Consider the following 72,089-nt stretch of genomic DNA (forward strand, 5'->3'; position numbering starts at 1 on the left):
AAGAAGATAGCTCATGAAAGCAGGGAACATAGAATCAAGCATTGAACCCTCACTGGTAGTGTATATGCACTCTAATCTCTCAAGTGTCTAGGGTTAATTCACTCTACTCTTCTCTAGTCATGCTTTCTAAATTTTGTTCTTCGTTTAACCAATCAACAAAAATTTAGTACACCAATGGAAACATCATGAGGTATTTTCAAGGTTGTAATGGGGCTAAGGTAAGGGTGAGGATATATGTATGGCCAAGTGAACTATAATATGAATCTTTGACTAACCTAAGCTCTCACCTAACATACACACACTCTATGTAATTCTAAATTCATGCCTAGCTATCCATAATTTCCACTTTTGTATCACATACTCATGTACCAAATATTTCATTAGTTTTATCACATATGCATTGATCTTTTATTAAACTTAACATTGGGGTAATTTTGTCCCCTTATTTATTTATTTATTTGAATATTTTTTATTTTTGATTTTTTTTATTAAAAATATAAAAATAAACATAACATATCAATACACATGGATTTTTTTTTTATTTTTCTGGTCTCACATGAGTAGGTACCCAAATTCCCAATATTTTGTCAATGAAACACTGTACACTTTCATCAAACTAAGTTCCCACAATTTCCCACACTTAATTGACACACAATCTCTATCTTAAGCTAACCAAAGATTTAATTTGGGTAATTTATTGTTTTTCTGCTTTAAGGCTAGTGATGTGGTAAAATGTAGAACAAACGGGGATTAAAAGGCTCAAGGTGGAAAACAAAGGTGATTGAAAGGGTAGGCTATTTGAGATAAGTGAGTTAATAACAAATTAATAACAAATGATGGCCTCAATCATATGTAAGCATGTAAATATACTAAACAATGGACATATAGAATGGAACAAAATATAGATTGCAGTCATGGAGAAGAAAACACACAAGAATAAAATATTATGGTTAAATAATGTAACCATATAATTAAGCTCAAATCTCATGGGTTATGTGTTCTTAGCTATAATTCATGTTTCAAATTACAGTCTTCAACAAGTTTAACACAAATTATCAATTTAAATTAGTGAAATGCTATAAAAAAGGTCTTGAAAGAGAAATTTATTACTTTAACCAAGAAAAATATACATGCAAACAATTATTAACATGCAATCTATCCTATCTAACAAAGGAAAAAGTCAAATGTTGGTGTTAAGAGAGAGAAAGAGCTTATCTCCAGAAGTCAAGGACTGACCTCCCCACACTTAAGGTTTGGCACGGTCCTCTGTGCCATCAGTAAGGAGCAGGGGGGGCTGGAGGCGTCGCCTCCAGTGTCTGGTTCGCCTTGGCTTCCTGTGCTACTGGATGAAGGGGAGTCTGGGTGTCTTTTTGTTCTGGGGGTAGGTTTGTACCAGCTATGAAGTCCTTCAGATAGTTGTATCTGCGCTTGTTACAGTGCTCCATTTGCTCCATCCGCCAGTCTTGCCGGTCGAACCTCTCAAGGATCTGAAGGAACATCTGATGGATGGATGGTGATTGTGGTGTGGATGATGGTGGAGTAGAAGTAGGAGGAGTATCCAAAGATTGACCTGCAGGCCAGCTTACAAAGGGAACTGGTAGCCTGATGTACTTCCCATTCGGGACATACTGGTCGGCTCTAGGGATCATGACCTTCGTGTCTCTTGCCCGATAGGACACACCTGCTGCAGAGACCAAATCTGATACCAAGTCAGGGAAGGGCAGGTTACCCGCAATCTGTACATGTCCTATTGCTTGTCGGATATGTCAGGGCAGGTTGAGGGATTGCTCTGTCAAGATGCACCAGATGAGGATAGCCATGTCTGCTGTGAAGGTCGACTCGTGAGTGCTCGAAAAGACATAGTGGGACATAATTTGTGCCCACATGTGAGCCTCCAGGGTGAGTGATTGGGCTGAGATGCTCTTGGGTTTTTAACGATGCTGCCTGTAGATCCACTTGCTGCCAGGTTGGGCTATAACTCCATGTATGCTATCCCAGTCGAACTGATACATCTGACGCTTACGAGATGCTTCTTGATATGCATCCCATCCCTCTAGACTAGGTTGAAGGTCCAATGCTCTCTGTATGGCACTCTCGGAGATAGGGACCTGCTGCTGATAGACGAAGACAGTCTGTAGAGTAGGCGAGTAAAAGTTTGAGTAGAATTCAACTACCCAGGATAAGTTGGTCCCTCGCGGCTGCTTCCTCAAAAATACCGACTGTCTCCTCTCAATTCAGGGCTCCACAAAATCAACAAAGTGTGTTGGGACAATGAGTAGATACTCATTGTTGTAGTTCCTCTCAACTAGGATGGGGAACATCTATTCGCAATAACGGTCAGCAAACCGCGTGGAGTCCCGGGCAGGAAAGGCTTTCTCGGATTCATCAAGCTTAATAATCCTCTTTACCCGCTTTGTTGGCGGCTTGACACTGGTAGATGGAAGTGCCTTTGCCAGTGTTCTCTTGGTTCCTCTACTAGCCGATGGCTTGTCAGTGGCCTTCTCTTTTCCTTTCTTGGTACCCATTGCGCAAAGTTCAGGCGACGCGTACGCGTACGCGTGATATGGGTTGTGCGATTGGTGCAAAGGCAGCCTCGCGCGTGCACAACTCTTTGTTTGATACGCACATGTGCCAAAATTGTATACGACGCGTGGATGGCCTTGGTGGGAAAACAACGCGCACGTGTTAGGGACGCGTACGCGTGGCGGGGCTTGTGCTCCCAGCATAGTTCCAGCCCCACACCATTATAACTCTCTGGCCATACACCTATTTTACGCCGATTTGCAGGGTCACGCGTACGCATGGGGGACGTGTACACGTGGACTGGTGAAAATGCAAGCAACGGGTACGCGTGAGGGACGCGTACGTGTGGACTCGCTTGTGCGCAAGGCACGCCACCAGCACCACTCCTGCCAAACTCTCTGTTCAATTTTTATTATTCACGCACACACATATGACGCGTATGTATCAGCGACGCTTGCGCGTCGTGTGCTTTTTTTATGCAGAATGCAAAATGCAGCATACAGATAAGTATGCAGAAATTATGAAGAATACTGTGAAAAAAAAAACAAAATAAATGAAAACTAAGAATGAAAAGGGACGATCATACCATGGTGGGTTGTCTCCCACCTAGCACTTTGCTTTTACGCCCTTAAGTTGGATGATCCACAAGCTTAGTCTGCTTCTGTTGGTGGATCCTCCAAGAGGAAGATCTCTAGCTCCTTGGTGTTCTTCATCTTCTCGCCATGATACAGCTTCAAGCGATGTCCATTGACCTTGATGAATTTGGAACTTAAAGGATGACTCAGGTGGAAGACTCCGTATGGCTCTGCCTTCTCTACTCTGTAGGGGCCTTCCCATCTTGATCTCAGCTTGCCTGGCATGAGCCTTAGCCTTGAGTTGTCAAGGAAAACTAGCTCCCCAGGTCTGAAATGTTTTCTTTTAATATGCTTGTCATGCACAGCCTTCACCTTCTCTTTGTATAGTCTGGAGTTATCATATGCTTCGAGTCGAAGGTTCTCCAGTTCTGCCAGTTGCAGCTTCCTTTCAGCACCAGCCTTCTCAAATCCCATGTTGCATTCCCTTACAGCCCAGAAGGCCTTATGTTCCAGCTCCACTGGGAGGTGACAAGCCTTTCCGTATACTAGGCGGAAGGGGCTCATTCCTATGGGTGTCTTATATGCTGTCCGATAAGCCCAAAGCGCATCAACAAGTCTGGTGCTCCAGTCCTTCCTATGAGGCATGACTATCTTCTCCAGAATATGCTTTATCTCTCTGTTAGACACCTTTGCTTGCCCATTGGTCTGGGGATGGTAAGCTGTAGCTACCTTGTGAATGATGCCATGCTTCTTCAGTAGTCCTGTGAGTCTCCTATTACAAAAATGAGTGCCTTGATCACTCACGATTGCTCGTGGTGATCCAAAGCAACAGATAATATGTTTTCTAACAAAAGAGACAACAGTGTTAGCATCATCAGTACAGGTAGGAATTGCTTCCACCCATTTAGAAACATAATCTACAGCTAACAGTATATATAAGAAACCACTAGAGTTTAGGAATGGACCCATGAAGTCAATGCCCCAAACATAAAAAATTTCACAGAATAGCATAAGCTGTTGGGGCATCTCATCTCTCTTGGATATATTACCAAACCTTTGGCATGGGGAACAATATTTACAAAAGGTAGTAACATCTTTAAAAAGAGTGGGCCACCAGAATCCACAGTCTATAATTTTTCTAGCTGTTCTTTGAGGGCCAAAATGTCCTCCACTCTCAGAAGAGTGGCAAGCCTCTAAAATGGACTGAAATTCTGATTGAGGCACACATCTTCTAATTATCTGGTCAGCACCACACCTCCGTAAATATGGGTCATCCCATATATAATATTTGGACTCGCTTTTCAGCTTGTCCCTTTGATGCTTAGTAAAATTAGGAGGGAAAGTGTGACTAACTAGATAATTAGCTATAGGAGCATACCAAGGGACTACTTTAGATATTGCGTGCAAGCTATCTAATGAAAAAGCATCATTGATAGGAGTGGAGTCATCCTTAATGTGCTCAAGGTGACTCAAGTGGTCTGCCAATAAATTCTGGGAACTACTCCTATCCTTAATTTCTAAATCAAATTCTTGTAGCAGCAATATCCAACGTATTAGCCTTGGTTTGGACTCTTTTTTAGCTAATAAATACTTTAGAGCTGCATGGTCTGAGTACACTACCACCTTGGTACCAAGTAAATAGGCTCGGAATTTATCCAGAGCAAGAACAATAGCCATAAGCTCTTTTTCAGTGGTAGTGTAATTAGACTGAGCAGCATCTAAGGTCTTAGAAGCATAAGCAATTACGAAAGGATCCTTACCTTCGCGCTGAGTCAGCGCCGCTCCTACTGCATGGTTGGAGGCATCACATATAATCTCAAAAGGATGGCTCCAGTCTAGTCCTCTCACAATTGGAGCTTGGGTCAAGGCGATCTTCAGCTTATCAAACGCTTCCATGCAGTCCTCACTCAGCTCAAACTCAACATCCTTCTGCAGCAGTCTGGATAAAGGCAATGCTACCTTTCTAAAGTCCTTGATGAATCTCCGGTAGAAACCTGCATGACCAAAGAACGAACAGACTTCCCTCACGGAGGAGGGGTAAGGTAAACTAGAAATGACATCTACCTTTGCTGGATCTACAGAAATACTAGTATTAGAAACAACATATCCTAGTACAATACCTTGTTTTACCATAAAGTGACATTTTTTAAAATTTAAAATAAGGTTTGAACTAACATACCTATCTAATACTCTAGCTAAACTATCCAAGCAAAGGTTAAATGAATCACCATATACGCTAAAATCATCCATGAAAACTTCCATACAGCTCTCAATGAGATCTGAGAAAAGACTCATCATGCACCTTTGGAAAGTAGCCGGTGCATTACATAAGCCAAAAGGCATCCTCTTGTATGCATACGTTCCAAAGGGACATGTAAAAGTAGTCTTCTCCTGATCTTCAGGAGCTATATGAATTTGAAAATAGCCTGTATAACCATCTAAAAAGCAGTAATGTGATTTACCTAACAGGCGATCAAGCATCTGATCAATGAATGGCAGGGGGTAATGATCCTTACGGGTAGCCTGGTTGAGGCACCTGTAATCGATGCAAACTCTCTATGAATTCTGCACTCTAGTTTCCATGAGCTCTCCATTCTCCTTCTCCACTGTTGTGACTCCAGACTTCTTGGGCACCACTTGTACTGGGCTAACCCATTCGCTATCTGAGATGGGATAGATAATATCAGCTTTAAGAAGCCTAGTCACTTCCTTCTTGACAACTTCTAAGATGGTGGGGTTCGGTCTTCTTTGAGGTTGATGGACAGGCCTTGCTCCCTCTTTTAAAAATATCCTGTACTCACAAACTTGAGGGCTGATTCCTACAATATCCACCAAGCTCCACCCAATTGCTTTCTTGTGTCTTCTCAGCACACTAAGCAACTGCCCCTCCTATTAGGAAGTGAGTTCCCTTGCAATGATAACAGGGAGCTTCTGATTATCCTCAAGGTAAGCATACATGAGGTGGGATGGAAGGGACTTTAATTCCATTTTCTTCTCATAGCTAGGCACTGGATCATCTGGAGCTAGTGATGATGGCAAAGTGTCCCCATTGTGTTCAGAGGGTTTCCCCACACTTGGACCGTGCTCCATGTGTATCTCTTCTACTTCTTCCTGGTGGAATGCAGCCACAGTCTCATCAATGATGTCGCACTGGAAGATGGAATGATCTTCCAGAGGGTGATTCATAGCTTCATTCAAGTTGAAGCTCACTGCTCTGCCATCTATCTCAAAGGAGTAAGTTCCTGAGAAGGCATCTAATTTAAACTTTGAAGTCTTCAGGAATGGCCTTCCAAGCAGGATGGACGATGGTCTACCTGAGTCATTAGGGGGCATCTCCAAAATATAGAAATTAATAAGAAATGTGAGCCCCTTAATGCTCACCAGCACTTCCTCAGCAATTCCAACCACTGTGATTATGCTTTTATCTGCCAAAACAAAACGAGCTGCTGACCTTTTTAAGGGAGGGAGCCTCAAAGCATCATATACAGACAATGGCATAATACTAACATACGCACCTAAGTCACACATGCAGTCCGAAAATGTTACACCCCCAATGCTACACGTGACCATACATGGCCATGGATCCCCACATTATTTTGGTATGGCACCCATTAAAGCAGATATAGAACTACCTAAGGGAATGGTTTCCAAATCCTGTATTCTATCCTTATGCATGCATAAATCCTTAAGAAACTTCTCATACTTAGGTACCTGCCTAATGGCATCAAAAAGGGGAATGGTTACCTCAACCTTTTTGAAGATTTCTACCATCTTGGGGTCGAGCTCCATCTGCTTTCTGGACTTCCTAGCAAGGTGTGGAAAGGGAATAGGGATGGCGTCTCTTGCAGCTTCAGCTTCCTTTGGGGCGCTATTCTCTGGTTGAGGTGCCTCTTCTTTAATCATGTCTTGTACTTCATCCTCTTCTTCAGCATCTTCTACCTCAACAACATCTTGAGCCTGAATGTTCTCCTTTGAGCTTGGCTCCTCATGATTCCTCTCTTGCAGTGTAGTTTCAGACCTCAAAGTGATGGCATTGATGCCACCTTTGGGGTTAGGTATAGGTTGAGAAGGAATTGCACTAGAGCTTGAAGGTTGATTGTTGGAGGTGATTAATGAATCTATCCGGGAGACAAGAGCTTGTATGGTAGAGGTAAGACCATTTATGGAAGAGTTAATTGTATTCTGAATATCTTGGTGTCCTTGCATCATAGTGCGAAACATCTCTATCATTAGAAGAAAAAATGGGGTAAGTGATTTGAGGGGCCTGCTGTTGGTTATTCTGAGGTGCTTGGGACTGCCTTTGGTGAGGTGATCTGTAAGGCTGGTTTTAGTTCTGCTGTCTGTTGTTATTATTGTTATTCCACCTTTGATTTCCATTGTAGTCTCTACCTCCTCTGTTGAAGTTGTCCCTCCAACCTTGGTTGGAATTATCTCTCCATCCCTGGTTGGAATTATCTCTCCATCCCTGGTTGGAGTTGTCTTGCCAACCTTGATTGTAGTTTCCACCCTGGTTGTAATTGCCGCCTTGTTGACTGTATCCTTGATTCGGGCAGTCATAGAAATTATGAGTAGTTGCCAAGGTGTTGTCTTCTTGTTGGAGCTGCGGGCACTCATCAGTGTAATGAGTATAATCGGCACAAATTCCGCATACTTTTTGAGGAACCAACTGTTTACTCTATTGTGATGGGGGAGGGGGAGGCTGAGGCTATTGTTGATTCAGCTGTAGCTTCTTCAGTATGTTGGTCATCTCTCCCAGAGTCTGAGTGAGAGCAGTAGTCTCACTGCTAGAGGAAACCTTCGCAACAGCCTTGGGATGGTGGTTCCTGTGCCTAACATTCCGGGTAGATTCAGCTAGATCGGTGATCAGTTGCCACGCTTCTGTCGCCGTCTTGTACTTCTTCAGAGAGCCATTACTTGCAGCATCTAATGTAGTCTTATCCTGAGGCTTCATGCCTTATGTGAAGTAGCTGATCAACACCATCTGGTCAATCTTGTGGTGGGGGCATGAGTCTAGGAGATTCCTGAAGCGCTCCCAGTATTCGTAAAGGGTCTCTGACTCGCCTTGAATAATGCCGGAAATCTCTTTTTTCAGTCTGTCTGTAACTTCAGTTGGGAAGCATTTGTCCAGGAACTCCCTTCTGAGCAGATCCCAATCGGTAACGACTGCTTCGGGTTGAGTGTAGAACCACTCCCTTGCCTTTCCCTCAAGAGAAAACGGGAAGGCAGACAGCAAAATAGTAGTTTCATCTGCACCATGACGCCTAACAGTTGAGCAGGCTGTCTGAAAATCCCTGAGGTGCTTGGTAGGTGGTGTGGGAAATCGTGATTCACACTTTTCACAACTCTGCACAACTAACCATCAAGTGCACTGGGTCGCCCAAGTAATAAACCTTACGTGAGTAAGGGTCGATCCCACGGAGATTGTTGGCTTGAAGCAAGCTATGGTCATCTTGTAAATCTCAGTCAGGCGGATTCAAATGGTTATGAGGTTTTGATAATTAAAAGATAAATAAAACATAAAATAAAATAGAGATACTTATGTGATTCATTGGTGGGAATTTCAGATAAGCGTTTGGAGATGCTTTGTTGCTTCTGAACCTCTGCTTTCCTATTGTCTTCTTCCAATCATGCGTGCTTCCTTCCATGGCAAGCTGTAGGATTCTCTCAGTGAAAATGGTCCTCTACAATTTCTGCACGGCTAATCAACTGTCAGATTTCTCGTCTCAGATGAAAAATACCAGGCACAGCTACCGCATGGCTAATCATCTGTCGGTTCCTGCTAGCGTCGGAATAGGATCCATTGATCCTTTTGCACACTGTCACTGCGCCCAACAGTCGCAGGTTTGAAGCTCGTCACAGTCATTCCTTCCCAGATCCTACTCGGAATACCACAGACAAGGTTTAGACTTTCCAGATCTCAGGAATGGCTGTCAATTGGTTCTAGCCTATACCACGAAGATACTAATCTCATGGACTTAGTCCGTGTATTAGATATCAAAGAGAATATACTCCAGCTGTCGTCCAATGACTACGTTGAACATCATGTAGACCACTTTATGGTTGTCAGACACGCGGATCTTGGCTAAGTGAGTAACGAAGATTGGGTGATTGTCACGGGTCACCCCTTCATTTTGACTTAATTGAATTAAGTACGAGAGTATATCTTGGAGAAGAAGTAGGCGTGAATTGAAAGAGAAACAATAGTACTTGCATTAATTCATGAAGAACAGTAGAGCTCCACACCTTAATCTATGAGGTATAGAAACTCCACCATAGAAAATACATAAGAGAAAATAGTCTAGGCATGGCCAACTGGCCCGCCTCTCCAAACGTGAAATATGGCCTAAGCTCCTTAATACAATAGTAAAAAGTGCTATTTACACTAAACTAGTTACTAGGGATTACAGAAAACAAGTAACTAAGTGCAGATAGTGCAGAAATCCACTTCCGGGGCCCACTTAGTGTGTGCTTGGGCTGAGCATTGAGCTTTACATGTGCATAGGCTGTTCTTGGAGTTAAATGCCAGCTTGGGTGCCAGTTTGGGCGTTTTATGCCAGGAAGTTTTAGGCTGGATTTGGACACCAGTTTGGACCATCAAATATCAGGCAAAGTATAGACTATTATATATTGCTAGAAAGCCCAAGATGTCTACTTTCCAACGCAATTGAGAGCGCGGCAATTGAGCTTTTGTAGCTCCAGAAAACCTACATCGCGTGCAAGAGGGTCAGAATCCAACAGTATCTGTAGTCCTTTTTCAGCCTCTGAATCAGATTTTTACTCAGGTCCCTCAATTTCAGCCTGAAAATACCTGAAATTACAAAAAAATACACAAACTCATAGTAAAGTCCAGAAATGTGATTTTTGCATAAAAGCTAATAAAAATATAATAAAAAATAACTAAAACATACTAAAAACTATGTAAAAATAATGCCAAAAAGGGTATAAATTATCCGCTCATCACAACACCAAACTTAAATTGTTGCTTGTCCCCAAGCAACTAAAAACAAAATAGGATAAAAAAAAGAGAAAATACAATAAATTCCAAACTTATCAATGAACTTAGTTCCAATTAGATGAGTGGGGCTAGTAGCCTTTTTGCTTCTAAATAGTTTTGGCATCTCACTTTATCCTTTGAAGTTCAGAATGATTGGCATCCATAGGAATTCAGAATTCAGATAGTGTTATTGATTCTCTTAGTTCAGTATGTTGATTCTTGAACACAACTACTTTATGAGTCTTGGCCGTGACCCTAAGCATTTTGTCTTCCAGTATTACCACCGGATACATAAATGCCACAGACACATAACTGGGTGAACCTTTTTAGATTGTGACTCAGCTTTGCTAGGGTCCCCAGTTAGAGGTGCCTAGAGCTCTTAAGCACACTCTTTTTACTTTGGACCATGACTTTAATCGCTCAGTCTCAAGCTTTTCACTTGACACCTTCACGCCACAAGCACATGGTTAGGGACACCTTGATTTAGCCGCTTAGGCCAGAATTTTATTCCTTTGGGCCCTCCTATCCATTAATGCTCAAAGCCTTGGATCCTTTTTACCCTTGCCTTTTAGTTTAAAGGGCTATTGGCTTTTTCTGCTTGCTTTTTCTTTTTCTTTCTTTTTTTTTATTTTTTGCCATTTTTTTCGCAAGCTTTGTGTTTTTCACTGCTTTTTCTTGCTTCAAGAATCAATTTTATGATTTTTCAGATTATCAATAACATTTCTCTTTTTTTCATTTTTCTATCAAGAGCCAACAATTTTAACATTCATAAACAACAAATTCAAAAATATGCACTGTTCAAGGAAGAATTCGAAATAATTAAACTAATTTCAAGATAGAATTCGAAATCATGCACTTCTTGTTCTTTTGCAAATAAAAACATTTTTTTCATTTAAAAAAGGTGAAGGATTCATAGGACATTCATAGCTTTAATACATAGACACTAGACACTAATGATCATGTAATAAAGACACAAACATAGACAAAATATAAAGCATAGATTTCGAAAAACAGAAAAATAAGAACAAGGAAATTAAAGGACGGGTCCACCTTAGTGATGGCGGCTAGTTCTTCCTCTTTAAGATCTTATGGAGTGCTTGAGCTCCTCTATGTCTCTTCCTTGCCTTTGTTGCTCCTCTCTCATGGCTCTTTGGTCCTCTCTGATTTCATTGAGGATATTGGAGTGCTCTTGGTGCTCCATCCTTAGTTGCCCTATGTTAGAACTCAATTCTCCTAAGGAGGTGTTGATTTGCTCCCAATAGTTTTGTGGAGGAAAGTGCATCCCTCAAGGCATCTTAGGGATTTCTTGATGAGGAATTTCCTCATGCTCTTGTTGAGGTCTATGAGTGGGCTCTCTTGTTTACTCCATCCTCTTCTTAGTGATGGACTTGTCCTCATCAATGAGGATGCCTTCCTCTATGACAATTCCAGCTGAATTGCATAGGTTACAGATGAGATGAGGGAAGGCTAACCTTGCCAAAGTGGAGGGCTTGTCCGCCACCTTGTAGAGTTCTAGAGGTATGATTTCATGAACTTCTACTTCCTCTCCATTCATGATACTATGGATTATGATAGCCCAGTCTATTGTAACTTCAGACCGGTTGCTAGTAGGAATGATAGAGCGTTGGATAAACTCCGACCATCCCCTAGCCATAGGTTTGAGGTCAAGCCTTCTTAGTTGAACCGGCTTGCCTCTTGAGTCTCTCTTCTATTGAGCTCCTTCCACACAGATGTCCATGAGAACTTGGTCCAACCTTTGATGAAAGTTGACCCTTCTAGTGAAAGGATGAGGATCTCCTCTCATCATTGGCAAGTTAAATGCCAACCTCACATTTTTCGGACTGAAATCCAAGTAATTCTCCCAAACCATTGTATGCCAATTCTTTGGGTTCGGGTTCAAACTTTGATCATGGTTCTTAGTGATCCATCCATTGGCATAGAACTCTTGAACCATTAAGATTCTGACTTATTGGATTGGGTTGGTGAGAGCTTTTCAATCTCTTTTTCGAATCTCACGTCGGATCTCCGGATATTCACTCTTATCGACATTGAAGGGGACCTCGGGGATCACCTTTTTCTTAGCCACAACTTCATAGAAGTGGTCTTGATGGACCTTTGAGATGAATCTCTCCATCTCCCATGACTCGGAGGTAGAAGCAATTGCCTTCCCTTTCCTCTTTCTAGAGGTTTCTCCGGTCTTAGGTGCCATTAATGGTTATGGAAAAACAAAAAAAGCAGAGCTTTCCCCATACCAAACTTAGAAGTTTTGCTCGTCCTCGAGCAAAAGAAGAAAGAAATGAGGAGAAGAAGAAGAAGAAATGGAGGAGATGGAGGGGAGTGTTGGTTTCGGCCAAGGGGGGTTAAGTGTGTATGAAGTGTGAAATTGAAGGTTGTAAGGAGGGGTATTTATAGGGTAGGAGAGAGAGGGAATTCGGTCATGAAGGGGTGAATTTGGGAGGGAAATGGTTTGAATTTGAATGGTGAGGTAGGTGGGGTTTATGATGGATGGATGTGAGTGGTGAAGAGAATATGGGGAAGAGGGTAGGATTTGACAGGTGAATGATGTTTGGGGAAGAGGTATTGATGGGATTGGTCAAGGGTATTTGGGGAAGAGTGTTATGGAAAGGTGTGAAGAGGAGAGAAGAAGAGGTGAGATAGGTAGGGATCCTGTGGGGTCCACAGATCCTGAGGTGTCAAGGAATTCTGCTCCCTGCACCATTCTGGCATGTAAACGCCCTCTATGTGCCAATTCTGGCGTTTAACACCAGCTCTGCTACCTTTCCTGGCGTTAAACGCTAGTCTGTTGCCCCTTTCCGACGTTTAACACCGGCCAGACACCCTTTTCTAGCGTAAAATGCCAGTTTGTCTGCCAACTCTGGCATTTAATGCCAGCCAGACACCATACACCCTTTTCTGGTGTTAAACACCAGTTTGTTTGCCAATTCTGGCGTCTAACGCCAGCCAGACACTAGACACCCTTTTCTGGCGTTAAATGCCAGTCTGCCTGCCATTTCTGGCGTTTAACGCCCAGAATGCTGCCAGATTGGGCGTTAAACGCCCATTCTGCTATCCTTACTGGCGTTTAAATGCCAGTAAGCCTATCCTCCAGGGTGTGCTATTTTTGATGCTGTTTTTGATTTTGCTTTAATTCTGCAGCTGTTTTTATGACTTGACATGATCATCAACCTAAAGAAAACATAAAATGACAATGGAATATAAATAAATATAATTAAATAACATTGGTTGCCTCCCAACAAGCACTTCTTTAATGTCAATAGCTTGACATTGAGCTCTTAGAGAGCTTCACAGAGACTCAGAGCTTGATGATGGCCTTCCAACACCAAACTTAGAAGTTGAGTGTGGAGGCTCTGTTTTACTCTGTATTGAGAGAAGTTTTTCATGCTTCCTCTCCATGGTTACAGAAGAAGATCCTTGAGCCTTAAACACAAGGTAGTCCTCATTCAATTGAATGACTAACTCTCCTCTGTCCACATCAATCACTGCTCTTGCTGTGGCTAGGAAGGGTCTTCCAAGGATAATGGATTCATCTTTATCCTTCCCAGTGTCTAGGATTATGAAATTAGTAAGGATGTAAAAGCCTTCAACCTTCACTAAGACATCCTCTACAAGTCCATAAGCCTGTTTCCTTGAATTGTCTGTCATCTCTAGTGAGATTCTTGCAGCTTATACCTCAAAGATCCCTAGTTTCTCCATTACAGAGAGTGGCATGAGGTTTATACTTGAACCAAGGTCACCCAGAGCCTTCTTAAAGGTCATGGTGCATATGATGCAAGGTATTAAGAACTTTCCGGGGTCCGATTTCTTCTGAGGTAATTTTAGTTGAACCAAAGTATTCAGTTCATTGATGAGTAATGAAGGTTCATCCTCCTAAGTCTCATTACCAAATAACTTGGCATTCAACTTCATGATTGCTCCTAGATATTGAGCAACTTTCTCTTCAACAATATCTTCTTCCTTTTCAGAGGAAGAATACTCATTAGAGCTCATGAATGGCAACAGTAAGTTCAGTGGAATCTCTATGGTCTCTGTATGAGCCTCAGATTCCTTTGGTTCCTCATTAGGGAACTCCTTAGTGGCCAGTGGACGTCCATTGAGGTCTTCCTCACTGGTAATCACTGCCTCTTCCTCCTCTATAGTTTTGGCCATGTTGGGTATATTGATGGCCTTGCACTCTCTCTTTGGATTCTCTTTTGTATTGCTTGGTAGAGTACTAGGAGGAGTGTTAGTCACTCTTTTACTCAGTTGACCCACTTGTGCCTCTAAATTTCTAATGGAGGACCTTATTTCAGTCATGAAACTAAGAGTGGTCTTAGATAGATCAGAGACTATGGTTGCTAAGTCAGAGAGGCTCTGCTTAGAATTCTCAGTCTATTGCTCAGAAGATAATGGAAAAGGTTTGCTATTGCCAAACCGAATTTTCCCACCATTATTATTATTGAAGCCTTGATTAGGCTTCTGCTGATCCTTCCATGAGAAATTTGGATGATTTCTCCATGAAGGATTATAGGTGTTTCCATAGGATTCTCCCATGTAATTCACCTCTTCCATTGCAGGATTCTCAGGGTCATAAGCTTCTCCTTCAGGGGAGGCTTCTTTAGTACTGCCTGATGCAGCTTGCATTTCAGTTAGACTCTGAGAAATCATATTGACTTGCTGAGTCAATATTTTATTCTAAGCCAATATTGCATTTAGAGTATCAATCTCAAGAACTCCTTTCTTTTGAGTCATCCCATTATTCACATGATTTCTTTAAGAAGTATACATGAACTGGTTATTTGCAACCATCTCAGTGAGTTCCTGGGCCTCTGCATGTGTTTTCTTTAGATGAAGAGATCCACCAGTAGAGTGATCCAATGACATCTTGGACAATTCAGACAGACTATCATAGAATATACATAAGATGCTCCATTCTGAAAGCATGTCAGAAGGACACCTTCTGATTAGTTGCTTGTATCTTTCCCAAGCCTCATAGAGGGATTCACCTTCCTTCTATCTGAAGGTTTGGACTTCCACTCTAAGCTTGCTCAACTTTTGAGGTGGAAAGAATTTGGCCAAGAAAGCATTGACCAACTTTTCCCATGAGTTCAGGCTTTCTTTAGGTTGTGAGTCCAACCATATCCTAGCTCTGTCTCTTACAGCAAAGAGAAAAGCATAAGTCTGTAGACCTCAGGATTAACCCCATTGGTCTTAACAGTGTCACAGATTTACAAGAATTCAGCTAAAAACTGATGAGAATCTTCTAATGGAAGTCCATGAAACTTGCAATTCTACTGCATTAGAGAAACTAATCGAGGCTTAAGTTGAAAGTTGTTTGCTCCAATTGCAGGAATTGAGATGCTTCTTCCATAGAAGTCAGAAGTTGGTGTAGTAAAGTCACCAAGTACCTTCCTTGCATCTCCACCATTGTTGTTATTTTCGGCTGCCATAACTTCTTCTTTTTCAAAAATTTCTGTTAGGTTCTCTCCAGAGTGTTGTGTTTTAGCTTCTCTTAGCTTCCTCTTTAGAGTCCTTTCAGGTTCAGGATCAGCTTCAACAAGAATATTCTTATCTTTGTTCCTGCTCATATGAAAAAGAAAGGAACAGAAAAGAAGAGAAATCCTCTATGTCACAGTATAGATATTCCTTTATGTGAGTAGAAGAATAAAAGAATAGAATGAAGAAGGGAGAAGAAGATTTCGAACACAGAGAGAGGGAGAGGGTTCGAGGTTTTAAGAAAAATAAAGGTGTTAGTAATAAAATAAAATGAATAGAAAGAGATGAGAGAGAGTGTGTATTCGAATTTTTAATTAAAAAGAAAAGAAAAATATTTTTGTTTTTATTTTAATTATTAGTTAGAATTCAAATTTATTAGAAGAAATAAAATAAAATTAGAATTTAAAATAATTAGTTAATAAAAAAGAATTTTGAAAAAGTTGTTAGTGGTTTTTGAAAATTAGAGAGAGAAAAGTAGTTAGGTGGTTTTGAAAAAGTTAAGAAATAGTAAGACAAACAAAAAGTCAAATAGTTAATTGAAAGAGATTTGAAAGTAAATTTTGAAAAGATAAGAAGTTAGAAAAAGATTTTGAAATTAAATTTTGAAAAAGATATGATTGAAATTTATTTTGAAAAATATTTGAAAAGGAAATTAAAAATATTTGATTTTGAAAATTAAAGTTGATGACTTGACTAATAAGAAACTAAAAGATATGATCCTAGAATTTAAAGATTGAACCTTTCTTAACAGGAAAGTAACAAACTTGAAATTTTTGAATCAAAATATTAAATGTTAGCCATGAATTCGAAAATTATGAAATAAAAATAAAAAAAAGATTTTGAAAATTAATTTTTGGAAAGTTTTTGAAAAAAATGAAAGAAAAATGAAAAAGATTTTATTTTGAAAAAGATTTGAAAAGATAGAATTTTTAAATTGAAATTTTGACTTGACTAACAAGAAACAACTAAATTTTAAAATTTTTTGACTAAGTCAACCCAAAATTTCGAAATTTATGAGCAAAATAAGGGAAAGATATTATTTTTTATTTTTTTGAATTAATGAGGAAAGAGAAAAGCAACAAAATGACACAAGACATAAGAATTTAAGATTAAAACAAATAATGCATGCAAGAACACTTTGAATGTCAAGATGAACACCAAGAACACTTTGAAGATCATGATGAACATCAAGAACATATTTTTAAAAATTTTTAAGAAAAGAGACACATGCAAGACACCAAACTTAGAAATTTTTAATGTTGAGACACTAGCAATTCAAGAATGCATAAGAAAAATAAGAAAAGACACAAAACAAGAAAGTTTAAAGATCAAACAAGGAAAATCATCAAGAACAACTTGAAGATCAAAGAAGAACACAACGCATATATTTTCGAAAATTAAAAAAAAAACATGCAATTGACACCAAACTTAAAATTTTGACACAAGACTCAAACAAGAAACAAAATTTTTTTTTAGTTTTATGATTTTGTTAAATTTTTTTGTTTTTTTCTTAAATATTTTGGAAAAAGAAAATAAAGAAATTCAAAATTTTTAATAAGAATTCCAGGATTCCAGTAATGTTAGTCTAAAGCTTTGGTCCCAAAGATTAGACATGGCCAATGGCCAGCCAAGCTTCAGCACAGAATTTTAATTGAGAATCCAAAGGCTCATGCAATGTTATTCTAAAGCTCCGGCCCAAAAGAATTAGACATGGCCTAATGGCCAGCCAAACTTTAACATAACACATACAAGCATGTCCTCTTTACAATGGAAAGTGGAAACCTCAGTCCAAAAGATTAGACATGACTTAACAGCCAGCCAGGTTTCAACATATCTCATGAAGCTCTAGAATTCATTCTTAAAAATTCTAAAGAACACAAATTTTTTTTTGTATTTTTTGAAAACTAAAATTAAAAATTTTAAACATAAAATAAAATTAGAAGCAACAAGATGAACCGTCAGTTGTCCAAACTCGAATAATCCCCGGCAACGGTGCCAAAAACTTGGTGTGGGAAATCGTGATTCACACTTTTCACAACTCCACACAACTAACCAGCAAGTGCACTGGGTTGTCCAAGTAATAAATCTTATGTAAGTAAGGGTCGATCCCACGGAGATTGTCGGCTTGAAGCAAGCTATGGTCATCTTGTAAATCTCAGTCAGGCGGATTCAAATGGTTATGAGGTTTTGATAATTAAAAGATAAATAAAACATAAAATAAGATAGATATACTTATGTGATTCATTGGTGGGAATTTCAGATAAGCGTTTGCAGATGCTTTGTTGCTTCTGAACCTCTGCTTTCCTATTGTCTTCTTCCAATCATGCGTGCTTCCTTCCATGGCAAGCTGTAAGATCCTCTCAGTGAAAATGGTCCTCTACAGTTTCTGCACGGCTAATCAACTGTCGGATTTCTCGTCTCGGATGAAAAATACCAGGCATAGCTACCGCATGGCTAATCATCTGTCGGTTCCTGCTAGCGTCGGAATAGGATCCACTGATCCTTTTGCACACTATCACTACGCCCAACATTTGGAGGTTTGAAGCTCGTCACAGTCATTCCTTCCCAGATCCTACTCGGAATACCACAAATATGGTTTAGACTTTCTGGATCCCAAGAATGGCTGCCAGTTGGTTCTAGCCTATACCACAAAGATACTAATCTCATGGACTCGGTCTGTGTATTAGATATCCAAGAAAATATACTCCAGCTGTCGTCTAATAACTACGTTGAACATCATGTAGACCGCTTTGTGATTGTTAGGCACGCGGATCTTGGCTAAGCGAGTAACAAAGATTGGGTGATTGTCACGGGTCACCCCTTCATTCTGACTTAACTGAATTAAGTACGAGAGTATATCTTGGAGAAGAAGTAGGCGTAAATTGAAAGAGAAACAATACTTGCATTAATTCATGAAGAATAGCAGAGCTCCACACCTTAATCTACGAGGTGTAGAAACTCCACCGTAGAAAATACATAAGAGAAAATAGTTTAGGCATGGCCAAATGGCCAGCCTCTCCAAACGTGAAATATGGCTTAAGCTCCTTAATACAATAGTAAAAAGTGCTATTTATACTAAACTAGTTACTAGGGATTACAGAAAAAAAGTAACTAAGTACAGATAGGGCAGAAATCCACTTTCGGGGCCCACTTGGTGTGTGCTTGGGCTGAGCACTGAGCTTTACATGTGCATAGGCTGTTCTTGGAGTTAAACGCCAGCTTGGGTGCCAGTTTGGGCGTTTAACTCCAATTCTGGTGCTAGTTTGGACGTTTTACGCGAGGAAGTTTTAGGCTGGATTTGGACGCCAGTTTGGGCCATCATATCTCGAAAAAAGTATAGGCTATTATATATTGCTGGAAATCCCAGGATGTCTACTTTCCAACAGAATTAAGAGCACACCAATTGGGCTTTTGTAGCTCAAGAAAATCCACTTCGAGTGCAGGAGGGTCAGAATCCAACAGCATCTGCAGTCCTTTTTTCAGCCTTTGAATCAGATTTTTGCTCAGATCCCTCAATTTCAGCCAGAAAATACCTGAAATTATAGAAAAATGCACAAACTCATAGTAAAGTCCAGAAATGTGATTTTTTCATAAAAACTAATAAAAATATAATAAAAAGTAACTAAAACATACTAAAAATTATGTAAAAACAATGCCAAAAAGGGTATAAATTATCCGCTCATCAGTAGGCTCCTGAGTAGGTAAGCCATGAAACTTCGGTATTAGGTTGATTAACGCAGTCTTCAGTTTAAAATCTGGAGCCAGATTTGGGTGACGTGCTTGATACGGTTGCAATGTAAAGTTTGGAGCACCTGCTTCCTAGAGAGTAATCCTTCTGGTCTCCGCCATATTACCTGCACGTAAATCAACAGAATCAGTAGTAAAGAGCTTGTTTCTTCCTCAAATACCACTTCAGATTCGCTCTCAGATAAGACTGGTGAATTGGTAGTAACCACCTCACCACCCTCATAGGCCAACCGATGCCGAGCTCGCCTAATACGTGAAATAGTTCTTTCAATTTCAGGATCAAACGCGGCTAAGCTCGGATCAGGCAGGGAAAGCGTCATTCGATGAAAGAAACATACAGCTCATGGTAATAAAATAAAATAAAAATATGCAAAAATTGAAAAATTAAAAATATTTTCAGCAACTAATAATTTAGCACGCTATTGCAACTCCCCGGCAACTGCGCCAAAAATTGACAGGGCGAGAATTAGCCAATTAAGAATTTATGATAAGAACAGCGTTGCAACTACAGTTCTTAACCAACAAAAATCCGCTTATCAATTTAGAAGGGTTGTCACAAATTTAGAATAAAAATACTAGGAGTAGGAATCCCAGGTCGTCTCCCAACGAGTTGACAAAAGAGTGCTATTTTATTAGTCAGGAATTTTCTGAGAATTTTTAGAGTTGGAGAACGGGAAATTAAAATAATAATTAATTAAAGCAATAAAATTAACGAGAGAGTTTATATAATCAAAATAAAAGCCTTGACCGGGAGAAGATTAATTGAAAGTTATATCCTTGTTGGATTTTCCCAAGTGTAATAGTAATAGGTTGTTGTTCTACTTAGTCATCCTTTATTGAATAAAGGAAAGTCAAGTAACTAACTAAAGAACTCTGAATCCCAAGTCCTAATCCTCTCATAAGGAAGGATTAGAGTCAGAGACTAGAGAGCCAGCCAACAACTTCCAATCAAAATTAACACTTGAGTATTCCAACTCAAAGATTTCCTTTCAACCAACTCCCAAGTCAAGTTAGGAGTCTACTCCATTGGCATGAATACAACGTTCACAAGCATATAGAGAGAATAAGAAGAAGGCATGATAAATTAAATAATAACTGAAAATTAATTAAAAGTAAAAATAGTACTTTGCATTAAATAATCCCAAAATGCAACATATGTATCTGAACAGGGTTAATGGGCAATAAAAGAGTAAAGGAATAAGAAAACAAACTGGAATGATGAAAACTTCAACGGAGGTAGTGACTCTTCTCAATATCCAAATCAAAAGCATAAAACTAGAAATCGATGAATGTAAAGGAACCCTAGAGGAAGTCGTAATTTCTCTCTAAGATTCAAAACTAAAACTGAAACTATGCGAATGAGAATGTGTCTTCAGTCTCTGCTGGTTCCCTGGCTCTAGTCTATGTTTTTAGGCCGAAAACTGGTCCAAACTTGGCCCAAAATTGCCCCCAGCATTTTCTGCGATTTCTCCAGGTAGCGCATGTCACGCGTACGCGTCAGTCACGCGTACGCGTCATTTGGCGATTTTCCTTGTCATGGGTATTCGTCAGGCACGCGCACACGTCGCCGTGCGAACTCTGATTCACGTGCACGTATGAGCCATGCGTGCGCGTCGCTCCTCGCTGGTTGTCTCCTTTATTTCTTGTGCTCCTTCCATTTTTGCAAGCTTCCTCTCCATCCTCTAAGCCATTCCTACCCTATAAAGCCTGAAAACACTTAAACAGATCACGGCATCGAATGGTATAAAGGGGAATTAAAAATATACAATTTAAAGGCTTAGGAAGCAAGTTTTCAACCATAGAACAAAATTGGAAAGGAATTGTAAAATCATGCAAATTGTATGAATAAGTGTGCAAAGACTTGATAAAACCACTCAATTGAGCACAAGATAAACCATAAAATAGTGGTTTATCACACGCCCAGTGTGTGTCCCCTTCTAGATTAGTGAACTAGCATGCCACGCTCACAAGTTCAAGTGGCACGCCCATGGTGTATGATGGGGTTGGCGTGCCACGCCCCCTTTGTGGCCTTCAATCTTGCTCTTTGGAAATTGTAACTGGCGTGCCATGCCCTTGTTAAAGCTTCAAGGACTCTTCTTTGGAAAATACAACTGGCGTGCCATGCCCTGGTGCTGGTGTGCCACGCCCATACAGTTTCATGGCGTTTGTTCCAAGTAGCACACCCAGCTTCACAGGCCTAGCTCTTTTTATTGTTTCCTTCCCCTTTTTGTTGCTCTTTTCACCTGAAATTCAACACAAACCCATTTCAAAGCAATGTACATAATATTTATCATTTGGTTCATGAAATTGCATTGATTTAATGAGATTATGTTCTTTTTATGGTCCTTTTAGATAAGAAAAAGAGGTAGATGATGCAAGTCATCACAACACCAGACTTAAGCTTTGCTTGTCCTCAAGCAAATCAATGTGAGTTATTCTTAAATGGATTGAGACTTGACCTTAAAGAAATGCATTCATTACCAAGAACATAGGCTAAGTTTTAACTCATCTATAAATCTTATTGTTTTCATGACACAAAGAATTCCTAGACTCTTGAGGATTCTTTCAAGTATTTGCCTTAGGAGCCTTTTCTATTGATTGTCACCTTGAAGTAGCAAGAATTGTTGCTTTTTCTTTTCGCTTCTCTTTTCAGTTGACCACGACTCTAAGTGCTTTCAATTAGCACTCCAAAACCAGTTGGTTTTAGGGTACTAGGTGTTGAAACACCCCTAAAAATTTACTTGCCCATGTCTCTCTTCTTGACACATCTTCACGACAAGCATCTACTAGGATCTTTGGATCTTTTGAGCAATTTATTTCTTTCTTTTATCCACCAGTAGTTGATGCTCAGAGCCTTGGGTCTTTTTGCTTACTACTTCTTGGTTCTATGGATATTCAAAGGTCATCCTTAGCATCTACTTGTCATATCTTCTAAGTCTAATTGTTCATTATGACTTGTTTTCTTTCAAATTCATTCAAGGTTCTATACTTAGTTCCTTATCTCTTAGTCCTGAATTTTCTTACTTGGTCTTAGTTTCTTTGCTCTTGTTTTTGCAACAACTCACCATTGACTCACATGGAAACAAACTACTTTTTATTTGATGTTCATGAGACTCAAACAACATTTTCTTTCATCAGATAAAAGAATAAAGGACTCATAAAACACTTCAAACTCATAAATAAATTAAACTACTACTAACAACTACTAACAAAAATTCAGAAGTTAAAACTTGAGATTATTAACCATGGGACTCAACAACCTTTGATCTTCTTGGAGCAGCTTTAGTTCATTGGCCCTTTTCCTTTGTCTTTCTTCTTGGAGGAGGAGTCATCACCATCATTCTTGATGGATCCTTCTTGTGCCTTTGTATCCTTGGACTTCTAGAATCCTAGCCTTCTCATGTAGGCCCTCTCATTCTCCTTGTGCTTGGCCAAGATCTCTTCTTGCCTAGCATTCAGCTCCTCCATCCCTTGCATGAATATTGGGTATCCGGGGTTTAAGGCGGCCACAGCATTGCACAAATGATTCAATTTTTCTTGTGTATTGATGTCATACTACCTCCTTGAAGTAGTTTTAGAATCATAAAGATGCCTAAACTCAGCAAGGTTCCTCTGCTGCCATTTACCTTGCTCCATGATTTTGTTTAGGCTGCCTTGTATTTCCCCCCAGTTGAATTGGCCATGTTGCTCCTTCAAGTACTCCATGCTTCCTTGGAGTTGTTATATGCTCTCCTGCACTTGGTCCCAGTGTTGTTGTTGTTCCTTGAGTTGGTTGACATCTTCTCTCAAATGGTGTATATCTCCCTTCATTTGGTGGATGTCTCCTTGCATTTGCTCCCAGTTAAAGCCTTCAGGAAATTGTGGATATGGTGGTGGTGGAAGTGGTAGGTATTGTGGTTGATCTTCAGCTTCTCCTTCTTATTGTGGTGGCCCTTGTGGTTTATAAGCATGAGCTTTGTGCTCCCTTGCTTTCTGGAGTGGGTTGACAGCCACTACTTTGGCAATCTTTTTGGCAGTTATAGGCTTTTCTAGGTCCACCAAAACTTCATCAATGATCTTCTCCACCCCAGCCTCATCACACAATCTTTGGATAATGCTGGGAAATGCAAGCCTAGTGCTATCCTTGGTGCTTTTTAGCACCCTATGTATGTTGTTGGCTATCATTTTACCAACATTAACATTTTCTCCCCTCATTATGCTATATATAAGTACATCTCTCTCCAATGTTACCTCTGAAGTGTTGGATGTGGGGTTGAGAGACCTTCTTACAAAGTCTAGCCACCCTCTAGCTTGGGGGCTCAAATCTCTTCTCCTCAGCTGGTTAGGCCTTCCATCTTTGTCATTAATCCACTACACATTCAGCACACATATTTCATTCAAGATCTCCTCAAAGCCAGGGTCTTGTTACTTCACCCTTTCTTCGTAGCTTCGGGTGGAGTTTGTTTGCTTTACCATCAACATCCTATCTATGCTAGCGGGGCTATAGTCAATTGCTTTTCCTCTCACATAGCTCAGATAGTCGAAGGGATGCCTAGGCTGTGGCACAGCATTGGCATAAAATTTCCTCACCAAACTCTCCACCACTTTCTTTGGTGGGTTGCACAAGATGGCCCATCCTCTGTTGTTGATCTCTCTATTAATCTCTGGATGTTCATTCCTTCCAAGTTGGAAGCCTACTTCCGGAATGATTTACCTCTCACTCACCCAACCATAAAATTGGTTTTGGTTGAATGCTGAGAGGAACTTGTATTCATTGAAGTTTCAGGACCCGGAAGTAGTTTCTTTGGTCTTTCTTTTCTTTGATGAGGAAGCTCTTGGTGGTTCCATTGGAGTGAGAAAAGAGGGTTTGAAAAGTTGAAGAAAGGAACAAAGAAAGAGAGCAAAACAAGGGTTTACTCTAACACCAAACTTAGGACTTGATTGTCCCTAATCAAGTAAAAGAGACTAGTAATGATAAAGAAAGAAAAGAGGAAGGGAAAGTGCAGTTGCCTTCGGTGTGAAGTTAGGTTTTTGAAGTGTGAAGAAAGGTGGGAAAGTGAGTGGCTTTTATAGGGATCACAAAGATAGTCTGGAAGGTGGGAAGTAAAAAGCAATTAAATATTTTCCCACTTGGGAGTGGCGCCTAGCATGGGAAGAGGCGCCAATCCTTATTGTTCATACCCTGGTCGAGCTATCCGACCTAAGGAGATCGAAGACAAAGCAACCGACCTCTTCAGGTCAGGATCCCCGACCTCTTCCTTAAAAGAGTTCCACCAAATCGACATTAGAGGTCTGAACAGGCCCAAATAAAGGGACACAGCCCAATCTAAAGGCAGTCAAAGCCTAGAAAGATAAGGGCGGTTCCCCATAAGATAAAGATGGCCTCACTTAAAGATAAAGATAAGATAACTAACTTATCTTATCTAGAAAGGTCAGCCCACACTACTATAAATACACTGGAGCACCCAGGTATAACTCATACTCTGATTCTACTAAAAACCTGCTTAAAGCCCATGCTAACTTAAGCATCGGAGTCTCTTGCAGGTACCACCACCCTCCGGTGAAGAAGGATCGGCAGCATCTCCAGCTCTACCAGTTACACCAGGTCGGACACGACAGCTCCGGCCACCACTGCAGATCTTGTCTGAGATCGACCTATAGTTTTAGGTAACCCTCGAAACATTGGCAACATTGCCAGGGAGCCTGGAAGTCATCCCTCCACCATGGCGGACGACCATGACAACGACCACGACTCTGGTTTGGTGGACAGAACACCAAACAAAAATACAGACGCCACATCAAAAGATGTGCCTCAAAATAAGGGGGATAAATAACCTTCCAACCTAAATATAGAAATCTTGGAAACCATCCGAGAACAACAAGAACGCCTCAAACAACTTGAACAAGAGGCTGAACACCAGCGAGAAGCTGAAAGAGACCTCCGCAGAGAAACCAGGCGACAACGAGATCTAGAGGATAAGCTTCTAAAGCTCGAAGCTGACCTCAAGACCAGAACTACTCACTCCAACCATGAGGATAACTCCCACAAAGACCAAGACCCCTTCAGCAAAGAGATCATGAAAGCTAAAGTCCCAAAAGATTTTAAAGCTCCCGACATGGCGTCATATGATAGAACCTCGGATCCCAGCCATCATCTCAGAAATTTCAGGAGTAGAATGTATCTCACTGATGCCTCAGATGCTGTTCGATGCAAAGCCTTCCCAACGACCTTGACAAAAACAGTAATAAAGTGGTTCGACAGTTTGCCTCCTAGGTCCATCACAAGTTTTGACAACTTAGCCAAAAAATCCCTTGCCATATTCTCCATTCAGAAGGACAAAGCCAAGCATGCCCCGAGCCTGTTAGGGATCAAGCAAGGAGAACGAGAAAGTCTTTGCAATTACATGGAAAGATTCAACAAAGCGTGTCTAGATATACAAAGTCTGCCAACAGAAGCAGCCATCATGGGTCTCATCAATGGCCTAAGGGAAGGACCCTTTAGCCAGTCCATATCAAAAAAGCATCCGACGTCCTTGAACGAGGTACAAGAGCGAGCAGAAAGGTACATTAACATGAAGGAAAACTCACGACTAGGAAAGACCTCAAAATCTAGATTCTCCTACCCATCTAGGGACAAGGATAAAGAATCCAAGGAGAAAGAAGACCAGCCTAGTGGGAAGCCAAGAAAGTACCACAATTACACCCCACTTCGGGTGTCCCTTGTAAATGTTTACGGAGAAATATGTAACACTGAGAAGATCCCTCCACCTCGCCCAATCAAAAGCAAAGAAGGAGAGGAAAATCAGATAGAGTACTGTGAGTACCACCAAATTTACGGACATCCCACCAATGAATGCTTCAACCTGAAGAATGTCATAGAGAAATTGGCCAGATAAGGTCGACTAGATCGGTACTTAGCTAACAAGATGGAGGAACCAAGAAAAAGGAGAAGGGATGAAGAGGTCGGGCGAACTGAACGACCACCTCACAATCTCGAGAGACATGTTCATATGATAAACGGAGGATTCGCAGGAGGTAGAATCTCTAAATCATCTCAAAAAAGACACCTTAATGAAGTATATCATGTCAGGGAAGGAGAGAGGTCAATCGACCTCCCCACAATTACCTTTACTAAAGAAGATGCAATAGGTGTCATCATGGGACATGACGATCCCATGGTCATTATTATCATATTGGCCAACGCTAATCTTCACAGGACCCTAGTAGACCAAGGAAGCTCCGTGGACATCTTGTTCAAATCCGCCTTCGACAAACTTGGCCTACAAGAAAAGGAGCTCAGAGCATATCCGAATAGCTTATTCGGGCTGGGAGATACTCCAATCCAACCACTTGGATATATCTCGATAGATACAACCTTCGGAAAGGGAACCCGGTCAAGGACACTCAACATAGACTACATAGTAGTCGACGTGAGCTCAGCCTACAATGCCCTAATAGGTCGGACAACATTGAACCAGCTCGCAGCAGTAGTTTAACTCCACATCTGTGTATGAAGTTCCCAACTCCGGAAGGGATCACCACAATAAAAAGAGACCAAAAAATTACGCGACGCTGTTACAATGAAAGTCTGAACCTCAAAGGCAACTCCAAGGGAGAGGAAGTCAACACTATTGAACTCGGGGGAGTTCGAACTCGCGAAGAATCCCGCCCACGACCTGAAGGCGAGACTGAAGAGGTCCAAATCAGTGATGATCAGGATAAAATGACAAATGTTGGGGGAACCTTAAAAAGAGACCTGAAGGAATCTCTGATACAGTTCCTAAAGGAGAACGCCGATCTCTTTGCATGGAAGGCTGCAGACATGCCAGGCATAGATCCCAAACTAATGTGCCACAAACTGGGGGTATACCCAGGATCTCGACCAGTGCAGCAAAAGCATAGGAAGCTCGGACCAGAAAAGTCCCAAGCTGTGGAAAAGCAGGTGCAAGCCTGATAAACCCCATATTTAGGGTTTATCTTGTGCTTGATTTAGGAAATTTTATGACCTTTTACCCACATTTATTCAATGAAATAGCATGGTTTCATTATTGTCTCCTAAATTGTACTTAAGTGTGAAAACATGCTTTCTAGGCCCTTAATTAGCTAAATTTAATTCACCTTTGATTCCACTAGATGCCTTGATGTGTGTGTTAGTTATTTCAGATTTAGAAGGCTAGGAATGGATCAAATGAATGAAAAGAAAAGCATGAAAAGTGGAGAAATCATGGAAAAGCAAGGATTTGAGATAAGGTCAACGACGCGCACGCGCAGCAGATGCACACGCATGGATTGTGACGTCGCATGGCGACGGGTACGCGCACATGACGCGTACGCGTGGATGAAAAATTGTCAAGTGACGCGTACGCATGGCCTGCGCGTACGCGTCGATGTTCGCACGTGACCCACTTAAAGTGAATCCGCTGGTGGCAAATTCTCAACACCCCTCCTGAAATGCGTACCATCCTCCAATACAAAAGAAGTCCTGGAAGAAGTACACAGTGGCATATGTGGTAACCACTTGGGGGCACGAGCTCTTTTCAAAAAGGTACTTTGAGCTGGATTCTTCTGGCCGACCTTGCAAAAGGAAGTGACAGAGTTCGTCAAGACATGTTCATCATGTCAAAAGCATGCTAACTTCCACATCGCCCCACCAGAAGAACTCATCAGTGTAACATCACCCTGGCCGTTTACAAAATGGGGGCTAGACCTCCTCGGACCCTTTCCCCAAGGATCGGGACAAGTAAAATTCCTTATTGCAGGGGTGGACTATTTCACAAAATAGATTGAGGCAGAGCCCCTAGCCAATGCCACTACTCAAAGAAGTTGGAAATTTCTATACAAGAACATCATTACGAGGTTTGAAGTCCCTTACTCCATTACCACAGATAATGGCACGCAATTTACTGATACAGGCTTTAGGAACTTGGTAGCCGACTTGAAAATAAAGCACTAATTCACATCCGTAGAATACCCACAAGCTAACGGACAGGCAGAAGTCGCCAACAAAGTCATACTAGCCGGGTTAAAACGGAGACTACAGGACGCAAAGGGAGCTTGGGAAGAAGAGCTCCCGCAAGTCCTATGGGCATATTGGACAACTCCGTACTCCACCACAGGAGAATCACCCTTCCGACTCGCTTACGGAATGGAGGCAATGATCCAAGTAGAGATAGAGCAAGGATCCCCCAGAACAATCCTCTTTAATGAAGAAGTCAACTCCCAAAACCAAAGGGAAGATCTTGACCTACTATCCGAGGTCCAAGAAAGAGCTCAGATTAGAGAGGAAGCGCTAAAGCATCAAATGACTTTAAGATATAATCAAAAGGTAATCCAGCGAAGCTTCTCCAACAACGATCTCATCCTAATCCGAAACGACATCGGAGCAGGTCGATCATGAGAGGGGAAGCTAGCAGAAAATTGGAAAGGACCTTACCGAGTTGTAGAGGTACTGGGAAAAGGTTACTACAAGGTGTCTGTTCCGAGGGTTACCTGAAACTGGAGGTCAATCTCGGATGAGATCTTCCGTACTGGTCGGAGATGTCGTGTCCGGCTGGCTGGTGGCAGCCGGAGCTGTTGTGTCCGACTTGCTGGACTTGCTGCACTGCTGATCCTTCATCACCGGAGGGTGGGGGGTACCTGCAAGAGACTCCGATGCTTAAGTTAGCATGGGTATTAAACAGGTTTTTAGTAGAATCAGAGTATGAGTTATACCTGGGTGCTCCAGTGTATTTATAGTAGTTGTAGAGTGACCTTTCTGGAGATAAGATAGTTATCTTATCTTATCTTATCTTTAAGTGAGGTCATCTTATCTTCAGGGGAACCACCTTTATCTTTCTGGGCTTTAGCTGCCTTTGGATTGGGCTGTGTTCCTTCGTTTGGGCCTTCTTGGGCCTCTGTGGCATTTTGTCCGAGCTCTTTGTGAAGAGGTCGGACATTGGCTGAGCTCTTTGAGAAGAGGTCGGATAGCCTGACCTGAAGAGGTCGGTCGGCTTGTCACTAAACATCCCGGGTCGGACATCTTGACCCAGGGTATGAACAGTGCCCCTGCTTGAGTTCGATCTTTTCGTGAGATCGTGTTTTTCAGAGCTTTGATCTCTTTGGAAGTCGTGCTCAAGCATCTGTCTGGCTTTGATTCTTCATTGCTTTTGCAATCTTAGCAGATTTTCTAGAGGTTTGGTACTTCACAGTCTGTCCTCTTTTGAGTGATAGTGTGGGTTTTCTATCCTTGCCTTCTGGATCACGCCTTGCTTTAAGTTTGTGTTGACAACCCTCTGCTTTGGCGAAGTTATCCTTGCGGCTTGATATCCGGGCTCTTAGTGACTTGTCCGATGACTTTTTAGTGTTCTTTGTATAGAACCTTTTTAGTCTCGGATGACGTACGTAGCCCTGTTTGAGATTGTGCCTTCTTTGAGTGGAGTTGTATCCCTTTTAGCTAAGCACTTTTGAGATCGTACTTTGTGCCTCTTCTTAGCTGAGATCGTACATTGCGCCTCTTCTTAGCTGACGTCAACCTGTACGACTTTGTCCCTGCTTGAGTTTGATCTTTCCGTGAGATCGTGCTCTCTTTGGGGAAAGTCGTGCTCAAGCATCCTGACTTTGGTCGATCTTGAGTAGTTTTATCTTGTGCGAGTTTGGCATTGCCCCTTTTTTAGTTTTGTTGAGAGGTCTTTTTAGCCTTCTTCCGACTTGTTTGTCTTCACTGCTCGGGCTTTTTAGTCATAATCCAACAACTTTTTAGGTAGTATTCCGATGGAGAACCTTTTATAGTTTGTTTGGATGACTTTTTAGCGCCGTTCTGATCTGTGGTTTTGCCTTTTAAATAGTGTCTGTTTTCAAGACTTCGTAGCTTTCAGCAAAGCATTCCTGGCCTTCCTCTGGCCGTTGCGAGATATCTTTGTCCCTTTTGTGGATCATTGTAGAGTGTTGGTACTTTGTTGTCCGACCTCTTTTCGATCACTTTTGGTTTTGTCCACTTTCTGCTTGGTCGAGGTGGTCCTTTGGGGCTAACTTGTCTGACAACTTTTTAGTGTTCTTTGGTAGAACTTTTTTAGTTGGTCTGAACAATTTCGATAGCCTTGTCGTGGAGCCGTGGCTTTTTGGGCAAAGCTATGTCCCTTTTAACGCACGCTTTTTGTTAGTCTGACACCTCGTGTCGATCCGAGCTGTAGCTTTCGCCGGTCCGACTTCTCTTATCGGTTCGATCTGTAGCTTTCGCCGGTCCGACTTCTCTTGTCGGTCCGATCTATAGCTTTTGTTGGTCCGACTTCTTCTTGTCGGTCCAAGATGTAGCTTTCGTTGGTCCGACTTCTTCTTGTCGGTCCAAGCTGTAGCTTTCGTTGGTCCGACTTCGTCATGTCGGTCCCTTCTAAGTTATTTTTAGTAATTCTCTTTTTTGGACCTTTGTCAGGTCTCTTTCAGTAATTACTTTTTATAACTTTTTGTCGCTTTGATCGACTTCTTTCATGTCGGCCTCCTTTGAGTTACTTCTAGTGACCCATTTTTAGTTGGACCTCGCCGGGTCTCTTTTTATGGATCACTTTTTGTAACTTTTTGGTGATTTGGGCCGACTTCTTCTTGTCGGTTTCTTCTAAGTTATTTTTGTAATCCTCTTTCTTGGACCTTTGTACAAGTCTCTTTGAGGGATTACTTTTATAACTTGTTTTTGTAGGAAACCGACTTCGTTAGGTCGATCTCTTCTAAGTTATTTCGTAATCCTCTTTCTTGGACCTTTGTCAGGTCTCTTTCAGGGATTACTTTTATAACTTGTCTATTGTAGGAGACCGACTTCGTTAGGTCGATCTCTTCTAAGTTATTTTGTAATCCTCTTTCTTGGATCTTTGTCAGATCTCTTTCAGGGATTACTTTTATAACTTATCTTGTAGGAGATCGACTTTGTTAGGTCGATCTCTTCTAAGTTATTTTGTAGTCCTCTTTTTTGGACCTTTGTCAGGTCTCTTTCAGGGACTACTTTTATAACTTATCTTGTAGGAGATCGACTTCGTTAGGTCGATCTCTTCTAAGTTATTTTGTAGTCCTCTTTTTTGGACCTTTGTCAGGTCTCTTTCAGGGACTACTTTTATAACTTTTTCATTTTGGGCTGACTTTGTCATGTCGGGCCCTTCTAAGTTAAAGTAATCCTCTTTAATAGGCTTGGCTAGACCTCTTTCCAGGGTTTACTTATAACTTGGGTTGACTTGGTCCGACTTCTTAACGTCGGCCAATCTTTAAGTTATTATTTTAGCAATCCATAAGACCTCGTCAGATTCTTTTTTGGATCACTTTCGATAACTTCTTACATTATTCTATGTTCATCTTTGCCGATTTGTAGAAAGTGGTTGTCATCTCTAGATCGTCTTTTGGGTGAATCGCGTTTTCACCTTTATCGGACGGTTTATCTTTATCGTGATCGCGGAGTGAAATTGTTTTTCACTTTCTGCCGATCTATTGCTTTATAATCGGGCGATGAACTCTGCTTTCACTTTTTTTCCGACCTTGTCGAAATCGGGCGATGAATTCTGGTTTCATCTTTGCCGACTTTTATCGTGATCGGGCGGTGAATTTGGTTTTCACCCCGCCGACCTTGTCGTGATCTGGCAGTGAAATTTGCGTTTCAGATTAATGCGTCTTGGTATAGCAGTGAATTTTGTTTTCACTTTGTCGACCTTTGTCGAAATCAAATGATGAATTCGGTTTTCATCGTGGTCGGGCGGTGAAGTTGGTATTCACCTTGCCGACTTGTCGCTTTGTAATCGGACGATGAATTTGGTTTTCATCTTACCGACTTTGTCGTGATCGGGCGGTGAATTTGGTGTTTCACCTTGCCGACCTGCCATAGTCGGGCATCTTGGTAGGAAACTTTTTAAGAAATCTGTAATCTTTTAAACAATAAAATGAAGATAAGAGTGTGTATATGTTAGTACTTACCTTTCTAGGTCGGGCAATGTTTTTGGATCTCGGCCTGGCGCCCTTTTTAGGTATGCCATGACCTTGGTAGCTCTTGCCCCTCGAGGTTGGACACTTTGTAGCAACCTTTCCCCGGTTCTTCTGAACAACTTGGTATGGTCCTTTCCAGTTGGCTGCTAGCTTCTCTTCTCCTGACCGACCTATTCCGATGTCATTTCGGATTAGGATGAGATCGTTGTTACTAGATTACCTTCCGATTGTATCTTGAGGCCATTTGATATTTTAACGCCTTCTTCCTTGATCCGAGCTCTTTCTCGGGTTTCTGGAAGTAGGTCGAGTTCTTCCTTTTGAAGTTGGGAGTTTGCCTCTTCACTGTAGTGGATCACTCTGGGCGATCCTTCTTTGACCTCCACTGGGATCATTGCCTCTATTCCGTAACCTAATCGGAAGGGTGATTCCTTTGTAGTGGAGTGTGGAGTTGTCCGATACCCAGAGGACTTGTGGGAGCTCTTCTGGTGGGGCTATAGGGAAGTTGGCATGCTTTTGATGTAAGGCTTTGACTTTGTATTTGTTCTGAAGAACTTTGGTTCTTTCTACAAAAAGTTTGCATCTTTGATCGTTTGTTGTCACTTTTCTTTTGTCATTCGCCTTTGAGAAGAATGTGTGCTTTCCTTAGGGTTTGGTTGCTATTCTTGTTTCTTTTCATTATTGCCTGACTCCTTTTGTACAAAAGTTCTAGCTTTTGTTTTGACCTTTTGTTTGAGAGGTGTTCGGGCTATTTGGGTATAGATTGTTGACTTCTTTTCTCTGTGTTCTTGCCCTGTTGTTTCCTTCAAAGGGTGCCCCTGGACCTTCGTGTGAGTCTTGGGATTTCCCTTTTACTGCTGTATCTGACATCTGATGTTTTACTATTATTCTCTGAGTTATTTCCTTATTTGCCCGAGTTGTTTGGTAGTAACCTCATAGTCGACCTATGTCTTTGAGATGTCTACTAAGATCCGGACAGCATGTCTGATTAGCTGGATTTCATAGTTTTAATGCGTGTTACTGTGGCTGACCCTGAGTACATCCCTTACACCGCCTTCGAAATTGACTCGTTGTGGTCTTGTAATGTAGCCTGGATGAGGCTTCTGTTATTGCCCCTTAGTTTGGTGTTGGCTAGTTTTGAAGATGCATCAGCTCGGGCATTCTATGTGTCGGACTTTATTTTCCCCGATTTGTCCGAGCTGTTGGTGCTGGCTGGTTTTGAAAGTGCATCAGCTCGGGCATTCTATGTGTCGGACTTCATTTCTCCCGATTTGTCCGAGCTATTTTTTGTTTTGTCCAGGGTCCCCCGAATTATCTGAGCTATCCTCTGTAGAATTCTTCCAGCTAAGTTTGTTTTTTGTAGGATGCCTTTTATGGGCTGGTTGGTCCGAACTCTGATAGTGTGAGCTTGAAAGTTTGGGTGGAGTCATTGAGAGATGAGTACGAGGGCATAGGCGAACTTTTTCTATGTTTTAATAGTTTAGTTTGGCCCCTTGTAGAGCTTTGTTGATGAAGTAGATGGGTTGTTGCCCACTTTCGTCTTCTCTGACTAGTGCTGAGGCTATTGCCCGACTTCCCACTGCGAGGTATAATATGAGTTCTTCACTTTCCCGGGGTCTGGTGAGAATGGGTGGTTGCCCCAAGAATAGGAGAAATCTCGGAAGGCTTGTTCGCATTTTGTTGTCCTTTTCAAACCTCTCTCGCTTCCTTAATATACCTCTTTGAGGTGTCTTTTGCAAGATGATTTGGAGATCGAACCTCCTGCGAATCCTCCATATTTCATATGAACACGTCTCTTAGAGGGGTGAGGTAGACGTTCGACTTGTTCGACCTCTTTGGTGTGAGGTGGATGTTCCACTCGTCCGACCTCTTTGGTGTGAAGTGGACCTTCAACTCATCCGACCTCTTTGTTGTGAGGTGGACCTTCAACTCGTCTGACCTCTTTGGTGTGAGTTGGACCTTTAACTCGTCCGACCTCTTTGTTGTGAGGTGGACCTTCAACTCGCCCGACCTCTTTGGTGTGAGGTGGATCTTCAACTTGTCCGACCTCTTTGGTGTGAGGTGGACCTTCAACTCGCCCGACCTCTTTGGTGTGAGGTGGACCTTCAACTCGTTTTACCTCTTTGTTGTGAGGTGGACCTTCAACTCGTCTAACCTCTTTGTTGTGAGGTGGACCTTCAACTCGTCCGACCTCTTTGGTGTAAGGTGGACCTTCAACTCGTCCGACCTCTTTGGTGTGAGGTGGACCTTCAACTTGTCCGACCTCTTTGGTGTGAGGTGGACCTTCAACTCGTCCGATCTCTTTATTGTGAGGTGGACCTTCAATTCGTCTGACCTCTGTTGTGAGGTGGACCTTCAACTCGTCCGACCTCTTTGTTTTTGATTGGGAGAGGTGGTGGGATCTTATCAGTGTTGCGTATTTCTCGTTAAACATCCACAAGAGATAGGTTTCTCAGTGGGTTGGTCTTCTTTCTTCCTAGACTCTTTATCCTTGTCCTGTAGTAGGTTAGGAGAATCTGGTTTTTGAGCTGTCTCCCAATCGGGAGTTCTCCTGCATATTGATATATTTTTTCGCCCTTTCTTGAACTTCGTTTAGAGATGTTAGGTGCTTCTTGGATATTGAGTGGTTGAAAGGTCCTTCTCGCAGGCCATTAATGAGACCCATGATGGCGGCCTCTGTTGGTAGGCTTTGTATGTCTGGGCATGTTTTGTTGAATTTTTCCATGTAGTTGCGAAGACTTTCCGAATCTCCTTGCTTGATTCCTAATAAACTGGGGGCGTGCTTAGCCTTATCCTTCTGGATGGAGAATAACGGATTGCATCTAAGGCCTCCGTGAGATACATCCTGCTTCTGAAATTGCTAAGATGATGGCTTGGATCTGATGTGCCGTCGTACGGTGTCATGTTGGAAGCTTTGAAGTCCTTTGGGACTTTAGCTTTCATGATCTCTTTGGTGAATGGGTCTTGATCTTTGTGGGGGCTGTCTTCGTGACCAGATCGAGTTGTTTTGGCCTTGAGATCTGCTTCAAGTTTTAGGAGCTTGTCCTTTAACTCGCGGCGTCGCCTTACCTCTCTTTGTAGATCCTTGCCAACTTCTCGTTGATGCTGGCTTTCTTTTTCAAGATGCTTTAGGCGATCTTGAAGCGCTTCTATTACTCCCAGATGTGATGAGTTTTTGTCTCTGTTAGATTCCGGAGTATCTTTTGGTGTAGCATCTGTATTTTTGTGCGGCGTTCTGTCCTCTAGATCTGAATCGTGGTCGTTGTCATGGTCGTCCGCCATGGTGATGGGATGACTTCCAGGTTCCCCGGCAACGGCGCCAATGTTCCAAGGGTTACCTGAAACTGGAGGTAGATCTCGGACGAGATCTTCCGTACTGGTCGGAGATGTCGTGTCTGGCTGGCCGGTGGCAGCCGGAGCTGTTGTGTCCGACTTGCTGGACTTGCTGCACTGCTGATCCTTTGTCACCGGAGGGTGGGGGGTACCTGCAAGAGACTCTGATGCTTAAGTTAGCATGGGTATTAAACAGGTTTTTAGTAGAATCAGAGTATGAGTTATACTTGGGTGCTCCAGTGTATTTATAGTAGTTATAGAGTGACCTTTCTGGAGATAAGATAGTTATCTTATCTTATCTTATCTTTAAGTGAGATCATCTTATCTTCAGGGGAACCGCCTTTATCTTTCTGGGCTTTAGCTGCCTTTGGATTGGGCTGTGTTCCTTCGTTTGGGCCTTCTTGGGCCTCTGTGGCGTTTTGTCTGAGCTCTTTGTGAAGAGGTCGGACATTGGCCGAGCTCTTTGAGAAGAGGTCGGATAGCCTGACCTGAAGAGGTCGGTCGGCTTGTCGCTAAACATCCCGGGTCGGACATCTTGACCCAGGGTATGAACAGTGTCCGATCTTGAAGAGCAAGAACTACCACGGTCATGGCATGCCTGTAACCTAAGAAGGTACTATAGTTAGAAAGTGATAAAAATCTTAGGTCAAGGTGCACTCTTTTTCCTAAAAAGGTTTTTTAATGAGGCGCCAAGCCAAGATCTACAAAATTACCCAACTTAGAAAGATAAGCACTTACATGTATATACTCTTGTCTATTTTATATTTCTACTCGAATAAAGCTTTTCAGATTCCATAAAAAGGTTATTTACCAAGACGTATTAATCTGAGTGCAAGAATTCACCGTCCGAACATGACAAAGTCGGCAAGATGAAAACCAAATTCATCGCCCAATCACGACAAAATCGGTAAGATGAGAACCAAACTCATTGCCCGATTACAAGGAAGTCGGCAAGGTGAAAATAACAAAAACAGATTAATGCAGGAAGTTATAAAAAGTAATCCATAAAAAGTCGCTTGACGAGGCCTGGCTAAAAATGGACTACTAAAAATAACTTAAGAAGATTCGACAAGAATAAGTCAAATCAAGGCAATCAACAAAAGTTATAAAAAGCAATCCATAAAAAGTGGGCTGATGAGGTCTTACTAAAAATGGATTACTAAAAATAACTTAAGAAGATTTAAGAAGAAGAAGTCGGGTCATGGCAATCAACAAAAGTTATAAAAAGCAATCCATAAAAAGTGGCCTGACGAGGTCTTACTAAAAATGGATTACTAAAAATAACTTAAGAAGATTTGACAAGAAGAAGTCAGATCAAGGCAATCAACAAAAGTTATAAAAAGCAATCCATAAAAAGTGGCCTGACGAGGTCTTACTAAAAATGGATTAGTAAACATAACTTAAGAAGATTCGACAAAGGAGAAGTTGGACCAAGCAAAGCGACAAAAGTTATAAAAAGTAATCCATAGAAAGAGACCTGGTGAGGTCTGAGTAAAAATGGATTACAAAAAAATAACTTAAGAGGATTCGACATCAAACCCACCAACGCAAAAAAGTTATAAAAAATAAAACATAGAAAGAGGCCTGGCAAGGTCTGAGTAAAAATGGATTACTAAAAAATAACTTAAGAGGGTTCAACAAGAGAAGTCGACCAATGAAAGTGGTCTCAAACAAACAAAGTCGACCATCCAAAGCATGCAGCCCTGTCCAAAAGACCACAACACAACAACAAGGCTATCAAAATTGTTCAAAAACTAACTGGAAAGGTTCTGCCAGAACACTAAAGGATTGTCAAACAAGTTAGCCCCAAGGGTCATCTCGCCCAATAGACAGATAAAAGATCTAATAAAAAAAGAGGTCGGACAAGCAGAGTACCAACACTCTAAAAAGATCTACAAAAGTGACAAAGTTTGCAAAAGATCAATCAGCATATCAAAAGAAGCACCAGCAATCACTAAGAAGACTCAGAAGGTGACCTGATAGAGGGCCTTAAGAGTTCAAAAAAGCATTTTTTGTTTTTCTACTAAGTTTCATTGAAGCAACTAACAGTCAAAAGAACCAAGTTATAATTAAAGTTACAAAAACTAGAGTTCAAAAGCCCACAAGTCGGGCTATGGAGATAGAAACACATAAATCATAAGGGGTGCAAGGATTCCCCAGTAGCAGTGTCAGTAGCAGGAGGAATGATATTCACAGGGACAACATCCACGGTCCCATCCTCACGATTGAGTATCTCACAATCCGGATCAGGTTGGGGAAGGTAGACCTCAGTAGAAGGATTTGAAGAAGTTGTGGCTACAGAGGCTTTGGCTGGGGGTGGAAGAGGAGGCCCATCATCTTCATCATCTGGGGCAGGCACTATTTTCCCATCTCCCACCACATTGTCTAAACTAAAAAGAGTCAAGTCGAGTTCAGGAGTAAGAACTTGGACCTGCGCCTTCAAGTTTTCATAAGTGCCTGTAATAGTGTCCACCAAATGGCCCTGAAGATCGGCGTAGTCCACGTGGGCAGTTTCAAGCCTCTCCCTCAGCTCCAACACTTCGGCATAAGTGCGGGTATAATTCTCCTTATGCTTTTTTGCCATCTCCTTCACCAAATTCGCAGCTGCCTCAGCCCTGATAGCCCGAGACTTCTCCTTCTCCAAATCCAACTCCAGCTTAATCACCCTGGCGTCAGGTTTATCCTTCAACCCTTTGATTCTATCAAACTCTGATTTTTCATCCTCCAAGAACTCCTTAGTGGCATGAACTGGGGAACCTTGGACAGTTCGGAACAAAGCCGCGCCCATATGAGCTATCCGAATGCTGTTATTGGTAATAAAATTCAAATGATGAAGAATGGACACGTCGTCCATGGGAAGTCGGCCATAAGGAGCAATTTGATTATCAACAAACCCCACGGCATCAAAGTCAGGGGCATCTAAATCATAAGGTTCAACAGTTTTTTGTTTTTTAGGAGGAAGACCAACAGTCGAAGAGGAAGCAGCACCAGAAGAAGGTCTAACTGGGTTAGAGGGGACAACTCGGACTTGAGGAGTTGGAATAACCTTCCTCGGCCCAGAAGCACTCAACAGTGGTTTCTTTAGAGGAACCCGGGAAGACTCTCCCTCCGCAGCCTTGGCCGAGATATTGGAAGCAGCTGTCGCCTTCTTCTCCTTATGAAAATGCTTAATAGAATCTATAGATTTCACCATCTCTACAAAAAAGAAACCAAGAAAACAAGTTACAATTAGATGAAGATAAACATTCAACCACAAAGGAAAACTATTAACAAGAAGTCGACCACTACCCAATTCAATTCGAAGAAGGGAAGGATCTGAAAGAAATTTCTTTGTATTAAGATGAGGGGGATCCCCCCAGTTTTCCTCCAACACATTTACAAAGGCCTGCTCGACCTCATCCAGTCTTTCCCAGGAATACCTGGATACTACAACATTCGTTTGCTAGCATAAGGAAAAGGCGAGCTCATTGTTCTCATCCAAGAAAAAAGAGTGAACACCCTCAACAGCTCGGACCTTAAAATAATAGTTCTTAAAATACCTAAAATATTTTTCATACATAGAAAAAACTTTCTTTCCTTGAGCAGCTCGGAAAGAAACCCAGGAGGCTTTCTTCTTCGCTGCCCAGGCTTCGTCAAAATGAAAAGGTAAAGAAAAAGAGTTTGGGTAGGTCGGACATTAAGTTCTTGACACAGCAATTGGAAAATTTTAATAAAGCCCCAAGAATTCGGGTGGAGCTGAGACGGAGCTACATTACAAGACCACAACAACTCGGTCTCAAAGGGGGTAAAGGGAATGGTAATATTCAACTGACTAAAGAAATAATCGTAAGCGTAGAAAAAGGGATGTTCTTCTGGAATCAAAGAGGGAAAGCTAACCCTCTCCTCAGGGTCAGGTGACACTAGCTCATAATATTTCTCTTGATCCATATCGCTACAAATTCCATGGTGCCTTCTAAGCCGCACGCAGTACTCAGGGTCAGCCACCGTAACACACATCAAAACAATAGAATCCAGCTAGTTAGACATGCCCTCCGGGACTTTGGTAGACATCTCGACAATGTTTTTGCGAGAAGATATGGGACAACTATTCCTACAGTAAGAAAAGGGAAAATGGGTTACTACCAAACAACTCGGGCAAATAAGGAAGTAACTCGGGCAATAACATATGAGCATCAAGAGTTAGATACAGCAGTAAAAGGGAAACCCCATGATTCACACTAAAAGCCAGGGGCCCCTTTGGAGGCAGTAGCAAGGCAGGAAACAGAAAAGAAGGAAACCAACGATTTATGCACTAACAATCTCACAAACAATCCTCCTCTAGTAACATCACAAAGTAGCAAGAAATTTTCACCAAGGACCGTCAAGACTACAACTTTTATTCACCAAAACGATTCAAACAAAGTAGTAAACCCAGAAACAAAGATGCGCAAAAATGCAGGAATGGCCCTAATATAACCCTAGGAAAGCAAAAAACATTAGAAGACACATATTCCTCCCAAAAGACGAGCGACAAGGAAAAATCATAAAATAGTGGATCAAGATATAAAAAGACGCAACCTTTTCACAGAGGAATCAAGGTTTTTTAAGGACAATGTCAAAACCTTAACAAAGCATCCATAAGTCATCAAAAGAGAAAAAAGAAAGAAAAAATACTAACCTGCAGAGGAGAAGATAATGGCGGCTTAAAGAGAAGAACGGCTCAGTCCATACCAAACGGCCGCTTCGAAGCTAGGAAAATTGAAGGCTCAAAGACGCGAAAGTGCGAAGACAATATGCTACAGCAAGCAATAAATCAGGGGCATGCAGTACCAAAACAAACTATCGAAACAAAAGTATGGAGGAAGAGATACCAACTTGTAAGGAGAAAGGAAACCAAGGAAGAAAGGGGGCAATGATCAAACACCCTTGAGTCGAAGCAGACAGAGGGGATCAAACACTCCAAAGTGAAACGACGGAACACAAAGAGTTAAGAAAAACAAAGTGAAGCCACAAAACAAGAACGAAAAGAAAGGAAGAAAGAAACTGAAAGATGAGACTTCAAAATTCAAAAGTGAAAGGAAAAGAGGGAAGGAATGGAAATGGCAAAAGGGGGAGTTAATGAGCATTTAAAACCTCGAACGTTCCCAAGGAAGCACAACGCGCACAGTAATTACACAAAGAAAAAGAAAAAAAACGCTCCGCATTCAAAGGAGACAGCAGGAGTTATACAAAGGTCGACAAAAAGGCTAAAATGCTCGAGCTCGACTTCTCCCAAAAAGAGTCGAAGTCTGAAGACATGACCCTAAAAAAAAGTAAAGATCGAGCTCAAGCAGGGGCACTGTTCATACCCTGGGTCGAGCTATCCGACCTAGGGAGATCGAAGACAAAGCAACCGACCTCTTCAGGTCAGGATCCCCGACCTCTTCCTTAAAAGAGTTCCACCAAATCGACATTAGAGGCCCAAACAGGCCCAAATAAAGGGACACAGCCCAATTTAAAGGCAGTCAAAGCCTAGAAAGATAAGGGCGGTTCTCCAGAAGATATAGATGGCCTCACTTAAAGATAAAGATAAGATAACTAACTTATCTTATCTAGAAAGGTCAGCCCACACTACTATAAATACACTGGAGCACCCATGTATAACTCATACTCTGATTCTACTAAAAACCTGCTTAAAGCCCATGCTAACTTAAGCATCGGAGTCTCTTGCAGGTACCACCACCCTCCGATGACGAAGGATCAGCAGCATCTCCAGCTCCACCAGTTACACCAGGTCGGACACGACAGCTCCGGCCACCATCGCATATCTCGTCCAAGATCGACCTACAATTTCAGGTAACCCTCGAAACACTTATCATTTTGGCTTCCATCAGATGTTGAGTTCCAAAGTGCAAGTACACTTTGACTCTTGTCTCAGTCAACTATCACTCATGTTGGCCCCACCCTTACCTGAAAATTAAATCCAAAAACCCCATCAGTAATGGTAAAAAAATATTGCTTCACATTCCCTCAATTAAGATGCAATTAAAATGTAATTGATGAGTGTCCCTTGTGTGGTGCCTATACCAAACTTAATTTTTGGGCTTACTTTAAAATTTAATTCAACCAATTAGTTGTAAACCTAAATTAAGTGGGTTAATGGCCACACCAAACTTAGCTTTTTAGCTAGTTTCTCATCCCAATCAATCATCATCAATAAGTGTATCATGCAACTTTGCACTTCCAGCAAACTCTGAAAACAACTCAAAGATTCACTAATCTAACTAATTAGCACTTCAAACTGATACTCAAACTATCTAAGCTAACAATCATAAACTACTTCTAGAAAGATGGAAATTAAAAAGATATGAGTGTTGGGTTGCCTCCCAGCCAGCGCTTCTTTAACGTCACTAGCTTGACGTTCTTTCCTCTTCAGTTGAAGTTATAGCTCACTCTCTGCTCATCTAATGATTCCCCCAAGTAGTGCTTGAGCTTGTGGCCATTGACAGTGAAAGTCCTCTGTGTCTTGTCCTTCATAAGCTCTACATGACCATAGGGAGACACCTTGAGGATTGTGAAGGGTCCAGACCATCTTGACTTAAGCTTCCCTAGGAAGAACTTGAGCCTTGAATTGTATAGCAGCACTTTTTGACCTTCTACAAACTCTCTTCTTGATAGCTTTTGATCATGCCATTTCTTTGTGTTTTCCTTGTAAATCTTGGCATTCTCATAAGCTTAATTTTTGAATTTTTCCATCTCATTGAGTTGTAGTAGCCTTCTTTCCCCAACAGCTTGATTATCAAAATTCAACAGTTTTAGGGCCCAAAATGCTCTATGTTCAAGCTCTACTGGTAGATAGCAAGCTTTTTCAAACACCAATTGGCATGGAGACATGCCAATAGGTGTCTTGAAAGCTGTCCTATAGGCCCATAGTGTATCATCTAGCTTCTTGGACCAATCTTTTCTTGAGTTTCCAACAGTCTTCTCAAGGATTATCTTGAGCTCTCTATTTGAAATTTCAGCTTGACCATTGGTTTGTGGATGGTATGGAGTTGCCACTTTGTGCTTGACACCATATTTAAGGAGGATTGCCTCAAGTTGCTTGTTGAAAATGTGAGTCCCCCCATCACTTATAAGAGCTCTTGGAACTCCATATATACTGAATATATTCTTCCTCAAAAAATTAATCACCACTTTGTTGTCATTTGTTGATGTAGCTATGGCCTCCACCCACTTTGACACATAATCCACAGCCACCAATATATAGTTGTTTGAGTATGAGGATGGGAATAGTCCCATGAAATCAATCTCCATACATCAAATAACTCCAACTCCATGATGAACCTCTGCGGCATCTTATTTTTCTTGGGTAGGTTTCCAACTCTTTGACACTCATTGCATCTAGTCACCAATTTTTTTGCATCCTTGAACATTGTTGGCCAAAAGAACCCACACTGCAGCACCTTGAATGCAGTTCTTTCTCCACTAGAATGGCCTCCATATGTAGATCCATGGCATTGCCAAAGGACTTCTTATCCTTCCTCATGGGAGATGCATCTTCTCAAGATCCCATCAGCACACTTTTTGAACAAGTAGGGCTCATCCCAAATGTAGTGTTTAGCATCATTGAGTAGCTTTCTCCTCATGTACTTGTTGATGTTGGTTGGTAGCTCTCTAATAGCCTTGAAATTGGCTATATCTGCAAACCAGGGAGCTTCTTGGATCATCATCAACGGCTCTTCAGGGAAGCTCCCAAATGTAGTGCTTCATCTTCTTCTTGTGGGATTCTTGAAAGATGGTCAGTGACGAACAGATTTTTGAAGGTAAAGAATTTCACAAATAAATTCTCGTTGCAAGTATAGTTTCTAAACCAACAAAGAATCCTTTCATACAAAAGTTTGGTTGTCACAAGTAACAAAACCCCTAAAAAGTAATAACCGAAGTATTTAAACCTTGGGTCGTCTCTCAAGGAATTGCAGGGAGGTGTGTTACTATTAGTTATGGGTTTTTGTTTTCTGAGAAATTTTGGAATGAGGAATGGAAAAATAAATGATTGTGAATTAAAGCAATGTAAATTAAAAGACATTTATGTATTCAAAATAAAAAGCCTTGACCGGGGAATGATTAATTAGAAGTTCTATCCTTGTTGAATTTTCTCAAGTATAGTATCAAAAGGTTGTTATTTTCACTTAGTTAACCCTTACTAAATAAAGGAAAGTCAAGTGATTGAGCTAACTCTTATTCGCAAATCCTAATCCCCTTCCTTGGGAAGGATTAGCGTTAGTAAATAGAGAATTAGCCAACAACTTCTAATTTAACTAATCACTTGAGCATTCCAACTGAAGAGTCTCCTTTTAATCAACTCCCAAGTCAAGTTGGGAGTCTACTCTGTCAACATGAATACCATCTTCGTAAAATTATAAGAGAAGTAAAAGAGAACATGATAATTAAAATCAATTGGAAGCAATTAAACAAATAATAAAATTTAAATGGAAAAATACTTCTTGCATTAATAAATTATAAAAACAATCCAATTGTAACTCTGAATAAGGATTAAGGATATGAAAGAGTAAGGGAAAAAGAAAACAAACTAGAATAATAATGACTTCAACGGAGGTAGCAACTCTTTGTAATATCCAACTCAAAAGCATAAAACTAGGAATCCTAAAACCTAGAGAGAGGAGAGAGCCTCTCTCCCTAGAAACTACATCTAAAACCTAAAATTATGAATTATGAGAAGCGTCTCTCTATTCCTCCATTTTGTAGCCTCTAATCTATGTTTTCTGGGCCGAGAACTGGGTCAAAAACAGCCCAGAAATCGCTGGGGGTGAATTCTGATACGTTGGAATTTTGCAGATGCGATGCATGCGCGTCACCTATATTCAAAGAAACTATAGCAAATTATATATCATTTCGAAGCCCCTGATGTTAGCTTTCCAATACAACTGGAACTGCCTCATTTGGACCTTTGTAGCTCAAGTTATGGTCAGTTAAGTACGAAGAGGTCAGGCTGGACAGCTTAGCAATTCCTTCAATTTCTTGTATTCTTTCCACTTTTGCATGCTTCCTTTTCATCCTCTAAGCGATTCCTGCCCTATAGACCCTGAAATCACTTAACACACATATCAAGGCATCGAATGGTAATAAGAGAGGATTAAAATTAGCAAATTTAAGGCCAAAGAAGCACATTTTCAATCATAGCACATAATTAGGAAGGAAAATGTAAAATATTCAATTTATATGAATAAGTGTGAGAATAGTGGATAAAATCCACTCAATTAGGCACAAGATGTACCATGAAATTGTGGTGCATCAAATCTCCCCACACTTAAACATTAGCATGTCCTCATGCTAAGCTCAAGAGAAACTATAAAAGTGAAGAGGAATGGTAAGACTTATGAAATGCAACCTATCTATATGAATGCAACTATATATAAAATACTTCTACCTATTTGGTTTAAAGTAAACAAATTCTCCAAGACAAACATAAATTAGATTCCACTAATTCAAATCACACAATAAGAGACAAATAAACTTGTAAGAAGATAGCTCATGAAAGCAGGGAACATAGAATCAAGCATTGAACCCTCACTGGTAATGTATATGCACTCTAATCTCTCAAGTGTCTAGGGTTAATCACTCTACTCTTCTCTAGTCATGCTTTCTAAAACTTTGTTCTTCATCTAACCAATCAACAAATATTTAAAGTACCAATGCAAACATCATAAGGTCTTTTCAAGGTTGTAATAGGGCTAAGGTAAAGGTGATGGTATATATATGGCTAAGTGAGCTATAAATTGAATTTTTTACTAGCCTAAGCTCTCACCTATACACACACTCTATATACTTCTGAAATCATGCCTAGCTACCCAAAATTCTCACTTTTGCATTACATACTCATGCAGTCATGCATCAACTTTTCTTTAATTTTATCACATATGCATTGATCTTTCATTAACTTAATATTGGGGTAATTTTGTCCCCTTATTTATTTATTTATTTATTGAATATTTTTGGTTTTTTTATATATATAGAAAAGTAAACAAAAGTTATCAATGCATATGGATTTTTAATTTTTCTGGTCTCACATGAGTAGGTACCCAAATTCCTAATATTTTATCATTTAAATACTGTACACTTTCATTACCCCAAGTTCCCACAGTTTCCCCACACTTAGTTAACACACTATCTTAAGCTAACCAAAGATTCAATTGGGGTATTTAATTGTTTTTCCACTTAAGACTAGTGATGTGGTAAAACATAGAACAAATGGGGATTAAAAGGCTCAAGGTGGCTAACAAAGGTAATTGAAGGGGTAGGTGATGAGCGGATAATTTATACCCTTTTTGGCATTATTTTTAGGTAGTTTTTAGTATGTTTTAGTTACTTTTTATTATAATTTTATTAGTTTTTAGGAAAAAAATCACATTTTTGGACTTTACTATGAGTTTGTGTGTTTTTCTGTAATTTCAGATATTTTCTGGCTGAAATTGAGGGACCTGAGCAAAAATCTGATTCAGAGGCTGAGAAAGGACTGCAATTGCTGTTGGATTCTGACCCTCCTACACTCGAAGTGACATTTCTGGAGTTACAGAAACCCAATTGGTGTGCTCTCAATTTCGTTGAAAAGTAGACATATTGGGCTTTCCAGCAATATATAATAGTCCATACTTTTCCTGAGATTTGATGGCCCAAACTGGCGTTAAACGCCAGCCAGAGACCCTTTTCTGGAGTTACAGAAGCCCAATTGGCGCGCTCTCAATTGCGTTGGAAAGTAGACATCTTGGGCTTTGTAGTAATATTTAATAGTCCATACTTTGCTCGATACTTGATGGCCCAAACTGGCGTTAAACGCCATCCAGAGACCCTTTTCTGGAGTAAAACGCCAGAACTGGCACCAAAACTGGAGTTAAACGCCCAAACTGGCACCCAAGCTGGTGTTTAACTCCAAGAATGGCCTATGCACGTGAAAGCTTCAATGCTCAGCCCTAGCACACACCAAGTGGGCTCCGGAAGTGGATTTCTGCACTATCTGCACTTAGTTACTTATTTTCTGTAAACCTAAGTTACTAGTTTAGTATAAAAACTAATTTTAGAGATTCATTTTGTAACTCATGACATTTTACATTTCATATTGTATCTCCTACGTCATGAGTCTCTAAACCCCATAGGTGGGGGTGAGGAGCTCTACTGTGTTTCAATGGATTAATGCAATTACTACTGTTTTCTATTCAATCACGCTTGATTCTATTCTAAGATACTCATCGTACTTCAATATAGAGAATATGATGATCCGTGACATTTATTATCATTCTCAAATTTATGAATGCGTGCCTGACAACCACTCTCGTTCTATCTGAGCTCAACGTAGTCTTTGGGCGACAGCTTGAGTGCATATCTCTTGGGTCTCTGATCCACGGACTGAGTCCGTGAGATTAAAACCTTCGTGGTAGAGGCTAGAACCAATTGGCAGCACTCCAGGGATCCGGAAAGTCTAAACCTTGTCTGTGTTATTCCAAGTAGGATCTGGAAAGGGATGAATATGACGAGCTTCAAACTCACGAATGTTGGGCGCAGTGACAGTGTGCAAAAGGATAGAGAGATCCTATTCCGACGCTAGTGAGAACCGACAGCTGATTAGCCGTGCGGTAGCTGTACCTGTTATTTTTCATCCGAGACGAGAAATCCAACAGTTGATTAGCTGTGCAGACAGCGCACCTGGTATTTTTCATCCGAGAGGATCATACAGCTTACCATTGAAGGAAGCCATGCGTGTTTGGAGAAGAAGACAGTAGAAAAGCAGAGATTCAGACAACAGAGCATCTCCGGAACCTCAACCTGTTCCTCATTACTGAATCACAAGTACCATTTATTTCATGTTATTTACTTTTCTTAAACAAAATCATTTTTATCATTAATCTCCTGACTAAGATTTACAAGATAAGCAGAGCTTGTTTCAAGCTGACAATCTCCGTGGGATCGACCCTTACTCACGTAAGGTATTACTTGGACGACCCAGTGCACTTGCTGGTTAGTTGTGCGGAGTTGTGAAAAGTGTAATCACAATTTTGTGCACCAAGTTTTTGGCGCCGTTGCCGGGGATTGTTCGAGTTTGGACAACTGACGGTTCATCTTGTTGCTTAGATTAGGAAAAATTTATCTTTTTTGGTTTAGAGTAACTAAAATTGAGTCTTCTATTATTGTTTTTGTTAAAATTTTCCAATCCTTGTTTTCTTTTTCTAGATTTTTTTCGAAAACTTTTAATAAATAGATAAAACCAATAAACTAATAATTGAGTCTTCTGTTTGAGTTTAGTTTCATGTTTTAAGTTTGGTGTTAATTGCATGTTTTTATTTTTATTCATATTTTTAATTACATATTCTTAGTTCTCTCTTGATCTTCAAATTGTTCTTGATAATTTTCCTTATTTGATCTTTAAATTTTCTTGTTTGGTGTCTGTTGCTGTTTATCTTATACATTTTCGAATTATCAGTGTTCAAGGTATAAAAATTTTTAAGTTTGGTGTCCCTTGTGTTTTTATTTTCTTAAAGATTTCTAAAATTTGTTCTTGGTGTTCATCTTGATCTTTAAAGTGTTCTTGGTGTTCATCTTGACATTCAAAGTTTTCTTGTTTGTTTTCTTTGTGTTGATCTAAAAAATCTAAGTTTGGTGTCATTTTATTGTTTTTCTCTTTCCTCATTAAATTCAAAAAAATAATAATATCCTTTCCTTTATTTACTCATCAATTTCGAATTCCTTGGGTTGACTTTGTCAACATTTTTAATATTTGGTAGTTTCTTGTTTGTCAAGTCAAAATTTCAATTTTAAAAATTTTATCTTTCTAAATCTTTTTCAACACAAATTCTTTTTCAATTTTCTTTTTATATTTTTCGAAAATATTTTCTAAAATTTTTTAAAATATTTTTCTTTTTTCTATAATTTTCAAATTACTTGTCATATTTTATTATTTTGATTGAAAAATTTTAAGTTTGGTGTTTTCTTATTAAGAAAGTTTAGATCTTTAAAATTTTAAAATAAAATTTTTATTTACAATCCACATCATCTCCCTTTCTCCATAATGGACCTAAGTTGAAATGAACAGTCTAGAAGGACTCTAGGGTCATATGCTAACCCCACTACTGCTTCCTATGGGAGTAGTATCTATATACCCCCCATCAGAGCCAGCAGTTTTGAGCTAAACCCTCAGCTCATTATCATGGTGCAGCAAAATTGCCAGTATTCCGGTCTTCCGCAAGAAGAACCTACTGAGTTTCTGGCACAGTTCTTACAAATTGCTGACACAGTATGTGATAAGGAAGTAGATCAGGATGTCTACAGATTATTACTGTTTCCATTTGCTGTAAAAGATCAAGCTAAGAGGTGGTTAAATAACTAACCCACAGCAAGCATAAGAACATGAAAACAGTTATCAGACAAATTCCTGAATCAATATTTCCTTCCAAAAAGGATGACACAACTAAGGCTGGACATCTAAGGCTTTAAACAAGAGGATAATAAATCTCTTTATAATGCCTGGGAGAGGTACAGAGAGATGCTAAGGAAATGCCCCTCTGAAATGTTTTCAGAATGGGTGTAGTTAGACATCTTCTACTACAGGCTTACAAAAAAGGCCTAGATGTCTCTAGACCACTCAGCTGGTGGATCTATACACATGAGAAAGATAATTGAAGAGGCTTAAGAGCTCATTGATACAATTGCTAGAAATCAGCATCTGTACTTAAGTAGTGAGTCCTCCATGAAAGAAGAGGCTAAAGCACTATCCACTGAACTTAGCCCTTCCAGAACAAGTTGTTGAACTCAATCAGCAATTGCATCTTATATGGAAGACACTAAAAATGCCAACAAGAATATGGAAGCACAATTGAACCAGACAAGACAACAACTATCTAAACAGATAACAGAAGAGTGCCAAGCTGTTCAGTTAAGGAGTGGAAAGACATTGAATGTCTTAACTCAAGGCAGCAGAAAGCCAAGGAAGGAACAACTGACAGAGGATAACCAAGCCACTACCCAAAATCCCTCTGAGGACAGTAAGAGCCCAGAGAGGAATGATTCTGGCGTTCAAACGCCAGAAATGGAAAAAAAATTGGCGTTAAACGCCCAATGGATGGCCAATTCTGGCGTCTAAATGCCAGAAAAGGGTGGAAATCTGGCGTTAAACGCCCAAAAAGTACCCAATTCCGGCGTTCAAACACCAATGGGGGATCAGACACCTGCAAGTGCTGATAACAACCCTCTTAAGCAGGCTTCTCTAACCACTTCTGTAGGAAGTAAACCTGCAGCAACTAAGGTTGAAGAATATAAAGCCAAAATGCCTTATCCTCAGAAACTCCGCCAAGCGGAACAGGATAAACAATTTGCCTGCTTTGTAGACTATCTCAGGACTATTGAAATAAAGATTCCGTTTGTAGAGGCACTTGAGCAAATACCCGCTTATGCTAAGTTCATGAAAGAGATCTTAAGTCATAAGAAGGATTGGAGAGAAACTAAAAAGGTTTTCTTCAATGAAGAATGCAGTGCAGTCATTTTAGAAAGCTTACCAGAGAAGCTTAAGGATCTCGGAAGCTTTATGATACCATGCACATTAGAGGATGCTTATACCAAGACAGCTCTATGTGATCTTGGGGCAAGTATCAACCTAATACCTGCATCCACTATCAAAAAGCTTGGTTTGACTGATGAAGTCAAACCAACCCGGATATGCCTCCAACTTGCTGATGGCTCCATTAAAATTCCATCAAGCATAATTGAGGACATGATTGTCAAGGTTGGGCCATTTGCCTTTCCCACTGACTTTGTAGTGCTGGAAATGGAGGAGCACAAGAGTGTAACTCTCATTCTAGGAAGACCTTTCCTAGCAACTGGACGAACCCTCATTGACGTCCAAAAAGGGGAGATAACCCTGAGAGTCAACGAGGATGAGTTTAAGTTGAATGCTGTCAAGGCTATGCAGTATCCAAACACATCAAAAGACTGCATGAGCGCTGATATCATTGACTCCCTGGTGGAAGAGGTCAATATGACTGAGAGTCTCGAATCAGAGCTAGAGGACATTTTTATAGATGTTCAGCCTGATTTGGAGGAACCAGAGAAAACAGAAGAACCTCTGAAAACTCCTCAGGAAGAGGAAAAGCCTCCTAAACCCGAGCTCAAACTACTACCACCATCCTTGAAATATGCATTTCTAGGTGAAGATGACATTTTTCCTATGATCATAAGCTCTACTTTAGAACCACAGGAAGAGAAAGCATTAATTCAGGTGCTAAGGACACACAAGATAGCTCTTGGGTGGTCCATAAGTTATCTTAAGGGAATTAGCCCAGCCAGATGCATGCACAAGATCCTATTGGAGGATGATGCTAAGCCAGTGGTTCAACCACAGAGGTGGCTGAATCCAGCCATGAAGGAAGTGGTGCAGAATGAGGTCACTAAGTTACTAGAGGCTGGGATTATTTATCCTATTTCTGATAGCCCTTGGGTGAGCCCTGTCCAAGTTGTCCCCAAGAAGGGAGGCATGATAGTGGTTCATAATGAAAAGAATGAACTGGTTCCTACAAGAACAGTTACAGGGTGGTGCATGTGTATTGACTACAGAAGGCTCAATACAACCACCAGAAAGGATCATTTTTCTTTACCATTCATAGACCAGATGTTAGAGAGACTAGCAGGTCATGACTACTACTGCTTTTTGGATGGCTATTCAGGTTACAACCAAATTGCAATAGATCTTCAAGACCAAGAGAAAACAGCATTCACATGTCTATCTGGAGTGTTTGACTACAGAAGGATGCCATTTGGTCTGTGCAATGCACCTGCAACCTTTTAGAGGTGCATGCTCTCTATCTTCTCTGATATGGTAAAAAAATTTCTGGAAGTCTTCATGTATGACTTCTCAGTATTTGGAGACTCATTCAGCTCCTGTCTTGACCATCTAGCACTTGTTTTGAAAAGGTGCCAAGAGACTAACCTGGTTTTAAACTGGGAGAAATGTCACTTCATGGTGACTGAAGGAATTATCCTTGGGCACAAAATTTCGAATAAGGGAATAGAGGTAGATCAAGCTAAGTTAGAGGTAATTAAAAAATTACCACCACCTGCCAATGTTAAGGTAATCAGAAGCTTTCTAGGGCATGCAGGATTCTATAGGAGATTTATAAAGGATTTTTCAAAAATTGCAAAACCTCTGAGCAATCTACTAGCTGCTGATACAACATTTATCTTTGACACGGAGTGTCTGCAGGCGTTTGAGACTCTGAAAGCCAAGCTGGTCACGGCACCAGTCATTTCTGCACCAGACTGGACATTACCATTTGAACTAATGTGTGATGCCAGTGACCATGCCATTGGTGCAGTATTGGGATAGAGGCATGACAAGCTTCTTCATGTCATTTATTATACTAGCCGTGTTTTAAATGACGTGCAGAAGAATTATACAACCACAGAAAAGGAGTTGCTTGCAGTGGTTTATGCCATTGACAAGTTCAGATCTTATTTAGTAGGATCAAAAGTGATTGTACACACTAACCATGCTGCTCTTAAATATCTCCTCATAAAGCAGGATTTAAAACCCAGACTCATAAGAAGGGTGTTGCTTCTGCAAGAGTTTGATATAGAAATAAGAGACAGAAAAGGGACCGAGAACTAAGTAGCTGATCACTTATCCCGGATAGAACCAGTAGCAGGAGCGTCCCTCCCTCCTACTGAAATCTCTGAAACCTTTCCAGATGAGCAACTCTTTGCCATTCAAGAGGTACCATGGTTTGCAGACATTGCAAACTTTAAAGCTGTGAGATTCATACCCAAAGAGTACAGTAAGAAGCAAACGAAAAAATTAATTTCTGATGCAAAGTACTACTTGTGGGATGAACCATATCTCTTTAAGAGGTGTGCAGACAGAGTAATCTGTAGATGTGTGCCTAGAGAATAGGCACAGAAGATCCTATGGCATTGCCATGGATCACAATATGGAGGACATTTCGGAGGTGAGCGAACAACCATAAAAGTTCTCCAATGTGGCTTCTACTGGCCTACTCTCTATAGAGACTCCCGAGAGTTTGTACGTGACTATGATAGTTGTCAGAGAACTGGTTATCTACCTCACGGTTATGCCATACCTCAGCAAGGGATCTTAGAGATTGATGTGTTTGATGTATGGGGTATTGACTTTATGGGACCTTTCCCACCATCATATTCAAACACTTATATTCTAGTGACAGTAGACTATGTATCTAAATGGGTAGAGGCAATTGCAACACCCACTAATAATACTAAGACAGTAATGAAGTTCCTCCATAAGCATATTTTCAGCAGGTTCGGTGTCCTTAGGGTACGATCAGTGATGGAGGAACTCATTTCTGCAATAAACACCTTGACTCTGCTCTGGTCCAATATGCAATTAACCACAAAGTGGTAACTCCATATCATCCACAGACAAATGGGTAGCTGAAGTCTCAAATAAAGAACTAAAGCGAATACTGGAACGGACTGTAAGTACCCGTAGAAGGGATTGGGCAAGAAGTCTGGATGACGCTCTATGGGCATACAGAATAGCATTCAAAACTCCTATAGGGACCTCTCCATACCAGCTTGTGTATGGAAAAGCCTGTCATTTGCTAGTGGAATTGGAACACAAAGCCTACTGGGCAACCAGGTTCCTAAACCTTAATGCTAAGGTAGCTGGAGAGAAAAGATTACTCCAGTTGAATGAGCTGGAGGAATTCAGACTCAATGCTTTCGAAAATGCTAAAATTTAAAAGGAGAAAGTAAAAAGATGGCACGATAGAAAGCTGTCATTTAGAGTCTTTGAGCCAGGACAGAAAGTTCTGTTGTTTAACTCCAGGCTCAGATTGTTCCCTGGGAAATTGAAATCCCGGTGGAAGGGACCATATGTGATTACAAGTGTGTCACCATATGGATATGTAGAGCTTCAGGATATTAATTCTGACAAAAAGTTCATTGTTAATGGACAGCGAGTCAAACATTATCTTGAAGGCAATATTGAGCAAGAGTGCTCAAAACTGAGACTAAATTAACAGCTCAGTAAGAGTCCAGCTAAAGACAGTAAAGAAGCGCTTGCTGGGAGGCAACCCAGCCATTATAAAAAATTAGATGTTTATAGCAATTATATAAGTCTATTTAATTTTGTTATTCATGTTTGTTAATGCTTTTCAGTGAACAAGTCAAGGAAATAAAGATTCAGAACATAAAGCAGAGGAATCACAGAGAAAAAGAGCTCACTGGTGTTAAAACGCCAGTAAAGAGGCAATTTGTGCGTTAAACGCCATAATGGCTACCATTCTGGGCGTTTAACGCCAGTAAAGGTATCATTCTGGGCGTTAAATGCCAGAATAGGCAGCTTTCTGGGTATTCAGAAAAACACCCAGTAAAGAAGGATTTCTGGGGTTTAACGCCAGCCAGAGTACCTGGTTGGGTGTTAAACGCCCAAAATGGCCACCAGATGGGCGTTAAACGCCAGAATGGCTATCATTTTGGGAGTTTAACGCCAGAACAGCAAGGTGGAGGTAATTCATAATTCATGTTTTAATTCATAATTTTCTTCATCAAAATATTACAAACATTCATTTTTTATTTCCATTCCTAAAAATTAATAATCTTAAAAACTCTTTTTAATTCTTTTTCAATTCTTTCTCAAAACATTTTTGAAAACTCATTTATCTTTCCAAGTTCTTTTCAAATCTTTTTAATTCATTCATATCATCTTTTATTTCTTAGAAGCATAAACGAAAATTCAGATTTGACTTCCTCATATCTTTTTCAAATCTTTCATATTCTATAAATCATATCCTTTATCAATCATATCTTCCTATCTTATATTTTTCAAAAATAATTCGAAACCCATTCCCTCCCTCCCTTTAAATAAACATTCGGCCAACCCCTCTTCACCCATCATTCGAATCCTTCTCTCCATCTATTCATCTTCTTTCTTTTTATTTTGCTTGAGGACAAGCAAATCTCTAAGTTTGGTGTGATTTCCGTGATCCCTGAGCTAAAACAAACTAATCTCATGGCTCCCAAAGGAAGAAAAACCACTTCAAGGGGCAAGAAAGAAAGCACTCCAAAGCCATTATGGGTGCATGAGAATTTCTGCACCAAAGAACATGCAGACCATTACTTCAAAATTGTGTGCAGAAGATCAGTGATCCCGAAAGTTAGGTTCAATCTGAAAGAAGATGAATACCCGGAGATCCAAGAACAGATTCGAAACAGGGGCTGGGAAGTCCTGGCTAATCCTAAGATACATGTTGGAAGAAACATGTTCCAGGAATTCTATGCAAATCTGTGGATGACGGATAAGCAAAGATTAGAGGAAACTGCTTTCCACTCCTTTCGGACCATGGTCAGAGGGAAGATTATTTACTTCCACTTTGACAAGGTGAGAGAAGTTCTCAAGCTTCCTCAACTACAAGATGATCTAGAATTCTTTAATAGGAGAATGGCCAAAGATAAAAGGCTAGATCAAGTTCTAGAGGACACATGCTTCCCTGGAATCGAGTGGATTACCAATACAAAAGGTGTCCCAAACCAGCTAAAGAGAAGAGATCTCAAACCAGTTGCTAGAGGTTGGCTAGATTTCATTGGGCATTCTATACTCCCAACCAGCAACCGTTCTGAAGTCACTGTCAAGAGAGCAGTGATGATTCACTGTATTATACTGGGGAAAGAAGTAGAGATTCATCAGCTGATTCCTGGTAAAATTTACATATTTGCAAACCAGGAATCCACTTATGCTAAATTGGCTTACCCAAGCTTGATCAGTCTGTTATGTAAAGATGCGGGGGTGCAGATAGGCATGGATGAATATATCCCAGTTCAATGCCCAATCACCAAAAAGGTGATGGATGGACCTCAAGTTCAAGACAACTCCATCAAGAGGAGAGCTCATGAGCTCCTTCCAGAAATTCCTTAATTTGAATATTGGACCTGCTTAGAAGCATCTGTCACCAAGCTGCAGGAAGCTCTGGATCAACTCAAAGAAGAGCAGCAAAATCAAAATAGCATGCTCTGCAAACTGCTCAAAGAACAAGAGAAACAAGGGCGTGAGATACAGGAGCTAAAGCGCCAGAAGCTGCCCCTTAAAGAGCTAGACGTCCCACAAATTGAAGGAGCAAGTATATCTCAAAATAAAGGTTGTTGAGTCCTAACTCTGTGATAACCTTTGTCATTAGAGACCTATTTTAAGAGCTACATGAGAATTAGTATTAGAGTCGTTTATTTTTATGTCTTGAATTTCCTTTCTTTTATTGTTATTTGTTTGCTTTTATGTTTAGTTCTGCCTTGTCTTTATTTTTATTACATGATTATTAATGTTTAGTGTTTATGTCTTAAAGCTATGAATGATTCCATGAATCCCTCACCTTTCTTAAAAGAAAAAATGTTTTTATTTGCAAAAGAACAAGAAGTGCATAATTTCGAAATTTATCTTGAAATTAGTTTAATTATGTTGATGTGGTGACAATACTTTTTGTTTTCTGAATGAATGCTTGAACAGTGCATATTTTTTATAGTGAAGTTTATGAATGTTAAAATTGTTGGCTCTTGAAAGAATAATGAAAAAAGAGAAATGTTATTGATAGTCTGAAAAATCATAAAATTGATTCTTGAAGCAAGAAAAAGTAGTGAAAAACACAAAGCTTGCGGAAAAAAATGGCGAAAAATACAGAAAATGAAAAAGCAAGCAGAAAAAGCCAATAGCTCTTTAAAATAAAAGGCAAGAGTAAAAAGGATCCAAGGCTTTGAGCATTAATGGATAGGAGGGCCCAAAGGAATAAAATCCTGGCCTAAGCGGCTAAATCAAGCTGTGCCTAACCATGTGCTTGTGTCATGAAGGTCCAAGTGAAAAGCTTGGGACTAAGTGGTTAATGTCGTGGTCCAAAGCAAAAAGAGTGTGCTTAAGAGCTCTGGGCACCTCTAACTGGGGACTCTAGCAAAGCTGAGTAACAATCTGAAAAGGTTCACCCAGTTATTGTTTGTGGCATTTATGTATCCGGTGGTAATACTGGAAAACAAAATGCTTAGGGTCACGGCCAAGACTCATAAAGTAGCTGTGTTCAAGAATCAACATACTGAACTAGGGGAATCAATAACACTATCTGAATTCTGAGTTCCTATGGATGCCAATCATTCTGAACTTCAGAGGATAAAGTGAGATGCCAAAAATGTTCAGAAGCAAAAAGCTCCTAGTCGCACTCATCTAATTGGAACGAAGCTTCATTGATATTTTGAAATTTATTGTATATTCTCTTCTTTTTATCCTATTTTGTTTTTAGTTGCTTGGGGACAAGCAACAATTTAAGTTTGGTGTTGTGATAAGCGGATAATTTAAACCGTTTTGGCATTGTTTTTAGGTAGTTTTTAGTATGTTTTAGTTACTTTTTATTATAATTTTATTAGTTTTTAGGCAAAAATCACATTTCTGGACTTTACTATGAGTTTGTAATTTCAGGTATTTTCTGGCTGAAATTGAGAGACCTGAGCAAAAATCTGATTCAGAGGCTGAAAAAGGACTGCAATTGCTATTGGATTCTGACCCTCCTGTACTTGAAGTGGATTTCTGGAGTTACAGAAGCCCAATTGGCGCGCTCTCAATTGCGTTGGAAAGTAGACATCTTGGGCTTTGTAGCAATATATAATAGTCCATACTTTGCTCGATACTTGATGGCCCAAACTGGCGTTAAACGCTAGCCAGAGACCCTTTTCTGGAGTAAAACGCCAGAACTGGCACCAAAACTGGAGTTAAACGCCCAAACTGGCACCCAAGCTGGCGTTTAACTCCAAGAATGGCGTATGCATGTGAAAGCTTCAATGCTCAGCCCTAGCACACACTAAGTGGGCCCCGAAAGTAGATTTCTGCACTATCTGTAGTTAGTTACTTATTTTCTGTAAACCTAAGTTACTAGTTTAGTATAAAAACTACTTTTAGAGATTCATTTTGTAACTCATGACATTTTACATTTCATATTGTATCTCCTACGGTATGAGTCTCTAAACCCCATGGGTGGGGGTGAGGAGCTCTGCTGTGTTTCAATGGATTAATGCAATTACTACTATTTTCTATTCAATCATTCTTGATTCGATTCTAAGATACTCATTCGTACTTCAATATAGAGAATATGATGATCCGTGACACTCATTATCATTCTCAAATTTATGAACGCGTGCCTGACAACCACTCCCATTCTATCTGAGCTCAACGTAGTCATTGGGCGACAACTTGAGTGTGTATCTCTTGGGTCTCAGATCCAAGGACCGAGTTCATAAAATTAGAACCTTCGTGGTAGAGGCTAGAACCAATTGGCAGCATTTCTGTGATCCAAAAAGTCTAAATCTTGTCTGTGGTATTCCGAGTAGGATCTGGAAAGGGATGACTGTGACGAGCTTCAAACTCACGAATGTTGCGCAGTGACAGTGTGCAAAAGGATAGAGAGATCCTATTCTGACGCTAGTGAGAACCGACAGATGATTAGCCGTGCGGTAGCTATACCTGGTATTTTTCATCCGAGATGAGAAATCCGACAGTTGATTAGCCGTGCAGACAGCGCACCTGGTATTTTTCATCCGAGAGGATCATACATCTTGCCATTGATGGAAGCCATGCGTGTTTGGAGAAGAAGACAGTAGGAAAGCAGAGATTCAGACAACAGAGCATCTCCAGAACCTCACATGTTCCTCATTACTGAATCACAAGTACCATTTATTTCATGTTATTTACTTTTCTTAAACAAAATCATTTTTATCGTTAATCTCCTGACTAAGATTTACAAGATAACCAGAGCTTGCTTCAAGCGGACAATCTCCGTGGGATCGACCCTTACTAACGTAAGGTATTACTTGGACGACCCAGTGCACTTGCTGGTTAGTTGTGCGGATTTGTGAAAAGTGTAATCACAATTTCGTTCACCAGTAGGCTATTTGGGATAAGTGAGCTAATAACAAATGATGGCCTCAATCATATGCATGCATATAAATACATTAAACGTTGGATATATAGAATGGAACAAAATATAGATTGCAGTCAGAGAGAAGAAAACACACAAGAATAAAATATCATAGTTAGATAATGTAACCATACAATTAGGCTCAAAAATCTCACTAGGTTATGTGTTCTTAGCTACAATTCATGTTCCAAATTACAGTCTTCAAACAAGTTTAACAAAAAAGTTTTAATTTAAATTAGTGAAATATAATAAAATAGAGTCTTGAAAAGAAATTTATTCCTTTAACCAAACAAACATACAGGCAAACAATTATTATCATGCAATCTATTCTATCTAACACAAGAAAGACTAAAATGTTGGTGTTAAGAGAGAGATTACCTCTAGAAGTCAGGTACTGACCGACCTCCCCATACTTAAAGCTTGGCACCGTCCTCGGTGCCATCAGTTAGGAACAAAGGGGGGCTGGTAATAGCATCTCCACAGTCGGGGTCGTCATGGCTCCCAGTGCTGGTAGGTGAAGTAGAGTCCGGAGTATCTGGTTCTTCTTCAGGTGGGTGGTTGCCAACAATAAGCTCCTTGAGGTATGTAAATTGGCCCTTGTTACGGCGCTCCATTCTCTTTGCCTGCCAGTCAAGCCGGTCCAATCTCTGAAGTATCCGAACAAGCAGCTAATCTGTTGAAGATGCTTGTTATGTGGAAGGAGAAGGAATATCTCTGGTCGGGTCTGCAATCCGGCTGGTAGTGGCTGCTTGGGGTCTGATGTACTTCCCATTGGGGACATACTGATCGTCCCGCAGAAGTATGGTCTTGGTGTCCCCAGCTCTGTAGGAGACTTCGGCTGCCGAGACTAGATCTGAAACCAAGGCGGGAAAGGGTAGGACATAATCTGTACGTGTCCCATGGCGTGCAGGAGGTGTCTTGGTAAGTTGAGAGGCTGGTCTGTAAGGATACACCAGAGGAGAACAGCCATGTCTGCAGTGAAGGAAGACTTGTGGGTGCTCAGAAAGATGTAGTGGGGCATAATCTGTGCCCACACTCGAGCCTCCAAGGTAAGTGCTGAAGCCAATATGCCCTTAGGTCGGGATCGATGGTATCCATAGATCCATCTGCTGCCAGGTTGTGCTATAACTCTGAGGACGTCGTCCCAGTCAAATTGGTATGTCTGGTGCTTGAAAGAGGCTTCTTGGTATGCGTCCAATCCTTCTGGAGCAGGGGGGAGATCTAAAGCTCGCTAAATGGCCCCTTGGGAAATACGGACTTGCTTCTAACGGACATAGACAGACTGCAGGGCTGGCATGTGAAAATTGGAGTAGAATTCAACTACCCATGAAAGGTTAACCTGCCGTGGCTATCTCCGTAAGAATCCCCATTGTCTGCGCTCAATGCGAGACTCTACAAAATCAACAATGTGGGTAGGGAGGATGAGTAGGTGCTCATTATTGTAGTTCCTCTCATCCAGGAATGGGAACATCTGCTCACAGTAACGGTTAGTGAACCGCGCAGTGTCTCTGGCCGGAAAAGCTTTCTCAGTGTCATTGACCTTGATGATCCTCTTGACTCGCTTTATTGAGGGCTTTACTGATGTTGAAGATGGTTCCACAGCTAGCGCCCTTTTTGTTCCTCTCCTTGCCGGTGGTTTGGGAGCAGCTTTCTCTTTACCCTTCTTGGTGGCCATCCTGAAAAGGGAAAAGGAAGGTAACATGTAAAGCTAAGGGTTAAAGCAAGGTGGAGGATAGTACAAGTGATAATTAATTGCCAAGTTAAAGAAGGATATCGTTAACACATGGTCGCGACTACATGTGATCAGTTCATCAACGGAAATATAGCAAGTGCATATTATGGCAAGTAGATGCAAGATGTTTATTAGCATGCAGGCAAAGGCATGAGTAGCATAGATCAAGCATCAATAGTTAAAATGTATTATCACTCGTAACAAACGAACAATCACGTTTGTATTGACAATTATATTCAATTAATAAAATATTGAAAGGGTTTTGTGAAAAACAAGCATTAGAGTAGAAGGATAGAATAATTAAAAAAGCATAATGCCATACAGGCTTTTTCACAAACACTTAGTATGCATGGTAAATATGTTATTGAAAGTATTAAATTTGAACATGCAAGCAACCATAAAAATAATTTGTGATAATTATCAAACAACTCCTTAATAATCCACAAGCAATTATAGAAGAAAACAATCACCCAATTAGATTTCTAACACCAAGTAAAATAATACAAAAATAAATAAATAATAAGAAGGGAAGAAAGAAAATAGAAAGAAAGAACCTTGAAAAGAAGGTGATAAAGAGAGGTAATGGAGAATGTGAGGTGAAGAAAATATGATGGAAGGGGAAAGAAGAAGAAAAGAGTAAAGAAAGAATCCCCGGCAACGACGAACGGATTTTTTAAGGTAAAGAATTTCACAAATAAATTCTCGTTGCAAGTATAGTTTCTAAACCAACAAAGAATCCTTTCATACAAAAGTTTGGTTGTCACAAGTAACAAAACCCCTAAAAAGTAATAACTGAAGTATTTAAATCTCGGGTCGTCTCTCAAGGAATTGCAGGGAGGTGTGTTACTATTGGTTATGGGTTTTTGTTTCTGAGAAATTTTGGAATGAAGAATGGAAAAATAAATGATTGTGAATTAAAGCAATGTAAATTAAAAGAGATTTATGTATTCAAAATAAAAATCCTTGACCGGGAGAATGATTAATTGGAAGTTCTATCCTTGTTGGATTTTCTCAAGTATAGTATCAAAAGGTTGTTATTTTCAATTAGTAAAGGAATGTCAAGTGATTGAGCTAACTCTTATTCGCAAATCCTAATCCTCTCCCTTGGGAAGGATCAGCGTTTGTAAATAGAGAATTAGCCAACAACTTCCAATTTAACTAATCACTTGAGCATTCCAACTCAAGAGTCTCCTTTTAATCAACCCCCAAGTCAAGTTGGGAGGCTACTCTGTCAACATGAATACCATCTTCGTAAACTTATAAGAGAAGTAAAAAGGGAATATGATAATTAAAATCAATTGGAAGCAATTAAACAAATAATAAAATTTAAATGGAAAAATACTTCTTGCATTAATAAATTCTAAAACAATCCAATTATAACTCTGAATAAGGATTAAGGATATGAAAGAGTAAGGGAAAAAGAAAACAAACTAGAATAATAATGACTTCAACGGAGGTAGAAACTCTTTGTAATATCCAACTCAAAAGCATAACACTAGGAATCCTAAAATCTCTAGAAACTACATCTAAATCCTAAAATTATGAATTATGAGAAGTGTCTCTCCATTCCTCCACTCTGTAGCCTCTAATCTGTGTTTTCTGGGCCGAGAACTGGGTCAAAAACAGCACAGAAATCGCTGGAGGCAAATTCTGATACGCTGGAATTTCGCAGATGCGACGCGTGCGTGTGATGCACGCGTGCGCATCGCCTATATTCAGGGAAACTATGGCAAATTATATATCATTTCGAAGCCCCAGATGTTAGCTTCCAACGCAATTGGAACCGCCTCATTTGGACCTCTATAGCTCAAGTTATGGTCAGTTAAGTACGAAGAGGTCAGGCTGGACAGCTTAGCAATTCCTTCAATTTCTTGTATTCTTTCCACTTTTGCATGCTTCCTTTCCATCCTCTAAGCCATTCCTGCCCTATAAACCCTGAAATCACTTAACACACATATCAAGGCATCAAATGGTAACAATAGAGGATTAAAATTAGCAAATTTAAGGCCAAAGAAGCACGTTTTCAATCATAGCACAGAATTAGGAAGGAAAATGTAAAATATGCAATTTACATGAATAAGTGTGACAATAGTGGATAAAATCCACTCAATTAGGCACAAGATGTACCACGAAATAGTGGTGCATCAGTCAGCCACCTTGTTCTCTACTCTACTTCTATCCTTGATTTCAATATTGAACTCTTGGAGTAGCAAGATCCACCTTATCAATCTAGGCTTGGACTCTTGTTTGGTAAGCAAATATTTGAGAGCTGCATAGTCAGTAAACACAATGACTTTAGAACTAATAAGATATGATCTAAACTTATCAAATGCAAAAAACTATGGCAAGAAGTTCCTTCTCTGCAGTGGTGTAAGATTCTCATTAAGGACTTTGCTAGCATAATAAATAACATGTACCAGCTTATCCCTCCTCTGTCCTAAAATAGCACTAACAGCAAAGTTTGATGCATCACACATCAATTCAAAGGATGAATCCCAGCAAGGTTGTGCTATGATAGGTGCAGAGAAAAGTCTATTTTTAAGCTTATCAAAGGCTAGCATGCATTCTCTATCAAAGATAAAAGGTACATTAGAGACAAGCAAGTTACTTAGAGGTTTGGCAATCTTTGAAAAATCTCTAATGAACCTTCTATAAAATCAGCATTCCTAGGAAACTTCTAATTGCTTTGACATTGTAAGGTGGGGGCAATTTTTCATTCACTTCCACCTTGGCCTTGTCCAACTCTATGCCTTTCTTAGAGATTTTATGACCAAGAACCACCCCCTCTGTTACCATAAAGTGACATTTTTCCCATTTCAAAACTAGGTTGGTTTGTTGGCATCTCTTTAGCACCAAGGCTAAGTGGTGCAAGCACTTAGAATATAAATCACCAAATACAGAAAAGTCATCCATAAACACTTCAATAAATCTTTCAATCATGTCAGAAAATATGGAGAGCATGCACCTTTGGAATGTTGCAGGTGCATTGTGATGACATGTCATCATGTCATGTTTTTCTATGCTTTTTCATACAAGAAATTGATGATTAGTGCTTAAATATTACATTCTTTTATGCTTGAATGATATATTTCCTTAATCTTTTGATTTTTTATAAACTTTGTAGGAAATAAGAAGAAAAAGAAGCAAAAAAAAAGCACAAAATAAGCTAAAAAGGAGAAAAAAAGAGTTTCGGAGCACACTTTGATGCCTTAGGCCACGCTTTTAAAAGCATGGCCCATGACCATGAATGAAGGAAACAAAGGCTAGCGCTCAATTACATGGAGCGCTACGTTAAAATTGTTAACTTTTTCGGGGTTTTTTTAGCCTTGTGACAGCATGACCATGCCTCCTTCAAAGGGCTATAACTTGAGCTACAGATGTCCAATTGATGTGCTTCCAGTTGCATTGGAAAGTTAACATTCAGAGCTTTCCAACGATATATATCAATCCATATTTGGCATGAAATTGAGGCACAAGTGAAATGTATCTTTAAGGCCCAAAAATCAACCAAAGTGAAGCCAGCAAGGTTCGAAGAGGGAACCAAGGGAAGCTAAGTGTAGCGCTACGTTTTCTTCACTCACTGAGCACTACACATGATGAGGAAATTGGCAAAAGGGGACAGCCAGGGCTCGAAAGTGGAAACCAACACACAAGGAATGTAGCGCTACGTTACTTCTTTTAACTTTTTCGTGACTTTCACACTTGGGAGGCCATCCTATGCACTAGGTAGCGCTCAATGAGTGAACTGAGCGCTCAATAAGTGAGCGCTAGGCAAGGTTTCAAGTAGCGCTATGTTGCATTACTTAACTGAGCGCTTCACTGGGAGGTGCCCCATGCCTCAAACCAACTTGAACCAAGCAACCTTGACCCACATGCTCCAAACCAATTGAACTAAGGCCAACCGGACCCATCTCTCTTCAAATCCAAAGCAAGCAAAGCCCATATCATCACTCAAAGGCACAAGAACAAGTTAGATTAGGAATTTCATTTAATTGTAATTTGTTTTCAATTTCAATTTCATTTTTTATTTTGTAAAAAGCCTATATAAAGGCATCTGTTATATTTTAAAAAAGAAAAAGGCTGGCTCCATTAGAGAGTAGTAGGAGTAGGAGTAGAGTAGAGAAATCTCTTCTAATTTTCCTATTTGAATTTGAGAATTGGAAATCAGATCTGGGTTCTCTTTTCTTCTATGCTTCATTTTCTTTCCAATGCGATTTCGCTTATATACTTTCAATCTCTACAATTCTCTCTTCTGCAATTCCTTTTCTGCACTTTTACATTTTGCTTGAGCTGAGTTTGCTTCCTATGCAATTTAAATTCTCTACGTCCTTGCTAATTTACGTTTGAGCTTGCTGTGATCTGAATTTAATTTTCCTGCAATTTAAATTTCTTGTTCTGAGTTCTGATTTACTGTCTCTTTAATTTTCAACACCCAACCCCCTTTACATTTTGTTGCAATTTACTTTTCTTGCTCTTTAAGCTTTTGTTCAATCTACATTCTGCTGATTTATATTTACTACAATTTACATTCCTTGTTCTTTAAGCTTCTGTCAATTTAATCCTGCAAGAGAGATCTGCTGCAATTTATTTTCCTTGTCATTTAAGCTTCAATGCAATTTACTTTCTGCACCTTATAATTCCTGTAAATTTACTTTCTGTTGCTTTAATTTCACTTCAATTCACCAATGTTAGCTTGACTAAACTAATCACCCACTAAAGTTGCTTGATCCATCAATCCCTGTGGGATCGACCTCACTCTGAGTTTTACTACTTGATGCGACCCGGTACACTTGCCGGTGAGTTTGGTGTTGGAATCTAATTTCCACCCATCAAGTTTTTAGCGCCATTGCCGGGGATTGATTTAGATCAACAATGATTAAGTGGGTGAGAAGTCTAGATCAAGCATTTTCTTTATTTTTGTTTTCTGTTTTAGATTGAAACTAAGGTGTTTGAGTTATTGCCTCACTAAGAAATTCTTCTCTGAGACATGAATTTCAATTGTCAATGGTGTTGTGTTTTACAAAATGTAAATGGAGTTCAACTCATCTTATGATCAAACAAAATTTATGGGATATTACCCACCATCACCAATCTCTAATGGTGGCTGAGAATATCACCAAGTCATCACAATTTCTGAGCACTCCAATCAATGGAGATATCCTTCAAAACCACAAGATGAGCAAGAGAATCATATGGGATACCAACCACCACCACAAAATGATTCATGTCATTATTCTAACAGTGGTTGGGAGTATGACCAAGGAATGAAAAAGCATGAACATCTCCCAGAGCCACAAAGTAACTCATACTGTGATGACAGTTACACAGACCGTGGTTGGGAAGGGAATTTCAATTATTCATATTCCACTTATCAAGAGCCATCTTCACTTGAACGTGCCTTCAATTCACTTATGCAAAACTGTCCAACCTCACCTCCTAGTTTTTCATTTGAAAATTCTTCATCACTGGACTTTGTCTCCACACAAAATCCTTGCCAAAACTCACAAACCACACCAACTTCCTTGAACCAAAGACTCTCATAGCTTGAGTCTATGTTTAAGAGATATGAAGAGGAGACGAAAAAAGCTTGGACAGTAAAAGAAACCTTTGTCAAAAATATGGAAGTGGTTTTAGATCAATTGTTGAGTGCAAAAGAGGACGTGAAAGAGCAAGAAGAGGTCCCTGTGTCCAGCAAAATTTTAATGAAGAATGAGGTGGAGGAGGCATTTGAACCTAAAACTCCATATCCACAGAGGCTGATTGAAGTGACAATAGAACATGAAAAGTCACCTCCAAAGGATTTAATGGAAAATTATGAAGAAGGAATGGAGGAAGAGCTCATGGAACCAACAATTCAAAAGGCATTTGATGAAGATAAAGCTCCAATAATCACACAGCAACCAAGACTTGAATCCAAAGAAGTGAAAGCAACTAACAAGAGCACCAATCCTGTCCCTGATACAGCAAGCAAGCTCAATCAAGCCATTTACAAAAGGAAGCTTGCTGAGGAAAGGCCAAGACAAGGGACAATAGCTGAGTCTTCTCCCCCCTTGAGGTCATTCCTCTTAACAAACTGGAAGAAGAGGAAGAAAGTGAAGAATATGTCAACCGTAGGTAACATTTCTTTCATTTGTTTTGTTTACTTTCTTTGTTTGCTTTGTTTAATTTCAATAAATTGGCATATGATTACATTCTAAGTTTGGTGTTGCCCTGCAACAATTTGTTTTCAATCCCTCTGGATGATTGCATTAATTCTAATTGAGAGTGTCACACTAAGATTCTAAGTTTGGTGTGCCACTTAATTTTCTATGCAATTCATTCAGCAACACCACTTGTATGCATAATCATAATGCCCTTTGTAGTGTTATTTTTCTTCTTAGTTGGACAATTTTAGTTTTCTCTTTGTTTTAGTCATTTACTTGTTTTTAATGCTTTCTTTTATCAACTATTTTTGTTAATACATCACCAAGAGATCCTTATTCATGACAGATTCTTGGCATGGTGATTGTACTTAGCATATAACAGATTCATTTGCTTAGTTTTAATTCAAATAAATTGACATATGATTGCATTCTAAGTTTGGTGTTGCTATGCAACAAAATTTGGTTCCAATCCTTACTAGATACTTGCATCAATTCCAAGTGAAAGTGTCACACTAAGTTTGGTGTGCCAGTTATCTTTTATGCCATGTGTCATGCACACCCTCTTATGTTTGCAATCACAATGTCTCTGTCTCTTGTGTCTTGATTGTTATCCTTAATTTTGCTTGCTTAAAACACACGTGTTACTAACATTTCATTGTGTAAGACATTCATGATCCATGTTAGCCCCATAGCCAGTGTTCTAATTGTTGCTTGAGGATGAGCAAGCATTCTGAGTTTGATAAGGGAAAGGGAAGAATGGGAGGAAGATGACAACAATAGAGAAGATGAATCACAAGGTTGTAAAGTTCTTTTTCCTCTCATTTGTTTCCAGCACTTTAAATTGCATGATTGTCTTTATCTTCTCTGTATACATGTGTGGTATGAATAAGCATAGCCTGAATTTTGATCTGTAACATGTTGCTGTGACATTATGACTACCAACTTGAGTTTTGTGAATTCAAAAGCAGTAAAGTATTATGATCATAAACAAACAAGGAATTAAAGAAGAACTCAGCATGTGCATACAAGTATTGGAAGGCTAGTATGGTTAATTGTTGCTCAATTGCATTAGATTTTATTTAATTGAAGTTTTCATCTAGGACATTTTGTGAAATCTTTTGAAATCATAAAAACCTTGAAGAAGCAATTGCAAATTAAGGCAAGAAAAGAAAAAGGGAAAGAATGAGAAAGGTGAAGGCTCTGAGTACCAATGACAATTCATTTGTTAAGTACTTATGGTGTTTATGTATCAGGCAAAAAGCTTGAAAACAAAACACTTAGAAGTCAAGGCTAGGCTCAAGTGCAAATGCACTCCCTCAAAGCTCAAGGCTCTGAGCATCAATGATTAGAGAGTCAAGAAAAGAAACAAAGGAGCTTAATGAAGTCCTCTAATTCAATGCTTGTGGTGCTTATGTGTCAAGTGGTAATACTTGAAAATAAAGCATTTAGAGTCGTAGCTTTTTTATCAACTCATGGGACAAAAGCACCCAAAAGGAGAAGCTAATAAGAAAATCAAAAGCTTGTTTCAAGGAAGAAACATAAGGAAAATATTTCATAAAATGAGCTAGATAGAAGCATCAATCATTTACAATTCTTTTGTGATTGTAGCATGCATAGAAAACTAGCTAACCATGAACATTGAGTTGCTATTCTTCTTACCTTGGATTGTCAATCTTTATTACATGATTCTTTTCTTGCTTGGGGACAAGCAAGGTTTAAGTTTGGTGTTGTGATGACATGTCATCTTATGCTAGCTTTTCAAGCATTTTTCACTTGTTTCATTAGGTTTTATGCACTTTCTTGCATTATAAGTAAGTGATTTGGAGTGGATTTGCATGGTTATGTTGAATCAATCAACCAACATTTAATTGACATAAAATCATAAGGTTTAAGCTAGAATTAGTTGGTTTTTGAATGATTTATAAACCTTATGAATTTGGTGATGCTTTGATTGGTTATTTTGATTAATTGTAGGTGAAGAAATGATGAAAAAAAGGAAAAGTAATATTAGAACACGCTTTGGACCATAGGCCACGCTTTGAAAAGTGTGACCCATGGCCATAAAAGTGTGGCGCTCATCCAAAGCAAGAAGGGCCAGTGCTCAATTACCCAACTGAGCGCTCAAAGGAACCAAAGAAACTAAGAGCGCTACGTTAAATGTTTTAATATTTTCGTGGGCCTCAACAAAAGAAAAGCAAAGCGCATTGAAACCAAAGGGGACAGACAAGGTTCGAACCCATGAACCAAGAGAAGCGTGCTATAAGGCTTGGCAAGAAAATTGGCCAAAATGGCTTCACCAAGATTCGAAGAAGGGGACAAGCGCATGAAAGAAAGTGCACTACGTGAACTTAGTTCACTGAGCGCTATGCTTCACAAGGGAATTGGCAAAATTGAAGCCACCAAGGCTCGAAGTGGGAGCCTCACTCAAAGGCAAAGGACGCTACGTTCAATTCATTAACTGAGCGCTACTTTGCTATGCATATGGGCTTGGCACGAGCCCAGAAAGAAGGTAAGGGAGCGCTACGTTATTTTACATAACTGAGCGCTCCACTGGAGGTGGTTCCTGGGTCCAATTTCAATCAAAAGCCAATTTGGATCCACTTCTTCACCAATTTGAAAAGCCCACTCCAAATTCTGAAAATCAAAAATAGAAAGTGTATAAATAGGAGTTAGCTTGATTTGAAAAGGACCTTCTTTTCATTTTTTTTGAGTTTTAACTTTTTGCTCACTTTTACATTTTACCTTTTAGCTCAATTTTCATTTTCTTTAACTTTAGTTTTCATTGAAAGCTCTGAACTTGAGATTGGATCTGAGTCTTGCTCTCTAGTTTTTATTTTACTTTTTTCTGCAATCTCTACTTTCTGCTTCAAATTTTGGATTGAGATTGAAGGAATTCTGTTTCAACTCTTGCTCTGAAATTCATCTTTGTTCTTTTGCTGCAAAATTCTGAGAATTGAGAAATTGGATTTGAGTTTTATTTTCTGTTTCATTTACATTTCTTCTGCAATTTATTTTCTGTTTGATCAAGGGTGTAATTGAGATCTAGATCTGTGTTCTAATCTCATTGCTCCTCTTAGATCTTCAATTTTTCTTTTAGATTTTATAATTGAGCTAAATTTTCTTTCTGTTTACTTTTCCAAGAAATTTTCCTTTTTTGTTTGGATCTTCTGCAACTCATTTCATCTTCTACTTCTCTGAATGATTACATTTTGTATTTTTTGTTAAATTCTAAATCCCAGCTCCCAAATCCCTTTAATCTTCAAGCAATTTAAGTTTCTCAGTAATTTAGATGCAGTAATTTAGTTTTCTTGCACTTTAAGCTTCAGCTATTTACATTTCTTACAATTTACGTTTCAGTCATTTACGTTACTTGCACTTTAAGTTTCAGCTCTTTTACCTTCTTGCACTTAAAGTTTCATGCAATTTACTCTTCTGCACTTTATTTTTCTATCAATTTCCCTTCTCCCTTTTATTTTCATGCAATTTAGCTTTTGCTATTCAAGTTTCACTCAAATCATCAAGTGTTTGCTTAACTAAATTCATCACCTAACTAAAATTGCTCAATCCATCAATCCTATGGGATCGGCCTCACTCATGTCAGTAATTACTACTTGATGCGCCCTGGTACACTTGCCGGTGAGTTTTGGTGTGGAATCTGATTTCCACCCATCAAGTTTTTGGCGCCGTTGCCGGGGATTGATCTAGATTGACAACGATTATGTAAGGTGATAATCTAGATTAAGCATTTTTCTTTTGTTTTCTTTTAAGCATATTAACTGTTTGACACATTGTGTTATCTATCCCTCTAACCACATTCTAGCATTAGAATGTTCAGTTTTTATTTGGTTTATTTGTGATTGCGCAATTCATGGAGGATGAGGCAGAAGTAACCAACAATGTTCAACCTGCAAGGAGGGTGTTGGCCTCTTACACTATCCCCAATGCAAGAAACTATGGAAGTAGCATACTTACTCCCAACATTCATGCAAATAACTTTGAGTTGAAGCCTCAACTTATTACTCTGGTGTAGAACAATTGCTCCTATGGAGGAGGTCCACTTGAAGATCCAAACCAACACTTATCCATCTTCTTCAGGATTTGTGAAACTGTCAAAACAAGTGGTGTGCATCCAGACATCTACAAGCTACTGCTATTTCCATTCTCTCTGAAGGATAAGGCCTCTCAATGGCTAGAGACATTTCCCAAAGAAATCATCAATAATTGGGAAGATTTAGTGAGCAAATTCCTAGCCAAATTCTACCCACCTCAGAATATTATTAGATTGAAGACAGAAGTGCAAACCTTCAAACAGATGGATGGAGAGTCCCTCTATAAGGCATGGGAGATATACAAGGCCTTGATTAGAAAATGTCCCTCTGAAATGTTCAATGAATGGGACATACTTCAGAATTTCTATGTAGGATTCACTCTGAAAGCTCAGGAAGCACTAGACCATTCAGTAGGAGGTTCTTTGCAATTAATGAAGACAGTAGAGGAAGCCCAAAACCTCATAGACATGGTGGCAAATAATCAATACTTCTTTGCTCATCAAATGCAACGCCAACCAACTCCCAAGAAAGGTATCTTGGAGCATGAAAGTGTTGACACTCTCTTGGCACAAAACAAACAGATTCATCAACAACTTCAGCAACAAATGGAAATGATGGCCAAGAAAATTAATGGACTGTAAATTTCTGCAGTAAATACACAAGGCCAATCTCAAACCTCACATGGGTGGAAGCAATCTGAAGAAGGTTTCGGGACATTCAATTATGAGCAACAAAGCCCTGAGTAGGTGCAACATATGAATAACACCTCAAGTTCGTTCCAACACAACTTCCATGTTGACACACACAACCCATCCTGGAGGAATCATTCTAACTTGAGGTGGGGTGAGCACCAGAATCAAGGACAAAGGGACCTAAACTATAGCAGCCTCAGCAACACAAACAACCAAAGCCATTCATCCAATAATACTAACCAATTCAAAAACCCACAAAACACATACCACCAACCCCATAACAACTCACAAAACCACCAGAATAACTTTTCCACATCCACATTCTACCCACAAAATATCCCCGTAGATAATTCAAACAACCTTCAGCAACAACCATCTCATCTCACACAACCACAACCAAATCCAGACTCTCAAAGAATCTCTAGTCTAGATATATTAATAGAGAAACTCATCAAAACTTAAGAGATGGTCAGACAAGATCAAGAAGCAGCAAGAAAAGATCAAGCCATAACAAGCAAAAACCAAGAAGCTTCAATCAGAAATCTTGAGAGGCATATGGAGCAAATGGCTAAGCAAATTTTAGAAATGGGTGAGAAGAGAGCAAATACCTCTTCCAGTACCACTGAAGACAACCCAAGGGACAAAGGAAAAGCTACAAAGTGGGAGGAGTGCAAGGCAATCATAATGGGAAGTGAAAAGACTATGAAGAAGGAAGCCACATCAATCAGGAAAAATACAACAGAGAAGTTCCACAAGAAGAGATAGAGGGGAGAAGTAAAGAAGATCAGAAAACCAAGAAGGCACAAATCTCAAAGGGAGACAAGAACATCCTTAAGCCACAGCTACAAGAGAAGAAGGAAGGGGTAAAGCCATATGTCCCCAAACTTCCATACCCTCAGAGGTTCAAAAAAGAAAACAAGGATAAGCAATACTCAAAGTTTCTGGACATATTCAAGACACTCAGC

Source organism: Arachis ipaensis, chromosome B08, assembly GCF_000816755.2.
Source record: "Arachis ipaensis cultivar K30076 chromosome B08, Araip1.1, whole genome shotgun sequence".
Taxonomy (NCBI): domain Eukaryota; kingdom Viridiplantae; phylum Streptophyta; class Magnoliopsida; order Fabales; family Fabaceae; genus Arachis; species Arachis ipaensis.